This window comes from Triticum aestivum, chromosome 2D (assembly GCF_018294505.1).
Source record: "Triticum aestivum cultivar Chinese Spring chromosome 2D, IWGSC CS RefSeq v2.1, whole genome shotgun sequence".
NCBI classification, from domain to species: Eukaryota; Viridiplantae; Streptophyta; class Magnoliopsida; order Poales; family Poaceae; genus Triticum; species Triticum aestivum.
This window is the reverse complement of record NC_057799.1, coordinates 625,449,965-625,522,053: the sequence shown is the minus strand read 5'-3', so window position 1 is coordinate 625,522,053 and position 72,089 is coordinate 625,449,965. Positions and strand designations below refer to the sequence as shown.

Sequence of the window (72,089 nt, the reverse complement as noted above, 5' to 3'; positions counted from 1 at the left end):
TCGCTCATCCAGAGTCCGAGGACTCTGATTCTTGCAAAGCACTGTGCCAGGTGACATGGGGAGTAGGCCTTTCTTGGAGTTCTCCATGTTGAACCTTTTCAACACCTTGTCAATGTACGTGCTTTGGCTAAGCGCTATCAGGCGTTTTGATCTATCTCTATAGATTCTGATGCCCAATACATATGCCGCTTCACCTAAGTCTTTCATTGAAAACCTCCTTTTCAATGAGTCTTTTATTTCGCTAAGAAAATTCACGTCATTTCCAATCAACAATATGTCATCCACATACAAGATTAGAAATGCTTTTGCGCTCCCACTAAACTTCTTGTAAACACAAGATTCTTCGTCATTCCTGATGAAGCCAAACTCTTTGACCACTTCATCAAAACGAATGTTCCAGCTCCTTGATGCTTGCTTCAGACCATAAATGGCTTTCTGAAGTTTGCATACCTTTCCAGCATCCTCATGAATGACAAAACCTTCTGGCTGTATCATGTATACATCCTCTTTGAGGTTTCCATTTAGGAAAGCCGTTTTGACATCCATCTGCCATATTTCATAGTCGAAATAAGCAGCAATTGCTAGCAATATCCGAACAGACCTAAGCATAGCTACTGGCGAGAAAGTCTCGTCGTAGTCCACTCCTGGAACTTGTGTGAACCCTTTCGCGACAAGTCTAGCTTTGTGGATAGTAATGTTACCATCCGCGTCCGTCTTTCTTTTGAAAATCCATTTACAACCAATGGGCTTTACGCCTTCTGGAAGTTCTTCCAAGTTCCAAACTTGGTTTTCGTACATGGATTCCATTTCGGATCTCATGGCTTTGTGCCATTCTTTTGAGCTGGGCCCCGCCATCGCTTCCTTGTAGTGCGCAGGTTCATCGTCTTCAAGAATGAAGATTTCGTTATGAAACCACTCAGGTGGCTGGATAGCCCTACCTGATCTGCGCGGTTCAGTTACAACATTGTCTGAAGTCTCCGCATCACATGCGACAACTTCCGGCTCGGTTGTAGGGATAATTAGCGGAATTTCTTCCGGTTCCTTAGCCATATCAACGGTTGCCGAAGATTCACTAATCTCATTAAGTTGTACTGTCCTCCCACTCACTTCTTTAGTGAGAAACTCTTTCTCAAGAAAGACTCCATGTTTTGCAACAAACACTTTGTTCTCGGAGGCGTGGTAGAAAGAATACCCAACTGTCTCCTTGGGATAACCTACAAAGTAACATTTGTCTGATCTGGGATCAAGTTTGCTTGGCTGTAAACGCTTTACATAAGCTTCACAACCCCAAATTTTGAAAAACGACAGGTCGGGTTTCTTCCCGTGCCACATCTCATGTGGCGTCGTCTCAACAGATTTAGACGGTGCTTTGTTTAGTGTGTGAGCAGCAGTAAGTAGTGCGTGACCCCAAAAAGATATCGGAAGATTTGTAAGAGACATCATTGACCTTACCATGTCCAACAAGGTTCGGTTACGTCGTTCCGATACTCCATTTCTCTGTGGAGTTCCGGGAGGCGTAAGCTGTGAAACGATTCCACGATCACTCAGATGTTGGCCAAACTCATGACTAAGATATTCGCCTCCGCGATCAGACCGCAGAAACTTAATCTTTTTGTTACGATGATTTTCTACCTCATTCTGAAATTCTTTGAACTTTTCAAAGGTTTCCGATTTATGCTTCATTAAGTAGATATAGCCATACCTACTCAAATCATCAGTAAAAGTCACGAAGTAAAAATATCCACCCCGTGCGCCTGTGTTCATTGGACCACATACATCACTATGTATTATTTCCAATAATTCACCCGCCCGTTCAGGATGACCCGTGAACGGCGTCTTGGTCATTTTCCCCATCAGGCAAGCTTCACATGTGTCAAATGATTCAAAATCAAGGGACGGTAAAACTCCATCTTTATGGAGTCTTTGCATGCGTTTCTTACCGATGTGGCCAAGCCGACAGTGCCACATGAAAGTGGTGGTGGTATCAGCCTTCTTAAGGCGTTTAGCATTCACGTTAAAGACATCATTTCCACATTCAAGATTTAGTATGAAAAGGCCCCCAACAATGGGTGCAAATCCATAAAACATATCCTTACAATAAAGTGAACAACCATTGTTCTCAGACTTGTACGAATACCCATCGTGTACCAAACATGATCCGGAGATAATGTTTCTACACAACAGTGGAACAAAATAACAGTTACTTAGTTCTAAGATAAATCCTGAAGGGAGACGTAGAGGCATAATGCCGACGGCTTGAGCGGCGATCCCAGCGCCATTCCCGACGCGCATCACGACTTCATTCTTTGCTAGCATGTGCACCTTCTGAAGTCCCTGTATCAAGTTGCAAATGTGAGCAACCGATCCAGTATCAAATACCCAAGACTTAGAGTTTTCGCTAGCAAGCAAAACGTTAATGACATTAACTTGTATAACAATTATACCTTTTCCGGTTTTCCCGGTCTTCTTATCTTCCAGATATTTCTTGCAGTTTCTCTTCCAGTGTCCTGTGCCCTTGCAGTAGAAGCACTCAGTTTCATTCTTGGCTCCGCCCTTAGAGTTGCTTTGGGATCCGGTCTTACCGGTGCCCTTGCCCTTCTTTGGCTTGCCTTTCTTCTTTTTGAAACTGGCGGTTTTATTCACAAGCAACACTTGCTTGCGATTTTTCCGCAGTCCTCCTTCTGTAGTTTTCAGCATGGCGAGCACTTCTTCCGGTGTCTTCTCCATCCCTATCATGTTGTAGTTCATGACAAAACCGTCGTAAGACGGGGGGAGTGAAGAAAGCAACATGTCCATCATATGGCCAGGTGGAAGTGGAAATTCCAGGGTTTTAAGCCTTTCAGCATAGCCAATCATTTTGACCATGTGTTCGCCAACTGAACTACCCTCAGCCATCTTGCAATCCATCAAAGCCTTCATGATATCATATCGTTCAGACTTTGCGGTTTCCCTGTACAGAGCATCAAATTCCCTGATCATACCAAGGGGATTATGGAATTCAAAACATTTTTGAAGCTCTGGACTCATGTAAGCTAGCATGTGGCACTGCACTAAGTTGTGATCATCATCCTTAGTGGCCCAGACATTTTGTACATCTTCCGGGGCCTCTGCCGCGGGTTTAGCTGGAAGATCATACTCTACCACATACAATTTCTTAGCGCTCCTGACGACAATCCTCAGGTTGCGGACCCAGTCCGCATAGTTGTTTCCAGTTGCAGCTAACTTCTCTTTCTCTAACATTGGGCCTAAGTTGAACGCGGTGTTGCGAGCCATTTGATCTACAACAAAAACACAAGTTTCACTTAGACTTTGTTTATATTGAAATTTGCAATAGTGAATAAACATTTTATTCCAAAATGCACTCCCACTCAAATCAATATCTCTCAAAATTGATTATGAGTGATTCAAGATCCGTGTCTTGATTGTTCGCCATTGGTGTAACACCACTGATGACGAAAATCTTAACCGGTAGGCCAACTTGCCAATCACATCACTATGTGACTCTTGTTCATCTTTCGATGCGTGTGTTCCGAGCTCATGACGGTCATGCCTGAAGGTCAAGACAACCAAGTGATCTCGCTGCGAGGTCTCAACTCACCCGCCTCACACTTCTCTAATCGTTCGTACCCGTGTGACACGGCGCACCCCGAAAAGATAGGTGCCGTGACGGTGCTACACTTGGGAGAACACTATCTACTTGATATCTTTAAGTGAGAGATCACCCTAATAAAAGCGACTACCGCGCAATCAAGAAGGGTGCATCATAGGGGATAAACATCTCAGGCAATTCATAATTAGCATGATATGGTATAGCCCTTTCTGACGGAGAAGTCTTTCAATTCTTCGCCTTCGGCATTTGCGTCGGTGTTCACCTTCGCGAAGATTGCCACCACCTTGTCGATGCACCAGATAATATTGCTATCTCTATAGCTAATAAAATAAGTGCATTACTTAAGGTTGACACGCAGGTCATTAAAGTGCAATCATATGGCTCCAGCCATCATGCAGAATCATGACACGCAGGTCATGTTAGTTACATCATATAGTCATCTCATACATAATCAAATTGAATATGAGCATTGCTATACCACATCACATGCACATCCTGCAAAACCAAGTTAGACGCCTCTAATCGGTTTATGCAAAATTTTATTTTTCGTGGCTTCTAAGGTTTTGACTTAAACCGCAGCTACCAACGTTTTATCATCAAGTATGATTATTCAAGTTGCTAGATTAACATTTCGGGGGTATGAAACACGAGATAATTAAATCTCGAGCCCCATACTAAACTTCGTCATACGCATGACCCCCGTGCAGATCATATCTGCAATGCCCTTTTATCTGCGAATTTCATCTTTCTTTTGACTATGGCAGAACCTAAAGAACTGATAGCACTTCCATGATCAATCAGGATCACAGATTGCCAGAACTTTGTCAAATTCCACCATGCTGTCTCGAGATTGAGCAAACGCAAATTCTAGGGAAGCAATAAGACTCCAAAATTATATTATGCAATACCTATACATCTCCATGTATTCTAGATCGTAACCTGCATCTATGCATAGCACGGCTCTTGATGCCACTGTTGGGGAACGCAACGGAAAACGAAAATTTTAGGTATAGCGAGCACGCCCAGGACCACTATGGAGACTGCATACAAGGTTTGATCTGATCCGTACCGACTCGAAGCGCAGTGGAAGAAGAGTCGGTGTAGCTCATCGGTGCAGATCTCCGCAGCTAGGATTTACAACCTCCCAACCGCGAGGATGTACTCCCTCTCCGGACAGCCCTTCGGGAGGCGGTCGGACAGTCCCCCGGACGATGTCGCGGATAGCCCTTCGGGAGGACCCTCGAAACTTGGACGGAGACTCGGACAGCCCTTCGGGAGGACACTCGAACAGCCCCTCGGGCAAAAGATCGAAAACACATACTCTCTACGGGGTTGCCCACATACGGTGTCAGCTATCCAGCAGGGCTTCGCCGTCCAGAACTAGTTCCTGCCGGAACCCAGACAGCCTTACGGCTCTACAAAACTCTTTTCGTGGGAGGGAGAGAAGAAGCCAGATAATGCATGGCATGTGTATGAGAGCAAGGGATGAAGAGATGGCAGCCCTCACCTCCTCTATTTATAGGAAAGCCAATGGGTAGTGTGCCTCCATATTTTTACCAAAAAACCCCATGCATTAGGTCACACATGAGGGTGTTAAGGTAAAATGGGATGCCATGTGGAGCTCCAAGGAGCTCCACCACCCATGGCCGGCCACCCCTAGGGCCCCCCCAAATGGGGTTCCTTCCCTTGTAAGCCACTACCTTCTAGAACTTTGACCAAGTCTAAAAAGGTGGCTCTACATAAATATCCCAAAAAGCACTTTCACTATTCACGACGACATTTTTCAGCGTCTGATCGAACTGAAAATATTTATGTGGGCTAAGAACATTTCCAGTACCCACTAAAATGATTTCAACGCGTTCCGAAACAATTCCGGTTTTAGTGATTTTCATCTGCGAAACGCATCTGAAGTGGCTCCGGCAGCTCCGGAACATTTCCGGTTTTTATCTCAGAAAATTCCAAAAAGCTTCCAGAATGACTCTGGCACCCTCCAAGAATTATCAGGCATGTGCCGAAACCAATTTGACTTAATGGTATATCCCGAAACAACTTTTCGGTATCATCGAAACTTATCCGATGACCTCTCTCTGCGGTACGATTCCGCTGTCCGAAACCATTCCGGTGTCCGAAACTTTTTTCAGTGATTTTCTCTCAGACTCCCTGTCTAGTATTCAGCAGATAGATGACCCTTAAGCGTGTGACCCTATAGGTTCGGTGAAGTATAGACATGACCCGGAACCCTTCCGATCAATGATCAACATCGGAGCCGTGGACACCCATATTGACCCCTATACCCACACGAATAAATATTCGAGTGAACCTCCAGTTGCAGTGAGCTATTCCTTTTGCTTCGCGATATGTCACAAACACCCGAGGTGAGATTTATTGCATTCCTGTGGATCAACAATTTGTCCAGCATGCAAGTTACCTCGTTACCGGTTTTGTTCTCTTTTCTCGTTTCCGTGTTCCGGCATCCCAGTGATCAAATCACAATGTGTCTGGCCAGACGATGATGGATACCGTTACACCGAGAGGGCCCGAGTATATCTCTCCATCGTCGGAGGAGCAAATCCCAATCTTGAGCTATCTTGTTACTTCCTATACTTTTCCGTGAACCCGTAAGCTGCCGTAATAGCCACCCAGTTAAGGATGACGTTTAACAAACCCCAAAGTTCACGAAGCAAGCACGAAGGAACTTGATACTCTCATGGTCTAAGGAATTATGCAAACATTAACTATCTCAATGATATTAACCATAAACTTGTGACGAAGGTATCTCATAGCATAACATCAATCCGGGTTGATTCAACACAAGCGTTCTACCAACATTGTGCCCTCAAAATTGCCGGCATAGTCATGCCCATGATCAGGCAAACAGGATCATCATGCAATACTTGAGCTAGTCTTAGAGGCAAGACTAGGAATAGATTTTACCGTTTATTATACCACACGTGCATATGAGTTCCCTCCGAGCCTCGTGGATATTGTAGACTTGAGAATCATTGCAGTTATAGCATGGATCATAAACATTCATTACAAACTTGGAGATACAAAATAACTGTTATTACAGCCTCTAGGGCATATCTCCTACAACTCCCACTTGCACTAGAGTCATAATCCAGTTACATGGCTTCCCTAACACCAATGGCTATCCGGTGCTGCTCATGTTTTGCTCGTGGTAGAGGCTTTGTCATCGGGTCTGACACGTTCAGATCCGTGTGAACTTTGCGTACTTTCACTAAACCTTCTTCGACATGATGTCGAATGAGTTTATATTTGCGTTGAATATGTCTTGTCTTATGGTGCGAACTTGGCTCCCTTGCCTGAGCCACGGCGCCACTATTATCACAATAGATCTCCACCGGGTCCTGGGCACTAGGAACCACACCATGGTCTTCAAGAAATTGCTTGATCCATACCGCCTCCTTGGAGGCTTTTGAAGCGGCAACATACTCCGCCTCCGTCGTAGAATCCGCCACAGTCTTTTGTTTGGAACTTTTCCAATCAACTGCGCTGTCGTTCAATATGAAAACATAGCCTGATTGAAATTTGAAGTCAACTGGGTCAGTCATGTAGCCTGCATCAGTGTAACCACTTACAATGAGCTCTTCATCACCTCCGTACACAAGGAGTAAATCCTTGGTCCTTCTGAGGTACTTAAGAATACCCTTGACTGCGGTCCAGTGTTCCCACCCTGGATCACTTTGGTACCGGCTGCTAACACTTAGCGCATAGGAAACATCTAGTCTTGTACATAGCATGGCATACATAATAGAACCAACTGCCGAGGCATATGGAACATCATTCATTTGTACTCGCTCATCCAGAGTCCGAGGACTCTGATTCTTGCAAAGAACTATGTCAGGTGACATGGGGAGTAGGCCTTTCTTGGAGTTCTCCATGTTGAACCTTTTCAACACCTTGTCAATGTACGTGCTTTGGCTAAGCGCTATCACGCGTTTTGATCTATCTCTATAGATTCTGATGCCCAATACATATGCCGCTTCGCCTAAGTCTTGGCCTGAGAATGATGTTGGGCGAACCATCTATATACAGCAAGACAACGCTAAGCCTCATATCTTGCCTAACGACCCAAAATTTGTAGCAGCTGTGGAAAGAACTGGACTCGATATCAGACTAATTCAACAACCTGCCAATAGCCCTGATCTGAATGGCCTTGACCTTGGGTTCTTCAACTCGTTGCAATCTCTAACAAATTGTCTAAATGCGAAAGAACGTCATTTTATATTGCCACTTGTGATATGGACCTTTATTATGCAGTCTGTCGCTTTTATTTCATCCACATCACAAGATCATATAAAGCTTATTTTCTCCACACTAATAAATCATACATATTTAGAGAGCAATTTTTATTGCATGCAACAATGACAACTTACTTGAAGGATTTTACTCAATCCATAGGTAGATATGGTGGACTCTCATGGCAAAACTGGGTTTAAGGATATTTGGAAGCACAAGTAGTATCTCTACTTGGTGCAAAGAATTTGTCTAGCATGAGGGAGAAAGGCAAGCTCAACATGTTGGATGATCCATGACAATATACTTTATTTTGGATATAAGAAAACATAACCCATTACGTTGTCTTCCTTGTCCAACATCAACTCTTTAGCATGTCATATTTTATTGAGTGCTCACAATCATAAAAGATGTCCAAGATAGTATATTTATATGTGAGCACGTCTCTTTCTTTATTATTTCCTATTAATTGCAATGACGACCAAAACTATGTTTGTCAACTATCAACAACTTTTATTCATCATACTCTTTATATGTGAAGTCATTACTCACCATAAGATCAATATGATCTCTTTATTTCTTTTTATTCTTTCTTTTTCTTTTATTCTCAAGATCATAGCAAGATAGCAAAGCCCTTGACTCAACACTAATCTTTATTATATAGCTCACGGACTCGATTACATAGAAGGATTATAAAGCAAAACTCAAAACTAAATCATACTAAAACTTTATTCTACTAGATCAAGATATTACCAAAAGGATCGAACTAAGTAAAACGGTAAAGATAGGAGTGTGATGGTGATACGATACAGGGGCACCTCCCCCAAGCTTGGGAGTTGCCAAGGGGAGTGCCCATACCCAAGTGATTATATCTCCTTCTTCGGAGGTGGTGATGATGAAGTGGTTGATGATGTAAATTGTGCTTTCAGCTTCTTCATATTGTAATTGAGAAGAGAAATTTCCTCCTTTCATCATCGACCTCCGATTCCAGCTTCAAGATCTTGTCACATAAATCTCCTTTGCTTTTCTGCCGAAAATGAGAAGGAATAGATCGGTTGTTAGACAGTTTAGCCCTCTTAGGGAGACTGGACTTCTTGAACTTCACGTGCATATCCCCAGGTTGAGGTAGATGGACATCCTCCTCCTCCGAGCTTGAATCATTGATCCTCATCAAATGATCATCCTCCTCCTCATCCGTAGTTCGACCACCAGGAGATAGATCCCCATAGGTCTTTGGGTCAGCAATGAGGTGTGAGACATAGCTCTCTCTGTCGGAATCCTGAGATGACATCTTGCTCCAAATCTGCTACAGAAACAGCTCGAAACAAAAACACATGATATTTGCATGGTACGGTGGTCAAAACCTTCGGGAGATTATATAATGAATTTTTACCAACCAAAAGAAGTATCGTGCAAGAAAACGGAGTCCGGAGGACACACGAGGTGCCCACGAGGCAGGGGGCGCGCCCTAGGGGGTAGGGCACGCCCTCCACCCTCGTGGACGCCTCGTGTCCTTCCCGGGCTACTTCTTATTTTCCTATTTTCTTAAATATTCCAAAACGGAGAAAAATTGCCATTAGAACTGTTTTGGAGTTGGTTTCCTTACCGTACCACATACCTATTCTTTTTCGGAGTCTAAAACGTTCTTGAAAGTGTCTCTTATGTATTCCTCCGAGGTTACGGTTTCAATAACATTGGTTTCAACATTTATAGGATTACCTGAGATATAACGTTTGATTCTTTGACCGTTTACCACCTTCGGATTTGTGCCTTCGAAATTGTTGATTTTTTGGCACCGGAACGATAGACCTCCTCGATAACGTAAGGACCTTCCCATTTAGAGAGAAGTTTTCCTGCAAAAAATCTTAAACGAGAGTTGAATAGCAACACATAATCGCCTACATTAAACTCATGCTTTTGTATCCTTTTGTCATGCCATCTTTTAACTTTTTCTTTAAACAGTTTGGCATTCTCATAGGCCTGGTTTCTCCATTCATCAAGTGAGCTAATGTCAAATAGCCTCTTCTCACCGGCAAGTTTGAAATCATAATTGAGCTCTTTAATAGCCCAATATGCCTTATGTTCAAGTTCGAGAGGTAAGTGACATGCTTTTCCGTAAACCATTTTATACGGAGACATACCCATAGGGTTTTTATATGCATCATCAAGTTTTTTAGACCAATTCTTTCTAGATCTGTTAACAGTCTTTTGCAAAATTCATTTGAGCACTCTGTTACTCAATTCTACTTGACCACTAGACTGCGGGTGATATGGAGATGCAATTCTATGATTAACATCATACTTAGCAAGCATTTTACAAAAAGGACCATGAATAAAATGTGAACCACCATCAGTCATTAAATATCCAGGGACTCCAAACCTCGGAAAAATAACTTCTTTAAGCATCTTAATAGAGGTGTTATGATCAGCACTACTATTTGGAATAGCTACTACCCACTTAGTAACGTAATCAACATCAACTAAAATATGTGTATACCCATTAGAGGAAGGAAACGGTCCCATATAGTCAAAGCCCGAAACATCAAAAGGTTCAATAACAAGTGAATAATTCATAGGCATTTCTTGATGTCTATTAATATTACCCATTCTTTGACATTCATCGCAAGACAAGACAAACTTACGGGCATCCTTGAAGAGGGTAGGCCAATAAAAACCGGATTGCAATAGCTTATGTGCGGTTCTATCTCCAGCGTGGTGTCCTCCATAAGCTTCGGAGTGACACTTGCGTAGGATCTGTTCATGTTCATGCTCAGGTACACAATGTCTAATAACACCATCTACTCCTTTATAAAGGTGTGGGTCATCCCAGAAGTAATGTCTTAAATCATAGAAAAACTTTTTCTTTTGCTGGTATGTGAAACTAGGTGGTATAAATTTAGCAACAATGTAATTAGCATAATCAGCATACCATGGAGTAGTACGAGAAGCATTTATGACAGCTAATTGTTCATCAGGAAAGCTATCATCAATAGGTAGTGGGTCATCAAGAACATTCTCTAACCTAGACAAGTTGTCTGCAACGGGGTTCTCAGCTCCCTTTCTATCAGTAATATGCAAATCAAATTCTTGTAGTAAGAGAACCCATCTAATAAGTCTAGGTTTAGCATCTTTCTTTTCCATAAGATATTTAATAGCAGCATGCTCAGTGTGAACAGTTACTTTAGAGTCAACAATGTAAGGTCTGAACTTATCACAAGCAAATACAACTGCTAAAAATTCTTTTTCAGTAGTAGCATAATTTCTCTGGGCACTGTCTAGAGTTTTACTAGCATATTGGATAACATTTAATTTCTTATCAACTCTTTGCCCTAAAACAGCACCTACAGCATAATCACTAGCATCACACGTAATTTCAAAGGGTATATTCCAATCAGGTGCCTGAAAAATAGGTGCAGAAATCAAAGCTTTCTTAAGTATTTCGAATGCTTCTACACAATCATCATCAAAGACAAAAGGAATATCTTTTTGTAAGAGATTAGTCAGAGGCCTAGAAATTTTTTAGAAGTCCTTAATGAACCTCCTATAAAAACCGGCATGACCAAGGAAACTTCTTATACCTTTAATGTCCTTGGGACACGACATCTTTTCAATAGCATCAACTTTAGCTTTATCAACTTCAATACCTCTTTCAGAAATTTTATGCCCCAAGATAATACCTTCATTAACCATAAAGTGGCACTTCTCCTAGTTCAAGACAAGATTAGTTTCTTCACATCTCTGCAAAACTCGATAAAGGTTGCTTAAGCAATCATCAAAAGAATATCCTTAGACAGAGAAATCATCCATGAAAACCTCAACAATAGTTTCACAAAAGTCAGAGAATATAGCCATCATGCATCTTTGAAAGGTAGAAGGTGCATTACATAAACCAAAAGGCATAGGTCTATAAGCAAAAGTACCGAAAGGGCAAGTAAAAGTGGTCTTTTCTTGATCCTCTTTTGACACAGGTATTTGAGAGAAACCGGAATAACCATCTAGAAAGCAAAAATGTGTATGTTTGGATAATCTTTCTAGCATTTGATCAATAAAAGGTAAAGGGTAATGATCCTTTTTAGTATCTTTATTTAGTTTGCGGAATTCAATTACCATTCTATAACCTGTAACAATTCTTTGCGGGATCAATTCATCTTTATCATTAGGAACAACAGTAATACCTCCCTTCTTAGGGACACAATGGACATGACTTACCCACTGACTATCAGCAACGGGATAAATTATACCTGCCTCCAAAAGCTTTAGTATTTCTTTTCTTACCACTTCTTTCATCTTAGGATTTAACCGTCGTTGGTGATCAACAACCGGTTTAGCATCTTTCTCCAATTTTATTTTGTGTTGGCATAGAGTGGGACTAATGCCCTTAAGATCATCAAGAGTATATCCAATAGCAGCACGGTGCTTCTTCAGAGTTTTCAATAATTTCTTTTCTTCATGCTCTGAAAGGTTAGCACTAATAATAACAGGATATATCTTCTTTTCATCAAGATAAGCATATTTAAGAGTATCAGGTAATGGTTTAAGCTCAAACACGGGATCACCCTTGGGTCGAGGAGGATCCCTTAGGATTTCAACAGGCAAGTTGTGTTTCAAAATTGGCCCCTGATTAAAGAATACTTCATCTATTTCCCTTCTTTCACTCATAAACATATCATTTTCATGGTCGAGCAAATATTGTTCTAAAGGATCATTAGGGGGCACGGCAATAGAAGCAAGACCAATAATTTCATCTTTACAAGACATTTCTTTATCATAGGGTTGTCTACGAAATTTAGCAAAATTAAAATCATGAGACACCCAAACCAATAGTAACAACATCCTTTTTGCAATCTATCCTAGCATTAACAGTATTCAAGAAGGGTCTACCAAATATAATGGGACAAAAGTCATCTTGTGGGGAACCAAGAACAAGAAAATCAGTAGGATATTTAACTTTCCCACACAAGACTTCAACATCTCTAACAATCCCGACTGGTGAAATAGTATCTCTATTGCAAAGCTTAATTGTAACATCAATTTCCTCTAACTCAGCAGGTGCAATATCATGCATAATTTCTTTGTATAAGGAATGAGGTATTGCACTTGCACTAGCACCCATATCACATAAGCCGTGATAACAATGATCTCCTATTTTAACAGAAATAACAGGCATGCCTACAACAGGTCTATGTTTATTTTTAGCATCAGGTCTAGCAATTCTAGCAGCTTCATTGCAGAAGTAAATAACATGCCCTTCAATATTATCAGCCAAGAGATCTTTAACCATAGCATGCCTACAACAGGTCTATGTTTATTTTTAGAATCAGGTCTAGCAATTCTAGCAGCTTCATTGCAGAAGTAAATAACATGCCCTTCAATATTATCAGCCAAGAGATCTTTAACCATAGCAATACTAGGTTCAGCTTTAATTTGCTCAGGAGGTGTGGGTGTCCTAATATTACTTTTGTTGACCACAGTTGAAGCTTTAGCATGATCCTTTATTCTAACAGGGAAAGGTGGTTTCTCAATATAAGCAGTAGGAACAACAGGATCATTATAAGTGATAGTCTTTTCTTCAACTTTCATAGGTGCAACTACTTTTACTTCAATGGGAGGATTATATTTAAACCACTTCTCCTTAGGGAGATCAACATGAGTAGCAAAGGATTCACAGAAAGAAGCTACTATCTCAGAGTCAATTCCATACTTAGTGCTAAACCCACGGAAAACATCGGTGTCCATAAAAGATTTAACACAATCAAACTTAGGTGTCATACCTGACTCCTTACCTTCGTCGAGATCCCAATCTTTAGAGTTGCGTTTAATTCTTTCCAATAAATCCCATCTGAATTCAATAGTCTTCATCATAAAAGAACCAGTACAAGAAGTATCGAGCATGGAGCAATTGTTGTCAAAAAGCCGAGCATAAATTTTTTTAATAATTATTTCTCTTGAGAGCTCATGATTGGGGCATGAATATAACATTGACTTAAGCCTCCCCCAATCCTGAGCGATGCTTTCTCCTTTGTGAGGCCCAAAATTATATATATAATTACGATCACGATGAACAAGATGCATAGGATAAAACTTTTGATGAAATTACAATTTCAATCGTTTGTAGTTCCATGATCCCATATCATCACATAGCCTATACCATGTCAATGCCTCTCCCTTCAAAGATAAAGGTAAGACCTTCTTCTTGATAACATCCTCGGGCATACCTGCAAGATTAAATAATCCACAAACTTCATCCACATAGATTAGGTGCAAATCGGGATGCAATCACTACAAAAAAATACACTTCCGTGCTGATACGTGTTTGTCACAGTAGGTCGCGTTTTTTGTCATGCATGTACATCCATGACAAATTTATGACAGAATCAAGATAGTCATACCTGTGTTGTCATAGAAGTGTTCCATGACATTACCAAAATTATCATCACGGAAGTGTCCACTTCCATGACGATAAATCGCGCGTCACAGAAGTGCTTTCGTCAAGGGTGACCGACACGTGGCATCCACCGTAACGGAACGCCGTTAAGCTGTCGGGTCGGGTTTTGGATCCGATAACCCGTTAACAGCCGCGACCAATGGGGATTTTCCACGTGTAAAATCATCATTGGCTGGAGGAAACACGTGTCGGCTCATCGTTGGGACAGATGTCATCCACTCATTGGACAGAAGGCGCCTATGATACGTCGACACGTGGCACGGCCCATCAAGTTTAAATGGGCCGGCCCAACTAAAGGCCCACAAGATTTTGCGGACCATAATGGGCCAGCCAGCTAAAGGCCCACGAGATTTTGCGGACCATAATGGGTTGGCCCAGCTAAAGGCCCACAAGATTTCGCAGGCCATAATGGGCCGGCCCAGGTAAAGGCCCACAAGATTTTTGTGTGCCATAATGGGCCGGCCCAGGTAAAGGCCCACAAAATTCTTGCGGATCATAATGGGCCAGCCCAGCTAAAGGCCCACGAGATTTCGCCGACACTAATGGGCCGGCCTAGCTGTAGGCCCACAAGATTTTGAGGACCCTAGCAGGCCGGCCCATTAACTGGCTGCCATGTTTTGGGCCAAATGTCGGCCCATATTTGATCCGGTCCATTAATGGCCTGCCACGTTCCGGGCCTAATAATGGCCCATATGAGATCCGGCCCGTTAAAAGTCTCCCACGTTCTGGGCCAAATCACGGCCCAGATCAGGTCCGGCCCTTTAAGAGGCTTTGGCCTCAATTATGGCCCATATCAGATTGGGCCTGTTAACTGGACGCTATGCTTTTGGGCCCACTTGCTAAGGCCCATTTAGTAATTCGACCTGTTAAGGGCCCGTTTAACATTTCGGCCCTATATTAATTTCGGCCTGTTAAAAGCCCGTCATATAGTTGGGCCTAACTACAGCCCGGTTTGCATCCGGCCTGCTCGCAGCCGATATCTGATTGGGCCAAACAAGGACCGAGACAATTTTGGCCTGTTAAAAGCCCGTGATTTGATTTGCACAATCATGGGCTGGGGTCCAGTTCGGGCTGCTGCCGGCCCGTGAGCTGTTCGGCACGTTTCAGGCCCAACCTACTTCTCAGCCTCCTAACAGCCCATTGAGTTTTCTTGCGAAAAGAGGGCCGGGGGTTACTCGGCCTATTAAAGGCCTGAATCTACTAGTGGGCCAGTTTGACGAGGCCCATGATGCGGATCATACATCGTGATTGCATGATGGCCCGATTATGTACCGTAATTTTACGGTTTGGCCGGTTTACTTCGAAGACAGGATATATATACAATAAAATAACTGCAGCATCGTGAATAAGAAAAAACCTAGACTATACAATAAAGAAATTACGGCATATTACATCCACTGGGCATCAAAGTTCGCCACTATGATAATAAAGCACAAGCAGACAGTATATTACATACACTGGGCATCAAAGATCGCCAGCAGTGCAAATAAACATGCCGACAAAATAATATACAAAACCGACAGCACTTCAATAGAGTTCAAGAAAGGTTAGCCCTGCTAGCGAGCTGCAGCGCAACCACCTGAGCAAGATGATGAGACTGCGCTTGTTCAACACTTATATCTTCCTCACTCTGAAAGATAAACAAGCAGACAGATGACAGGTTTTGCACATAAAAGTATCAGTGCTGACAATTCATCACATTTCTTACTGACGAATAAAGTGACACAGTTTAAAATTGCATTAACACAATATGGTATTGTTCAGGTCAAGACATGGCAGGAAATGACATTGTGAAGGAGTTGGCAGCTTCACGACACCACTGGATTACAGATCAAGAACTCATAAGTATCAATGGTTAGTGTGCTGTCAATTTATCCCATTTCAGATTGGCAAATAAAGAGACGGTTTAAATAATAGTAGAATGATATGACATTGTTCATAGTTAAGACATTGCAGAATATGACATTGTGTTGTAGTGGGTAGGTTCACCACACCACTGGATTACGGATGAAGAACAGAAGCATACATGCAGTGCAAAAGAAGATCACTTGCTCTGTATAGTTTAATTTACATGGTATGAAGAAGGAACTTGGTTGTACAACTGAAAACTTAAATTGAGAAGGACAAACTTTTGTTTATGAACTACATAATAAACTTTAAACATGCAATTTGATGCAAACACCAAAAATAAACAGCTGTTGCAGTCATGCCTAACCAAATATACACAACAAAGTTTGAAGGCTTGAGAAGGACAAACTTACATTACTGGTGAAGACAGGCTCTATAAAGCCCTTGTCCATGCTGATGGGGGGGGGCAATTCAAGAAGTTTACCACAGAATCTTCTTCATAAGCATTGCCTTTATTCTACATTTTGTTAAGAGTAAATATAGATGTGATAATATACGAAAAAATGGAGAATATTTAAGATAAGATGAAGAGTGATGCTACATAACCAAGTAGCTATAAATGTATGTGCAGCGATACAGGCAAAAGGCACAGCCAAGAGCAATGCACAGCTAAACTTCTTCAGTACCAACCTTATGGTAAGAGTAAATATAGATCTGATGTGTAGAAAATGGAGGGCAAAGGAAAATAAGCTGCAGAGTGATGGTACATGAACAACTACCTGTCAATATAAGTACACTGATAAAGGACAGCATGTACTTACAAGAACAATGCAGAGCTAAAAAAATCATTGGCATTGGATATATTCTACACTAATGTAACCATTCATACAGATCAGATAATTTGGAGCGAACAATTGATAAGCAAGCTATCATGCATACTGCTGTCACATAATGAACAAGGTATGTATGCAAGTACAGTGATACAGGACAACAGGTACTAACAAGAGCAAAGCAGCGGGCAGCATATTTGCGATATCCTGTCGTTCTTTTCAAACCGGAATTCTTCTTCGAGCAGATTTCCTGCAAAAAAGATCCGTAAGGCACATGCGGAAAAGTAGAAGTTCAAATTGTCATTTGATTTCATAGACAGTACCTCATCCTGGGAACGAGACCAGTGCATAACAAGGTTTTTCCATTCAATGTCTTCTAAATTTAGCACAGGAGACTTCACCGGAAATTCGTTTATAGACTTGCCATCAAAGTGTGATTTCCTCAGGTAACACCGATACTGCTGCAATGCTTCCTTGAAAAGCACAAGCAAGCTTTGCTCGTCATGACTATCCAGATTGACCCTCGCCTAGTTACAACAATGTAATGTAAATCATTGATGTGTTCGATCAGCAGAAAACAGGAAAATAATAACCATGAATAATAGCACTTACACGTAAGTTGGACAGGAAGATGTGAAAATGGTGTTTGTCTTCACTATAATCTTCCCATGATGGGAATATATGCACGTAGTCCCTAACAACATTGAAAGCATTGTCTTTTAAACTGGGAATAAATGGAATGGGGTTCCAATCTGCAGGAATTGGCCGTCTCTGCAGTTGGGATAGGTCTTCGGCCGGTGGACTTGCTGTACTTTTTGCTGGAGTGGGATTTTTCTGTGGTACAGCTGGTGCTATGGCAAATGAAATCGGTATACCTTTTGCTGGAGTGCAGGTCCTGTGTGGTGGGGCTAGTGGTGTGGCCAGTGAAGTATGGGTACAGTCTGCTGGAGTCGGTCCTACGTTTAGTGTCACTGGTTGTACAGCCAATATAAGTGGGGCGCTGTCTGATTTCTCCGGCACCACCACGTTTTTCAAGGACTTTGCTGGTGCTCCTTCAGGTTCGGCAATCACCCTCTTCCTTTTTGATGTCTGATGCACAAGAACAGCATTTGAGTGGAAAAACATGGTATGATGACAGATGGAATATGTATTGATAATGGATGGGCATGGCATCTCGAGTTATATGATGAGTAAACTAAGCAGATGGCGGTGCAACAAAGTAGAAGAAATGCAAGACAACATATGCAAGATACGCGCAATCAATAAAACCTTGCCAAATTAGAACAGGCACCTTGATGGGTGAACAGGACAGGCCATCTGCCTTTGACTCCTCGAGGTTAGAATAGTCATTAGGATGATATTCTGAACAAGAATCAACAGGTGGGGAGCGTATGAGTTTCATTGCTTCCAGAATGGCACTCAATGCCTTGGTGCTAATTTTGTAAGTCATTGCAGTGTTCCACAATATTCTTCTGATGCGCGGATTCTGATATTCACTGTAATTGCGTATAATATCTGAGAACCATGAAAACATAAATAGTTGTGAGATTATCTTTGTAATGCAGATGATATTCTAATATAGGGGCGCCCCTGTAAACACTTGTGTGCTATCACTGGATTCTGATGAGAGAGCTCATGTGTGCTGTAATATGGTGCGTGCATTTATATAATCTGGCACAAGTACACAAAAAAATAGGCTCCAGAAGTAAGGATAGCTGGCAGATGATAGGTTCATAATATACTATATAGAGAGTTTATTGCCAAACCATGATAACAAGAGCACACAACAACTAGGCAGATCATAGTGTACATAACAGGGGTACACCATAACCACGATATATAAATCGGGAAAGTGGAACTGGCTTGAAAATACGGTGTTGTATTGCCGCTAGTAATTGAAAGCCTATCGATCACGTACAGGCCAGCTCTATCAGCTGTTGACTGCAGATGTCCCTGCGCCCCTTCCTGACAAGGAACATACTGTACGTACTAAATACAGAATAAACAAAGAGGAACATGTTAAAGAACAGAAGAGGAAGCATATTCTTGAGGTTCCGCTTCATTGCATACAATGTTGGTTGCCCACTCATGATGAATCACAGCGCCCAAAGAAATGCAATTCCATGTTGTCTCTCTATATGTGGCAATTTTGAACAAGAGTCATTAGGATCATATTCTGAACAAGAATCAACAGGTGGGGAGCGTATGAGTTTCATTGCATCCAGAATGGCACTCAATGCCTTGGTGCCAATTTTGTAAGTCATTGCAGTGTTTAGCTTCAAGAGTGGACTGCTGCTAGTGCGACACAAAGCAGCTACACAGATCATAGTGTAGATATAACGGGGAAAACCGTAAGCATCAGAGTAAAATCAGCAAAGTGGAACTTGCTGGAATATATGTGCTAGTATTGCCGGTACGGCTAGAAAGGCTTCGGATACCAGCTCTCTTCAAGTGAAGGTGCGGTACTGTTAATATCAGTGTTACTCTCAAAGGCGACACAACTCCCCGCATTTCCTTGCTATTCTTATAGGATTCAAGTGGGCAGGTGACTACAAATCCTATTCCTATGTTTACAAGATCCTACGAATCAAAGAGGCTCAAAGTGTCCATCACAACCGACCGTATAGACCTCTACACTGCAAAAGTCCCTGCTCATCTTCAGTACAAGGAACATACTGTACCACTATCATACTCCCTCCGTTCCAAAATATAAGTCTTGGTAGAGATTTCCACTATGGATCACATACAGATGTATCCAGATACATTTTAGAGTGTAGATTCACTCATTTTGCTCCATATGTAGTCCATGGTGGAATCTATACAAAGACTTGTATTTAGGAACAAAGAGAGTACATATTAAAGAAGAACGGAAGAGGAACATGGTAAAGAAGAGCAAGCAGATTTTGGATAATAAAATGTTGGTTGCGCAGTGCCCACACATGATGAACCAGAGCGCATTAAGAATGCAACTCCCAGCTGTCTCTCGACCATTCCAGGCGGTTGGATGAAGATCCTACGTCTCCTAACCCATCTTCTTCCTCGTCTCTAATTCTTCCCATACAGAACACCGCACGGACTGCCGGCCGGACCACCGGCCCCCGCCGCGTGTGTTCCTCCGCCACCCCCACCCCCGCCCCAACCCCCACCCGCGTAGATTTTTCTTCGTTCGGCGAGGCCCCACAACCACCCGAGCCCCTTCGTTCGCATCGGCGAACTCCGGCGAGCTCTGAAAAATCAACTGACCCAATTTTGAAATTTAGTCTACTGTGATTTAACTAGTGTGGAATATAAAAGGGAAAAACCATAAGCATTGGGAGTATAGTGTTGAGCGTGCCATGGCGGATCTGAAGGTGCAAACCGGACAAAGGCAACTTTGCAACCAAGACAAGAAATCAGAGTAAAGCAGTGGCGATCTATTTCTTGCTGCGATAAATAAGTTGAGCAGATACGAAGGAGTACCGCCTCTGGTGCGGCGCCGTGTACGCATCTGCTGAGAATTTGACGGTGCTGCGGTAGCGATGCTGTCGGCGGCGTGGAAGCAGATCTAGGAGGGTAGACGGTGGCAGTGGGGCGCGGTGGACGAGACGGTCGTAGGAGCGGCGCCGGCAAGGTGGACGACGGCGAGGATGAAGCGAGAGGACGGGATGCAACGATCCCGGTCCGAAGCTGTGGATGAGAGAGGTCGATCTCTTGTAATGGACGGCGGCGTCGGGGTATCAGCTCCGGCATGGTGGAGGAGGACGCCGGTGGATGGGGTGGCGGACGGCGGCGGACGGAGGAGGGTGGGGTGGAGAGGGTGTTTTGGCGCCCATGGAGTACGAATGGGGAAAAGGGAGGTAGAGAGGAAGGGGGAACCATGTATTCAGGGCGCGCTTGTCTCAAATGCGAGCAAATTTACAAACTTAGCCCCCGTTTCAAATTTCTACTACATCACAGCAACATTAGTCGGTTGGGGATAGGACGGTAATCTCGCATACACCGAATATTTGCCGACGAGAGTTTGTTTTTGGCGCCCACCGTGTATGAATATGAATCGGGGAGGGAGTCGATTTCGGCCGAGGACACACTGTGTTTTGGCGCCCACCGTGTATGAATCCGGGTGAGAGGCGGTTACGTCACGTTTGGGTGAAATTACAAACCTACCCCTATCGAAACCTATAGAAATCCAGCAGATAGGCTTTGCGTGGCAGGGATAGGCAGTAGTGATTTCCATCTCGCAGATTTTGGTTTCGGGCGGTTACTGCGACTTTCCCCGCTTCATTCAAATTTTGCAGAGTGCACGTTTACCGTGCCAACTCAATTCGAATCCCATTTGTATTCTATTTTTTTCGGGCGGGATCCATTTTCAATTGGAATTACATTCTATATACATCATTTTTTATATATACTTTCAAAAGCACAACACCATTTATACATAAATATGGTTTACAAATGGCATGATCTCAGATTCATAAGGTTGTATCCATCAATTTGGATTTTCAAATATTTGAAACCACTTTATGTTGAAATCCTCGCTAACTGTCTCCAATGAATGTGTGTTTCATGCGGGTTTTTTTTACTTCTCAAACATGTATAATGTGTTTCACACACGCAACATATAGTGTAATCCCGTTTAGACATTAATTGCATATAAACCATGCATTGTTTGTAATTGAAGAATCTATGGATCACCAATATTGATAAACTATATAACATTACACGTGTGCCCAAATTCAAATGAATATGCATGTTTGATACACCAATTTGCGTTATGATATTATCGATGTCGTGATCTCCAGTTTAAATATTTGAATCCCCTTTAATCCAGATATTCGTCTCATATAGCTATCACTCATGCTTATATAGGACTATCTCTCTGGACCTATACGCGTTCATCGTCTCTCAGGTATCTCTCGTGCTACATGGATGTCGACAATGATCTTTTATCTTCGTAACACACTGACGGTACTCTCTCCCTCGACCTTCATCACTCTATCTCTCTCTAAGTATATCTCGCTCCCTGCTATGTGTCTCTAACTATGATTCTCCATGTGGAATCTCTTTCTCTCACACAAACACAAAACTTTGTCTCCCGGGGTCTCATTTCTCTCTACTATTCCCATGTGTGCCACTCGCACACCCCTCATACAGAGATGTCTTTCGCTCCTTAGATATGAGAACCTACGACTCTTCCTCTTGAATGTCTCTTTCTCACACACAAACACAAACTCTGTCTCCCAGGGTCTCATATTTCTCCATTGTTCTCTTGTATGTCGCTCACACACACCCTCTCTCCCTAGAGATATCTTGCGTTCCCTCGTATGTCTCTCTAGCTATCACTCTCGTTGTGAAATATCTTTCTCTCTCGCAGACACAAAACTCCGTCTCTCTGGATCTCATTTCTCTCTGATATATGTTTGTATGTGACTCACATGCACCCTCTCTCTATCTCTCTCACACCCACACACATAACCCAGCCTTCTGATCCACTCGACTCCTATCGCTAACGCACACTAGCTAGCATCTTTATCTTTCTATTTATCTGTTTCTCCATCAAACTTCTTTCTCGCCCTCACTCTTGATTCCTATCACGCACACTACATATGTTTCTCTCTACATGCAGTCAAGTGCCCTCTCACACACATATATAACTTCACCCTTTGAACCACCCGACGGTCATCTCCAACACCCAAACTAGCGGATGTCCCTCTAGCTAGCATCTCCATCTCTGTATCTATCTGTAGTTTCTCCGTCAACATTTCTTTCTCGCACGGAGTCTTGCTTCCTATCACCCACACTATATATGTCTCTCCATACATATGCATTTATAGGTTGGTCTCTTTTGCACAATCGTTGCGCCTCACTCCCTCTACTCGCCATAGATGCATGCTCCAGCCCACGCCACTATCTCTTAAAGACAAAAACACATGCTCAATTGTCGGGCCTTCTTCCCTGCATTCTCACATGCATGCATATTGTCATACCGATCCGTCTCTCCCATGTCGTTGATCTTATGACTTATGTCTTCTTTCTTTTATCTCGATCATGCGCGCGCGCACACACACACATCCCACGTATACATGTATACCTCTCACACATGCACGTTCAAGGTCTCTATGTCTCCATACGTAGTTAATTACCCTCAATCCTAACGCCACATCGAATCGTTCTCCTCTTTTGTGCACATAACTTCCGCCTGCATGGGTAAAACACACACTCACACTTAACAATCTCCTTCTAGCTACCCCCCCCCCCCCCGCCTCTCACTCTTCCCCTATATCCCCGAAACCAATAAGACCATCCCTTTGTTTAATTCCCGCCTACATGCACCATCGATATATAGTAGTCCTCCTCGGTGTCTCTCGAACAACCACGTTCTCTCGATGTCGACTCCTCTCACGCGCACACGCCTTCTCTTCCCTCTCTACGGGCATTTTCACTCTCGCACCCCATCGTTGGTGGCCTCTACCATACACATCACCTCTCTATGATGAAGCCATGCACACTTAAATTACATCTGCCACAGAGGACCCCGCGACACACACACGCACACGCACACACACACACACGCACGCACGCACCCCCCCCCCCACACAGACACACACACTAAGACTCCATCTCTCTCTCTCTCTCACACACACACACGCATGGACGCACACCCCCCCACACACACACACACTAAGACTCCATCTCTCTCTCACACACACACACACACACAAACTAAGACTCCATCTCTCTCTCTCCTCTCTCTCTCTCCTCTCTCTCTCTCTCTCTCTCACACACACACACACACACCCCACACACATACTAAGACTCCATCTCACACACACATGCTCTAGGCGGAGCATTTGTTCCTACCACCCTTCATCCAACCTTACCCGTATGATAAACAATCACCTTTATTTACTTGCATAACATGGACAAATTCCACTGTACTTTAGTAGTCAACAAACTTATCATCTGTACCCTTATAAAAAACGAGTTGGCGGCGATGGTGTGCCTGCCATCTTGTAATACAGACCGTATGATCTATATCTGAGGATAGAAAGCAAACTATTATAATTTTACAAAAGATACCTGCACCTCTCTCCACATCATGATCTCCCGCAACCTCATAGCTCAGCAACTAAAAAAGGAATAAGTCTCTGGAACAATCTAGCATGCATGGTGGCCGTTGCCGCCTGCCGGCGCCGTCCATCCCCATGCCTCCGCCCATTCCGACCACCAGTCACCACCACGCTCCACTCCTCCTCGCCTTATCTCTCATCTTTCATTTTTCGATGACATTCTCGAGATACCAGTTTTCCGATAAAATTCTCGAGATATCATTAGTTTTTATACATGGGATTACTCCTGCATGGGTCAATCACAACAGGTGTTCTGTAAAAAAATGCATATTGATGTTCCGTGCAATGCACGAGAATCTTGCTTGTAATTATATAACGCAAATCACGAGCAGGAAGTGACTTTTTTTGACACAACCACGTTAACATGGCCACGTAAATCACTAGCTAAAGTAAATACCATTATACTTATATCCCGATGCAAAAGGTTGAGTACATGTCCGAAGAGTAGAGTCGCACACACGCACTCTGTCTCTCAGAATCTCTCACACACACACACCAGTTACGTGACGCCCACTTAAGCAGACACGTATGTTACAATTTGTGCACCCGCGGGTACACGTGATGCTGCGCATTTATTTAAGCCGGAAGGCGAATCCAAACACTAGCTGCATTCATTCCCCTCCCGCCGCCTCTTCTCTGGTCGCCGTCGCCCGGTAGCCATGGGCCGGCCGAAGGTAACAACATACGCCATACTCCCGCCGGAGCGGCGCTTTAATATGGAAATTTGAGTGGTCATGCATGCATCTTTTTGTGCTAGCACTCCTATATAAGGGTTGACCGGTCGCTTCCCGCGAACGTGCGCGGGCGGTGGAAGAGGAAGGAGAAGGGAAGCGGGCTGTGGAGGAACGTTTTTTACCACAATTTCTTAGGAAACTGAGTGCAATAATTGAGTAGTTTTGCAAACTACGAGTGCTACACCTGAAACGGTTCAAAACCTATACTCCCTTGCCAGTGCGCGCTTCCCGCGTGAAACGGTCAGCATCGCCCTAGAGCGTCAGTGCCGCATTAATGCCCGGCCAGAGCGGAGGCGACCTCTCACTGGCGCCGGCTTTGAAGTGGCGCGACGGCCGAGAGAGCGCCGCTTCCCGGTGCACGCGACTGCTCGGCGTCGAGACTGGCCATAGGCCCTATTTGGATCCATGGTTAGAGTTAGTTTGAGCTAGTTGGGGCTCAAATAGCCCTAAAGTATCCAAGCATGAGGGTTTAAATTGGAGCAAGTTGCACCGAACCCACCAAAAAAAATATCCCACCCAAGAGGTGCTAACTGGAGATAGTTCTCATTGGGACCACTGAAAAATCACTTTTCTCTCTCCATGAAGTGCATTTATTGTCAATCTAACCCTGTCACCCAAACACCTCTTTGGCTACAGTTAGTTCAGGGTTAGTCATGAGTTAGTCTAACCTCTAGCTAAGTTAGAGTATCAAACAGGAGCAGTATAGGACATGCAAGTTGCTCAAAGCATACATGCAAATTCGTACGTGAAATGATTTTTTTTCTTTTTGAAAACGGAACGTGAAAGGAATTTTTTTCCTTCTATTCTAGAGGTAAAGCTACTTCATGGAGTCGAATCTTGTACTCCCTCCGTCCAAAAATACTTGTCATTGAAATGGATGTATCTAGATGTATTTTAGTTCTAGACACATCCATTTTGATGACAAGTAATTCCGGACGGAGGGAGTACTTGGTTCAAACAAGAAATAAAGTGGGGGTGGGGGAATTTAGTATGTACTCCCTCCGTTCAGAATTACTTGTCTCGGAAATGGATGTATCTAGAACTAAAATACATCTAGATACATCCATTTCTACGACAAGTAATTCCGAACGGAGGGAGTACATCGGACTTGGTACAAACAGGTAGGAAAGGGAGTGAAAGTAGTATAGACTGGTCATCCAACCGGTCTCTTGGTCGAAAAGTAGTACAGATTTGTTTAATCTAATGTCCCTGTGAACCGAACCTGTGAACCGAACGCAGCCTTAGCTGTTCTTAATCTAATGTCCCTGGTAAAAATGAAGCCATGCCACTGTTATAAGCCATGACAAGTTTAGCCAAATGTTTTTGCCTGTAATTGTTTGAGACTCTGACTGTTTCCTCTGTGCCTTTTTATGCAAACAGGGATATCCAATTCACCTGGTTGCTGTTGTGACCTTTTGGTGCACTACACAAAACTCTTCTTAAAAGAAGTGACTTTTGTGTTGTTTAACTGGAATGTCAGAATGGAACAGTTGGTTCATTTTGGTGGAACTGCACAAAGGGAGATCTGTGTTCCAATCCTCATCATCCATATTGGCGCCATAACCTTCCTTTAGGTAAGAATGATATTTAATGCAAGTGTTCATCTCTATTTTCCGACTGCCATGAGAAAATAATGCTGTTTTTTACTAGTACACTTGTACTCCCTCACTGACAAAACCAATTCTGAATTAGAAGGCCAATCATGTACTTGGTTTCACCAACTGGTGAGGAGAAAGAGAAACAGAGCATGAAGAGGAAGAAGAAGAATAAACAGTGCCAAGGCGATCTTGCAGAAGCCAGAGGCCTCAGTCGAGGCCATTCAAGGGCTCCGGCAACGACTACCTTACATGTGAGACGGTCCTCCAGGGAGCCCTTCTACTTCTGCTGTCTCACTTAATTAATTAGGAGTACTTAAGTACCACTAATTTATTACTGCCTAATTTTCCTGTTGGAGTTAAACAAATCTTTAGTAGGACCCTATGCTGAATCATGTACGTGTGTATGTTTGTCTATGGAGGTGAATCATGTGGTGGAGCAGGGAGGGAATATTATTAGTGTCATGACATAATAGTGCTATTGTTTTGCATGTCAATTTATTGCCATTGGTTCAATGAGGCAATGTTTTGCGTATTGTCCGTCATGAATTTGATGCTACTGTTTGAGTAATATGCTAATGTCTTCCTATCCTTTCTCACTAAGCTAATGAAGGTTTCACCTTGTTCCTACTTGTGCAAACAGGGATCATGTTGTGCCAATCATACATTTTAGTGGAACTACACAAGACAATACAATGAACTGTATCCCAGCCAGTGCTTTAACTCTGCTGGAAGTTCTTGATAATCTTTCGATATAATCTCAGCACTGGTAAACAAGAGTGATTTCAACCATACATTTGAAGTGCACAAAAATATATACTATTGTGTGATTCCAGTGAGTGCTTTATCATCTCTTATGGGACTACATGAATAAGCTTTTTTTCTCAGGTTGGTACGGGCCTAAGGCCTTCATCCATATTATTTTGCTGTCATCTCTATTTGTATCGTGCTACTGTCATGAGAAACTCCTTTATCTTGGCACGTTAAAGTTTTGCAACCTATGATAAATGGCAATGCTTTGAGTGTTGATTTGAGCTAATTGGCACTGATTAAATAAACTAATACCTCTCTTTAAGCAAGACTACTATGTTGCTAACTTTACCCATTAAGATAATGCGGGTGCTTCTATTTGTTAGTGTATGTTTCATCAACTAGTCCCACTATTACAGTAATCTCACTCTCTCAATATATGTGCCAACAGGGATGCTCGATTTTGATGGAACTGCACAAAAACTTTGGGTGCTTCATTGCCTCGACAGCTTTCGTCCTTTCCTGTCAGTCGCTAATCTCCGCTTGCTTTCTTCCTTTGTTGTCAGTCGCTTGGCTTATCTCGGCTTCCAGTCAAACGAAATAGTAATTGATATGCTACCTCACACAGGTTGGTACTGGTCTTTATCCTGATTATTGTGCCTGTCATATGTATTGGTAATTTGGTATTGTGCTACTGTTTGTCGATTTCATAAAGGAGTAATTTGGAGCCTGAACTCGCAGGCAAATCATTACATCGGGTGATTTCAGTAGAACTGCACAAAATGATCAGATGAGCAGGTACTTATGTTGTTGCTATGTACTCCAAAGTTCACTCAGACAAGCATCGATGTTGACAAGAAGTGCCTATATTCATTCGAGTATCAACCGGCGTCAACCAATTGTCAAACTCCAAGTATTAGGAGAGTCAACGCCAAAAATATTGCTTGGTGCATAGCCCAGAAAAACGCAGTTCAATCTTTGGTCCCAACTTGTGCCTTTTGGTTATCGGCACATATGGTAGCGAACTATATGGCATGGAGTCTAAAGATTCCAGACAAGTTGGTTGACGCGTATATTCATCTGGCACTTAATCAGTCTGCACGCCAAGGATGCTCCATTTTAGTTGAACTGCACAAAAATTTGGGTGGTTCATTTTCTCAACCGCCTCCTTTCTCATCTGCAATGTAGAATTTTGGCGAGATACAGGACCAAGACGAGCCAGTAAACTAGTTGGATGAAAGTAGTGGCCAAGTTGCTCAAACCTCCCTCGGCACGAGGCCACTATTTGAGGATAAACCTACAAGCAAAGTTCAGATTGTCTGTGTTGCCTCTTATGTACTCAAAAGTTTACTCGTACAAGAACTAATTTTAGCAAGAAGTACCTCCGATTGAACACCATTTACCAGTCTGTACCCTAGGTAATTAAAGTTCGTCCATGGATCATATTGGTTGTGATCTCAATCATTTGGATGCATAAACATACTGAGCTTGTGTATATATGAATCTTTTGAGTTGTTGATAGTGAATGTTGGCTATGAATATGAATGTGTCCTGTGAACCTGAGTTTGATATGAATGTTTACCTTTTCTGTTGTATTTGTGTGTGAACTTGTTAGTATGCCTACTATGGGGTATAAAACGCAGGTCTCTTATAAAAGTAATGCTGTGTCCAATTTATGTTTTCCCTTCTAACCACATTATATAGATTTATATTATTACTATTATCGTATATTTTATAGACTTATATATACATTATAAAAACATCCCACGTGTTATTAACTTATAAAAGTAAATGTTTAACGGAAGTTGGCAAGGAAAATCCTGGTTGTTTTTGACTCACAGGCAAGGAAAATCCTGGTGATTGCGTACAAAAGCATGCGAAGATTTTAAGGACCAATTTAATAATAACGCGCTCATTTTTATTTTGAGCAATAACTCGCTAATTTCTTAATTATATATATATATAATGTGTCTCTCCGGTTTATTCTTTGATATTAATTTCTCCTTCTAACATCACATTATATATATAACGAGCCCACCTAATACGTGTATTTCAAGGAAGTGCAAATGGGCTGGGTTTTCTTAGAAAATATAAATGGGCCTGATTGACGCGAAATTATTTGTTCACCCAGCCCAGCAAATGGACTATACATTCTAGAAAACATGGGTTAAATATATGCCACACTTTTGCAGGCTGACATGTGGGCCAATAGGTCGAAGCCTACCAGGGCGTTGTCAATTTGGTCAACAAATGATTGTGTCATCCACAGCCATTGGATTTATATCCAACGGCCAGCATGCACCTTCAATCTCTCGTCTTCTTCCTCCAGCGTCGCCGGGACCGCCAGGTCCGGCCTCCGGCGGCTAGCGGCTCTGCTTAGCACGCATCGCTGCGAAGCGCTACCCCACCACCGGCTAGGCTATCCCTCCGCCCCTCGACACCTGCTGTTATTCTCCACAGACTACAGCCCCACGCCGCAACAGAACCAGTTATAACCCTTCTCCTTCTCTCAATCTGCGACTCCACTGCCGCGTTTTCCCATCTCCGAGTCGTTCCCGTCCGGGGCCTCGCCGTCGTCCACCGCCTCGCTGCGTTCGGTGCGGCGTGGTCAACAAACGAGAGTCATCGGAAGAGGACTGTACATGGAGAGCCTGACGGCTGGACCCACGAGGTCCATGGTCGCACGCAAGGAAAGTTCCTCCTTATTAAGCTGAAAAAAAATGTTTCCTCCACCTGACAGCTGGGACCCACCGGCTGTATCTTCGCACGGAAGGAAGTGCCTCCTTGTTTTGCAAAAAAAATTATTCATCCCGTTGACAGCTGGGACCCATCAGATTTGGTGACTGACTTGTGGGCCTACTAAGCGAACGTGTACGCACGGCTTTGTCAACTTAATCAACAAATGATTCTAGCAGCTGGACCGTTGGATGTTAATCCAACAGCCGTGCACCTTCTTCAACCTCTGTTCTTGCTCCTGTCTCCCGTGGGCGGCACCGCGACTGTGCTGCCGCGCACCCGAACCGGTGAAGTTTCCCACTCCTCTCCATCTGCGACTCCACTGCCCCGTCTTCCCCATCTCCGGGTCGTTCCAGTCTGGGTGCGCTCGGCACGGTGTGGTCAACGTGGTCAACAACCGAGTCTCATCGGAAGATGACTGTACGTGAGAGGCTGACAGTGGGGACGCACCACGCCCATGGACGCATGCATGCAACGGAACGCGGCGAGGTCAACGTGGTCAAGGAACGACTTCCATCGGAAATATACTGTACGTGGAGAGTCTCAGCTGGGTCCATGGCCGCAGCAAGTAAGTGCCTCCTTATTACGCGGAAAATAATGATTCCTCCAACTGACCGCAGGGACCCACTAGACGGGCCACCGTATTTTGCGAAAAAAAGTTTGCCCCCTGACTGCTGGGACCCACCTAACGGGCCACCGTATTTCGTGAAAAAAACGTTCCCCCCGCTGTCAGCTCGGACCCACCAGAAGTGCCTCCTTATTACGCATAAAAAAATGAATACTCCCCCGGCTAGCTGGGACCCACCTTGGTGGGAGGCTGACTTGTGGGCCTACTAAGTTGACGGGGACGAAGGGCTTTGTCAACTTAGTCAATGTGAACGATTCTAGCTCCAGTGACCGTACGATGTCCATCCAACGGCCGTAGTGCTTCTTCAACCTCTGGTCTTCTTGCTCCAGCCGCCCAAAGCAGCGCTAGTCGTGCCGCATGCTCCTGCCTCCCGTGGCCGGCTGTGCTGCCGCAGAGGCCTCACCGCCCCCTACTATTCCCACCGCTGGCCAGGCCTTGCGGCGACGGCAGCCTCACACCGCAGCCGAACCAGTGAACCCTCGTACTCCTCTCCGTGCGGGCTTCAACTGCCGCGTCTTCCCCGGCTCCGCGTCGTCCCCTTCCTAAGCCTCGTCGTCGTCCACCGCCGTGGTGCTCTCCGCGCGGCGTGGTCAACGTGGTCAAGGAACGACTTCCATCAGAAGAGTACTGTACATGGAGAGGCTGACAGCTGGGTCCACGGCCACAGCCCAGTTTTTTTTTGTGATTTGCCAAATAAGTCGCTTTGTCAGGCCTGTTGGGCTGCAAATCTTTCAAGACGAGGAGAGAATACCGGCAATTAGTTTCAAATATTTTTTTTCATTTCAAGATTTTAAATTACATTAATTTTTATGCGTGAAGAATTTGTTGGATTTTATATTGATATACATTTATTTTTAAAATCAGTTTGAATGTGAGTCGAAATTTCGGGATTAAAAACAGTTCGGACCGCACCGAAATATGCAAAATTTTGTATAATTTTTTAACCGTGGCCACAATATGGGCTGTAATGCTAACAAAAAGAATATGTGCTCCAAAAAATCTTAATAATTAGCAAATGGGCTGTAAATTATTACAAATAATGGTAGATGGGTTGTATGCTGTTTTCCACAGATTTGAGGCTTTCCTAAAAAAAGGTTGACGCACAAGCAATTACTGTTGGATGGCCATCCAACGGCCGTCGTGCTTCTTCAATCTCTGCTCTTCCTGCTCCAGCCGCTCAAACAAGCGCCGGCGGGACTGCCTGCTCCCTCCTCCCCGCGGCCGGCTCTGCTGCCGCGCAGGCCTCACCGCCCCACCGTACTCCCATCGCTGACCTAGCCATCCCTCTACTCACCCACACCTGCTGTTATTCTCCGGCGATGGCAGACGAACCAGTAAACCCTCGTATAGTCGCACTCCCCTCCATGTTGGAAACAACTGCCGAGTCTTCCCTGCCTCCGTGTCGTTCCCTTCCTAGGCCTCGCCGTCGTCCACTGCCCTGGTGCTCTCGGCGCGGCCTGGTCAACGTGGTCAATGACCGACATGCATCTGAAGTGGACTGTACGTGGAGAGGCCGACAGCTGGGTCCACGGCCGCACGCAAGGAAATGCCTCCTTATTACGCGCAAAATAATGATTCCTCCACCTGACATCAGGGACCCACCGAAAGGGCGTATGTATTTCGCGAAAAAAAATGTTACCGCCGCTGACAGCTCGGACCCACCAGCTATATCTTCGCACGCAAGGAAGTGCCTCCTTATTACGCACAAAAAAATGAATACTCCCCTGCTAGCTGGGACCCACCATGGTGGGAGGCTGACTTGTGGGCCTACTAAGTTGACTGGGACGGGGGCCTTTGTCAACTTTAGTCAATATGAACGATTCTAGCTCCAGTGACCGTACGATGTCCATCCAACGGCCGTAGTGCTTCTTCAACCTCTGGTCTTCTTGCTCCAGCCACCCAAAGCAGCGCCGGTCGTGCCGCATGCTCCTGCCTCCCGTGGCCGGCTGAGCTGCCGCGGAGGCCTCACCGCCCCTACTATTCCCACCGCTGGCCAGGCCCTGCGGTGACGGCAGCCTCACGCCGCAGCCAAACCAGTGAACCCTCGTACTCCTCTCCGCGCGGGCTTCCACTGCCGCGTCTTCCCCGGCTCCGCGTCGTCCCCTTCCTAGGCCTCCCCGTCGTCCACCGCCGTGGTGCTCTCTGCGTGGCGTGGTCAACATGGTCAAGGAACGACTTCCATCGGAAGAGTACTGTACGTGGAGGGGCTGACAGCTGGGTCCACGGCCATAGCCCAGTTTTTTTGTGATTTGCCAAGTAAGTCGCTTTGTCAGGCCTGTTGGGCTGCAAATCTTTCAAGACGAGGAGAGCTTTCATTCGGCTGGCCGAGAAAATTGTCCATCAGTAATGAGAAATGGGTTGTACATTTTTAAAACACATCAAACCGGCAATCAGTTTCAAATATCTTTTTTTTCATTTCGAGATTTTAAATTACATTAATTTTTATGCGTGGAGAATTTGTTGGATTTTATATTGATATACATTTATTTTTAAAATCAGTTTGAATGTGAGTCGAAATTTCGGGATTAAAAACAGTTCGGACCGCACCGAAATATGCAAAATTTTGTATAATTTTTTAACCGTAGCCACAATATGGGTTGTAATGCTAACAAAAAGAATATGGGCTCCAAAAAAAACCTTAATAATTAGTAAATGAGCTGTAAATTATTAGAAATAATGGCAGATGGGTTGTATGCTGTTTTCCACATATTTGAGGCTTTCCTAAAAAAAAGGTTGACGCACAAGCAGTGACTGTTGGATGGCCATCCAACGGTCGTCTTGCTTCTTCAATCTCTGCTCTTCCTGCTCCAGCCGCTCAAACAAGCGCCGGCGGGACTGCCTGCTCCCTCCTCCCCGCGGCCGGCTCTGCTGCCGCGCAGGCCTCACCGCCCCACCGTACTCCCATCGCTGGCCTAGCCATCCCTCTACTCACCCACACCTGCTGTTATTCTCCGGCGACGGCAGACAAACCAGTAAACCCTCGTACAGTCGTACTCCCCTCCGCATGGGAAACAACTGCCGAGTCTTCCCTGCCTCCGTGTCGTTCCCTTCCTAGGCCTCGCCGTCGTCCACCGCCCTGGTGCTCTCGGCGCGGCCTGGTCAACGTGGTCAACGACCGACATGCATCTGAAGTGGACTGTACGTGGAGAGGCCGACAGCTGGGTCCACGGCCGCACGCAAGGAAATGCCTCCTTATTACGCGCAAAATAATGATTCCTCCACCTGACATCAGGGACCCACCGAAAGGGCCTCTGTATTTCGTGAAAAAAATTACCGCCGCTGACAGCTCGGACTCACCAGCTATATCTTCACACGCAAGGAAGTGCCTCCTTATTACGCACAAAAAAAATGAATACTCCCCCTGCTAGCTGGGACCCACCATGGTGGGAGGCTGACTTGTGGGCCTGCTAAGTTGACTGGGACGGGGGGCCTTTGTCAATTTTAGTCAATATGAACGATTCTAACTCCAGTGACCGTACGATGTCCATCCAACGGCCGTAGTGCTTCTTTAACCTCTGGTCTTCTTGCTCCAGCCGCCCAAAGCAGCGTCGGTCGTGCCGCATGCTCCTGCCTCCCGTGGCCGGCTGTGGTGCCGCGGAGGCCTCATCGAACCCTACTATTCCCACCGCTGGCCAGGCCCTGCGGCGACAGCAGCCTCACACCGTAGCCGAACCAGTGAACCCTCGTACTCCTCTCCGTGCGGGCTTCCACTGCCGCGTCTTCCCCGGCTCCCCGTCGTCCCCTTCCTAGGCCTCGCCGTCGTCCACCGCCCTGGTGCTCTCGGCGCGACGTGGTCAACGTGGTCAAGGAACGACTTCCATCGGACGTGGACTGTATGTGGAGAGGCTGACAGCTGGGTCCACGGCCGCAGCAAGGAAGTGCCTCCTTATTACATGGAAAATAATGATTCCTCCACCTGACAGCTGGGACCCACCGGACGGGCCACTGTATTTCATGAAAAAAAATGTTTCCCCCTGACTGCTGGGACCCACCAGCTACATCTTCGCACGCAAGGAAGTGCGTCCGGGCAAAAAAACGATTCGTCCCCCTGACTGCTGGGACCCACCAGCTACATCTTCGCAGGCAAGGAAGTGCCTGACAGTCGGGACGCACCTGGTCGAAGCGTACGTAGCATTGTCATTCTGGTCGCGAACGTGTACGTACATACTGGTCGATGTAGAGGCGCGCACGTGTCGTAGTAGTGGCGCGCACGTAGCATGTACACGTACGTACAGCGGCCAGTGTGCAAGAAAGAAAATACGGCCACGTACGTACATACAGGCAGGGTCTCGAACGCCTACTCGCGCATACGTACGGCCAGGCCTCGTGTACATGGCTCGGTCGGAATGGAGAAACAGCGTCGTCGTCGTGTTCATGGGGAGCCAACCGGCTGGGTCGGAACGGAATGCGTCGTCGTGTTCATCGGGAGGGCTTGGACGGAACAGCCGATGGAAACAACGCCTGGCGTACCGCAGAACGGAGGAAACGGCCTTGTGTTCGACCAGCCACGTTTGAAACGGGATCCTGTTCATCGGGAGGGGTCTGGCGTACCGCAAAACGGAGGAAACGGACCTCCTACGGTCGAAACGGGGGTCCTGTTGATTGGGAGGGGTGTGGCGTACCGCAAAACGGAGGAAACGGACTTGTGTTGGAGCGCTACGGTCGAAACGGGGGTCCTGTTCATCGGGAGGGGTGTGGCGTACCGCAAAACGGGACTCCACGGGACACTGTTCATCTCCACCGTCGACCCCCTCCCGCCTCCACGGGCTACTGTTCATCCACCGTCGACCTCTTCCGGCCTCCACCTGCGACTGTTCATCCACGGGCTCCTGTTCATCCAGCCTCCACCATGCGCTACTCCACCGGCTACTGTTCAACCAGCCCTCTCCACGGACTCCTATTCAACCACCCCTCCACGGGCTACTGTTCATCCAGCCCTCCACCGTCTATTGTTCATTTTGCCCTCCACGGGGTGGTCGTGTTCATCCTGCCCTACACGGGGTCCTGTTCATCCAGCCCCAACCGGCTCGATCGATCGGGGTCCTGTTCATCCAGAGGCAACACCATGGGGTCCTGTTCATCCACCCCCACCGGGAACTGTTCATCCAACCCCCCCCCCCAGCAACGCTCACTGTTCATCCAGAGGCAGCATCGATCGGCTTCAGTTAGCAGCAGTAGCGAAGGAATCGATCGATCGGGTTCAGTTAACAGCCATCGATCGATCGCTCGGATTCAGTAACGCGTAGCCTGCAGTGCAATCACTCAGGTTCAGTTAGAGCCCAATTCCTCGCTCGGGTTCAGTTAGAGTCAACGCCTCGCACACACGCGCGTACGTGTACGAGAGAAACGCGCATCGCTCGGCCCCCGACCTCCCACCGTAACCGGGAACTCCCCGAAATTTTCCTCGCCCTCGCTTCTACCACGGTTTTTTCCATCATGGACGGCCCAAAGAATGTCATGCAGCTGCGTCTCCGGCCCGCCCAGGACGAAAAGCCCATTTTCTGTCATGATTTTTTGTCATAGAAGTAGGAGCCCACCACATCTATGATGATACCGGGTTTTGTCACAATTATCGTCATAGAAGTGTCATATGTATGACAGAAAAAAATTTCGTTCGGCCCAAAATGTCACGGATGTGTCTTTTTTTTGTAGTGAATGTCCATCTCCTGTAAATGGATTAGCTAGCAATTTCTCTATCATACCCGAAGGAATTTCAAAGTAAACATTTTCAGTAGGTTCAGTAGGTTGAGGAGTAACTCTTTGCTCTACTGGTTGGGGTGAAGATACCCCGAACCAGCCTCTCAAAGGATTACTTTCCATAGTAACAAGTGACAGTAAATTTCAGCACACTATATAAATCTTTCCTTACCAAATTCCACTTACCAAAGGCGCTTCACTCCCCGGCAACAGTGCCAGAAAAGAGTCTTGATGACCCACAAGTGTAGAGGATCTATCATAGTCCTTTCGATAAGTAAGAGTGTCGAACCCAACGAGGAGCAGAAGGAAATGACAAGCGGTTTTCAGTAAGGTTTTCTCTGCAAGCACTGAAATTATAGGTAACAAATAGTTTTGTGATAAGATAATTCGTAACGGGTAACAAGCAATGAAAGTAAATAAGGTGCAGCAAGGTAGCCCAATCCTTTTTGTAGCAAAGGACAAGCCTAGACAAACTCTTATATGAAGGAAAACACTCCCGAGGACACATGGGAATTATCGTCAAGCTAGTTTTCATCACACTCATATGATTCGCATTCGTTACTTTGATAATTTGGTATGTGGGTGGACCGGTGCTGGGTACTGCCCTTTCTTGGACAAGCATCCCACTTATGATTAACACATATTGCAAGCATCCGCAACTACAAAAGAAGTATTAAGGTAAACCTAACCATAGCATGAAACATATGGATCCAAATCAGCCCCTTATGAAGCAACTCATAAACTAGGGTTTAAGCTTCTGTCACTCTAACAACCCATCATCTACTTATTACTTCCCAATGCCTTCCTCTAGGCCCAAACAATGGTGAAGTGTCATTTAGTCGACGTTCACATAACACCACTAGAGGAAAGACAACATACATCTCATTAAAATATCGAACGAATACCAAATTCACACGACTACTAATAGCAAGACTTCTCCCATGTCCTCAGGAACAAACGTAACTACTCACAAATCATATTCATGTTCATAATCAGAGGGATATTAATATGCATAAAGAATCTAAACATATGATCTTCCACCAAATAAACCAACTAGCATCAACTACAAGGAGTAATCAACACTACTAGCAACCCACAGGTACCAATCTGAGGCTTTGGGACAAAGATTGGATACAAGAGATGAACTAGGGTTTTAGAGGAGATGGTGCTGGTGAAGATGTTGATGGAGATTGACCCCCTTCCGATGAGAGGATCGTTGGTGATGACGATGGCGATGGTTTCCCCCTCCCGGAGGGATGTTTCCCCGGCAGAACAGCCTTACTTTGAACTCACTATCATTTATGTACTTCATTATTCCCATAAGAGGGTCTCTTTCACCTATAACTCGACATGATCAAGTAAAGTGTGCACATGTCTATTTTTATTTGAATCTTCAGAATGTCCAAACTTTTAAACACTATGGTATGACTGAACAATCTAAACTGTTTGACATTATTTGATGTAAATAAAATACTCCGGTCATTCTTAGTATGCAATCTGCAGTAGTGCTTCGAAAAAACACTAGGGGAAATGACTTGAATGGAGAAATGTTGAGAGATCAACCTGCTACCTGAAAAGTGCGGCATGCCCACATGAGAGTCACTAATACTCTCACACATCTTTTTTCAATAGCCCTTCTTTAAAACAATCTGGTGGAAAAAAACGTTCAAGGTCACAAGTCACAATCTGGTGGAGTATGACTCAACATACTCTATAATTTACTGAATGAATGGAGGTAAAAGTATGGAATATTTACTGAATGAATAATCAAGTAAACAATGCATGGAGGTAAAAGGAAAAAAGAAGCTAAATTCACGGGGAAGAATAGAGCAAAATAATTTAGACAGAATAATTTAAAGACAGAATAAATTCTGAAAGAACCTCTGCCATCTGTTGATATGTTGATTTACTTTAAATAAAAATCATAGACTGAAGATGCTGTCATCTGGATTACACATGTTCTTTTTCTCATTAAAGGGTCATGCTACTGAAAACAGACTGGAGTAAATTGTTTTTCTAAGAACACACAACAAAAACAGGTTCATGACTGGAGTAGTACTGTAATAAGACCCAACAAAACATCTTTTGGCTGGGAGAGATTTGAGTATTTTTACATCATTTATAAGAGATTTTATTATTGTAATAAGACCTGGCCAAACATCTTGATTTTATTACATCATTTGACAGAATCTGAATGTACTGATGCAGCAATACTGTCAAATTCAGTTTGCATAAGTCAAATGGAAATTAAATTCAGCAGTACTGTCAAATTATTGCAGCGAATATCATTGATACTGAAATTGGATTGTTAATTTGGAAAGGATCAATACTCCACTTGCTACAGTTGCTACTACAATAGTTACACTTGCTACTGATGAACCTCAACTAGAACCTGCTGGATATTTTGACAGTTAAAGTTTCAGTTAATTTCAATTTGAGGAAAAGTTTCATGTACTACTCCAAGTCCTACACTAAACTACTCCAAGATCATTTTCATTTCCATTTGATCATTTAGCGTTAAACAAGCAGTGCAAGCAAGAGAATAGTGCAAACAAACTATGCAATAATGTTGTACTGCTCCAATTGATCATTTTCATTTCCAAAATGTACCGGTGTGCATCTTGAAAGTTCAACCTCTTACCTTGAAAGTTCTTTTCAGTTGCCTGGAGAACATGGATCTCCCAGACCTCAACTACACCCCACCTGCAGAAGATGAAGATGTAAGAGATGAAATGGATGAAGATGTAGGAGATGCAATTGTTCAACATGCAGGTAAATGACTCAAATGATCATGAGTAGAGAGTAAATGACTCAAATGACTTGTGTAAATGCATTGTTGTACTCCATTTGATCATATATTTTCTTTGTGCAGGTGTTGAGCAAGCAGTTCAGAAAAGGGATATCCTAGATGACAAGCAAACATATGTTGCTTATGTTGTAATGCATACATTGTGCATGAGTAGAGGGGGAAAGTTTAAGAGAGATGACAAGAAAAATATTGCTGATTTCTTTGGAGTGGGTGTTTGGAATATACAAAGAATTTGGAAGAAAGCGATGGAGCAAATTGCTGAAGGTCTGGACGTAGATGTTTCAAGTCAGAGGAAAGGAAATTGTGGAAGAAAGCCGAAAGATCAATCTAGAGCAAATCCCTACCATCCCACTGAATAGGAGGTCTACTATCAGGTCACTTGCCTGGCAACTCGGGTGCAGCCCTACGACACTCCACCGGAAGTTCATGCTGAAGTTGATAAAGAGGCATACAAACTGTTTGAAGCCAGCTCTGAATGAAAAGAACAAGAAGGATAGAATGAAATTTTGCTTGTCAATGCTCGATGAGACAACAACACAAACTGAAAGGCCAAAATTCAAGACCATGCACAACATTATTCATATTGATGAGAAATGGTTATATATGACCAAGAAAAAAAGGAACTATTATCTGCTGTATGGGGAGGAAGAGCCTACGAGAACTCTGCAAAACAGCAGTTGTATTGGAAAGGTTATGTTCTTGACAGCTGTTGCTAGGCCAAGGTGGGATAATGAAGGAAATGTGACCTTCTCTGGAAAAATTGGAATTTGGACGTTTGTGAAAGAAGTTCCGGCTCAGAGGAGAAGCGACAACAGGCCCAGAGGAACATTGGAGACAAAGTCCATAGAAGTCAACAGGCAAGTAATGAGAGAGTTCATGATAGAGAACCTACTGCCAGCAATACAAGCATCTTGGCTTGAGAATGATGTTGGGAAAACCATCTATATACAACAAGACAACGCTAAGCCTCATATCTTGCCTAACGACCCAAAATTTGTAGCAGCTGTGCAAAGAACTGGACTCGATATCAGACTAATTCAACAACCTGCCAATAGCCCTGATCTAAATGGCCTTGACCTTGGGTTCTTCAACTCGTTGCAATCTCTAACAGATTGTCTAAGCCCTAGAACGCTTCAGGATCTTATCAAGGGTGTGCTAGATGAATTTGAAAACTGTGAGGTTTACAAGTTGAACAGAGTTTTCCTATCTCTACAAGCTTGCATGATTGAAATCCTGAACTATGCGGGGGCCAATAGGTATAAAATACCCCATGCGAACAAGGAAAGGCTAGAGAACCTTGGGATGCTACCTCCAAGACTTACATGCCCTCGAGAGGTATATGCAAATGCCCTGCACAATCTTGGGATAATGGAGAGAGTTGCTTGTTGAGATGCTTGTCGAGATGCTTGAGGAGATGCTTGTCGAGATGCTAGTTGAGATGCTTGAGGAGTTGCATGTGGAGATGCTAGTTAAGATGCTTGAGGAGTTGCTTGTTGAGATGCTTGAGGATTTGCTTGTTGAGATGCTAGTTGAGATGCTTGTCGAGATGCTTGTCGAGATGCTTGAGGAGTTGCCTGTTGAGATGCTTGTCGAGATGCTTGTTGAGATGCTTGAGGAGTTGCCTGTGGAGATGCTAGTTAAGATGCTTGAGGAGTTGCTTGTTGAGATGCTTGAGGATTTGCTTGTTGAGATGCTAGTTGAGATGCTTGAGCAGTTGCTTGTCGAGATGCTTGAGGAGTTGCCTGTTGAGATGCTTGTCGAGATGCTTGTTGAGATGCTTGAGGAGTTGCTTGTCGAGATGCTTGAGGAGTTGCTTGTTAAGATGCTTATCAAGATGCTTGTTGAGATGCTTGAGGAGTTGCTTGTTGAGATGCTTGAGTTGCTTGTTAAGATGCTTGTGATTATTTGTGTGGAGTATGTGTAACTACTTGTTTGTGTGGAGTATATGTAAACCCTAGAGATGAGGCTTGTGTGGAGTATATGCAACTCCTTGAGAAGAGACTTGTGTGGAGTGCATCATTTGTATGATCATTTTCGGAAAACCCCATGTGAAATTACTCCATATGTTTGCAAAAGGCTTCTATGGACTGGATTTTACTCCATATATATGATCATTTTTGTTTGAAAATTTTCATTTAATTTTGTGTGGAGTGCATCATTTGTGTGATCATTTTTGTTTAATTAAGAGATAAGAGGAGAGGGCATTGGAAGAGAGAGAGAGAGAGAGAGAGAGAGAGAGAGAGAGAGAGAGAAGAGAGAAGAGAAGAGAGGGAACTGGAAAATAATCAAGCACTCCAAGAAGAAAGAAAGAAGAGAACAGGAGAGAGAAAGAGGAGTACTCCATTAGTGAAAGAAGCTACAGAAGCTAGAGGAGATCACTACAAATCTCTAGGATATCACTACCAAAAATCTGGAGAGAGAGAGAGGAAACTGGAAGATACTCTTAATGCAAGCACTCCATTTACAGTACTCCTAATGCTTGTACTGCAGTAAAACTACTCCTAATGCTACAGCAGTTAACAACAACTGAAATTGCTGTAATGTCCAACAATTATAGTACATTGAATATTACTGAAACTTACCAGAGGTGAGAAAATATGCTTCAAATTTTGACAAAACTTCAGTTAATTTTGACAAATTTTGACTCCAGATTTACAACTTCATTTCAGACAAAACTTCAGTCAATCACTAAATATTTTCAGATACTAAAGCTGCACATTCTTGACTAAGACAATTCCTAACAAAACTACTCCTCTCTTGAGAAGTTGGAGTAACAGAAGTTGCACTTGCATAAGTACAGAAGGTACACACACTAAATTTTCAATTTTCTGAAGAAGCACATGCAGACCTAAGACAATTTTTCTGAAGTTTAATAAAACTACAGAAGCTGCACCACGACTAAGCTACAGAATTTCCCTCGCCAAAGCAATGAACATTCATGACTAGCAAGGGAACTGCAAGATTAACAAGCTACTCTGAAGCTGAAGCTACAGAAGTTGGGAGTAATAGAAGCTTCATGAGAAGATTCATAGTGATGAATTCATGAGAAACTTCTTTGTTAATCTACAGAAGCTAAAGAAGATAGTGAAGCTACAGCTTCATGTGTAACAAAGGATACAGAAGCTTCATGAGTAACAGAAGGCTACACAAACTTCATGAGAAGTTAGAGAATACCATGAGGACGACAAGGTAGGTATTGCAGCAGCAGGCTTCTCCCTCCATGGCCCTCCTCTCCTCTTGAATCGATATGGGCAGGAGCTTTTTTCTTCATGGCCTGGCCTCCTTCCTTCACCATGCAAGGAGTTTCAGTAGACAAGTTAACAGAAGCTATAGACGACAACTTTTAAAAGAAGCTACAGAAGCTTCATGAGAATAAGTTTCAATGATTTTTTTTATTCAGGACAAGTTTGATCAATCCAATGATTTGTTGTTTCTCATTGTCAGTATGAAAGATTGATCTCATGTTGTTTATTTTGCAGCATAGGGAAGTCCTTTCTGCAGGACAAAAATTTGTGGTGGATAAAGAGGCGAGAACCAACAAGTAATTGATCTCTTTTCCTAATGGTCGAACAACTGCAGCTTCAGTTTAAGCAATAAGAGCCATATTCAGGTTAGAGATATGATTAGAAACACTAATGCCATTCGCGATATAACCTGATTTCAGCCCAGGGTTCTTAAGTTTTGTTTTCTGGATTTGAGAGAAATTCAATCAATTTTTTGAGGAATTTTGATGAAAAAATTGAACGCATTTTGCTTTTGGCTCGATTTCACATGTCACTACCTTTTTACTAATTGTAAATACTCACAGAAATCACAGTATATCGATACTCACAGAAATTTGGATTCTTTTGAATAAAGTTTTTGAGGAAAAGAGCACTCTGGTTCAGTCCAGTTCAATATCCATAAACATAGTGTAATGTTCAGGGTTCAGTGTACGAGCATAGCTACTTGAGCTCAATACCAGTTTAGCACTTTATAACAAAAATTGCAGCACAAGGTAACCAGGTGAAGCTGCAGATTCATGACCAAGACTAGGTAAGAGAAGCTACAGAAGTTCATGAGAATATTAACAAAGACACAAAATTAGCTCCACTACAGGAAAGAACAGTACATGAATCTACTCTTGGCACAACACAACAAAGTTTACCAAGATGTGTACACAAAGTTTACCATCAAGGTTGTGATGCTGCGCTGCATCAGGCTCTACCGGAATGAAGTTTGTGATGCTGCACTGTCCATGGCTCTGTCATGCGCTGTCCATGGCTCCTGTCCAAGGCTCTTTCCTACTCTAGCCTCTAGGCTCTCTACTCCATCCATCTGGCCAAATCGAAGAGGAAAACAAATCAGGGAAGTTTAACTAATAACTACAGTTTACCCAGCCCCATGGTGAGAGGAAAACAAGCTACAGTTACCAGACACCCAAATTCAACCCATCTACTGCGGCCGGCCGGTTATCAAGTTCAAAGGTCTTGTTCAAAGGGAAGAAGAAGAAGAATCTGTTCCATCAAAGAGGAGACGGGGTCAGACCTTCATGCAGTACAAGGTCCAGATGCGGCTCCACCTCCACCTGCTCGGGCTCCAGCTCCTACTGTCGCCGTCTTCACGCCCGCGCCGGTGCCGCTCCGGCTCCGCTTCAACGCCTCCTTCATGCCTCTCCACAAAGCAGATCGAGCGCCAACACACTCAGATCTAGCGCCAGCGCGCGCCTCCTCCTCGCCCAGCAGCGCGTTGCCGGCGCATAAAAATGGCAGCTTTCTGCATCTACTCCTCGCCCAGCAGTGCATTGCCGGAGTTTGAGAGGGTGGCGCGTTGGGAGCGGTGAGCTAGGCAGCGATGCGTGGGGAGCGGTGAGCTAGGCGACGGTGCGGAGCAAGATGCCGGCGAGTGGGCACATCGACGGGGAGAGGACGGCGTCGCGCACGAGAGAGAGACGAGTGGTGGGGAACGAGTGGTGGGCGGCGTCGGGCGAGAGAGAGAGAGGGGAACGTGTCGGTCGGCAGGGGTAGAATGGGAAACTCAGGAAATTTCGTAGCCTAGGAAATTTTGTACGCCAAATCGTTAAACGACATGCATTTTGGAACAGGGGGGAGTAGTATTTCTTTTGTCCCCAGCTTCGGCAAGGTGAAATCCTAGCTAACAATTCTACTATCTATTGCTATTAATTTTTAGGACCACATAACTTTTCTGTTGTGTGACTATCGCCTAATACCACCTTACAAGTATGACGCTATCATAAGCTGGTAAGTACTATATTATGGATGCGTTTTGTGACTTCGACACCACCCGTGTGCGTGATTATACTTACGTATTCCTCTGGTCTGAATCAGTGGAATGATCGAACATGTTGGCCATGAATACATGGACGAATTTTTTGCCTGCTGTGAGTCTTACTTGGCTGAAGATGGCATATTGGTCCTCCAGGTTAGTACATCAACAACTAAGTATATTTCAAAACGATTTCACGGCTGAATTCCACTGTCATCAAGAACCACAACTAAGTAGTATATGCCTTCCTTTTGGTGCATAAAGAACAAATATTAGGCCTTATTCTTTTGGATTTGGCAGAAAGCCAAATGAAAGATACTCCTTACTATATACTATATCCAAGCAAGACCTTAGGTTTACACGATCATGAACTAACTATTATACATGTGTGTTTAGTTCATCTCAATTGCAGAGGAACGGTACGAGCAATACAGAAGAAGGCCACACTTCGTCAAAGAATACATATTCCCTGGCGGTTGCATTCCTTCTTTGGCCCGTGTAATGTCTGCCATTACCACGTCATCAAGGTTCAGGCACGTTTTACATCAATCGATCGGTGATTGATTGGTTACTTCATGGTCATTGCTGGATCTCCATCCATTAAACCCTACCTAATCTTGTTGCGCACTGGGTACAGCATAGAGCATGTCGAGAATATTGGGCCCAACTACTACACAACTCTGATGCACTGGAGGGACAACTTCATGGCCAACAAGGAGTAAGTATCACTTGTCATTCACTATAGAAGAATGCTGCTGTGACGATTATATACATATATTGTTACAGTTGGTTGTTCAGTTAGTATTAATTTCTTACTGCTTTCGTTTTCTTGCAGTCAAGTTTTGGAACTGAGCTTTGATGAGAAGTTCATCCGTATATGGGAGTTTTACCTCATATACTCTGCGGCTGGTTTCAAGTCACGAGCAGTTGGAGATTACCAGATACGTATTTATGTATGTATACATGCTCTTTCTATATATTTACCTATGTTATTTCCAGACAAATGGAAGTCATATACTCCCTCGGATCTTAAAAATATGACTGGAAATCAGCAGGCTCCCCAATACAGCAACCATTTATTTTCAGTGCAATAAATGATGAAATTAATAAAAATTTAAATGGTGACAGTGTTTTCTTGGGAAGACCTAAATATGTGATTTTTACATATCAAATTAAAATATTAGTGGTAAAAGTTTCAAGATATTGCCAAAATAATTAGGTCTGAGCCTTCACCTTTCAGGCACTGATTGTGATGTCTGACTGGCTGATATATATATACTGCATGCAGGTTGTTTTCTCTCGTCCAGGCAACCGTCGGCTAGGCCTGCCTTGATGGCTAAAGCCAACTTATCCTTCTCCATTAATAAGTCAGGCCTGAAATGGCTTGCTCATACGGGCAGCCTAATCAGGTGGTTTGGTGATCTATCTTGTTTTAATCATGAAATGTTTAGTTTTCATGGCAGTGTATTATCTATCAATAAACTTGCATGTGTTTGCAAGTGCTACATTAGCCTGGTTACTAGAATTTGATAATTGTATCAGAAAGAGTTGATGTCCTTGATTGTAGTTTTCGATCTTTTCCATGTTTGACATTTGTGATGTTGGTTATGGGAGAGAATGGATGTTTCTAATTACCATGTTCTACCACTAGTCATGAAGATAGTTTGTTATGCTTATATATGGGGTACCACATGCATGTTTTTTTAGACAGAATGCCCCATACACCATACAAGAAAAAGAAAAGAAACCAAATAGATCAAAAGAAAACATGCATGAATTGCTCACACCATACATAACACTGGGATGACCAGTGGTTACAAGCACATAAGTGGTGGTTCTATCATTCTATGCATTTAACTTGCATCTACCGCAGATAGATCAAATCAGGTGCAGGGACACGTTACAACTACCACTGCAACTTAAGCAGTTGGCCCTAATCTGACCATCCAAAACATGCAGCCAAGGGCTACGATATGCTTGCCATCTTTCCCCTGTTCCTACCCGTTGCTCTTTTTCTTTAAAAACAGAACCAACTGTCCAACTCTATGAATAGACGACGGAACCGAACCATTTACAACACAAACTGCGCTAGGACCTTTTTTTTTCTTTCTTTAAACATAACTGCACGCTTCATTGCCATCCTCAAACGGACAAAATCTGAACAAAACGGATGTCCGTTTGGGGTCGTGCCTTGTGGAGTCGGCCTAAAAGCTAGAGTAGTCTGGTTCTGCAGGCCAATAGCAGTATCTATCTACACGCGCTTCCTTCAATGCTCGACGATTGGTGCATCATGTGTCTTGCATGAGCAACCTCGTCAGTTTCCACTCCAGTCACGACTTCCGCGATGCATCGACCGTTATGACCGAGGGGGGATGTCTGCCGTTTACCTTCGGATTCTTCTCCATTCTCACCGTCCGCGTCACTACCGTTGTGACTGCGGGGGATGCTGAGCATCGTGATTAGTTAGGAAAGATAGGATACCGTAGGATTTATTCTGTCTTGTCTTATATTTCAAGGTGATCATGTACTCCTTGCCCACGAGGCTCAAGCAATACATCAACAATGTCACCAATTTCCTCTCTATTCCTCTCTTACAGTTACCTCGATTAATAAGGATTGCTCCGGACCAACACATTGCTCCGGCACGCTTGCTTCAGTCGCCATCAACCCGGCCCTCGCCACCCGCCATCTTTTCGGTCATACATTTGTTGTATTTCTTTCCAGCGTCGTTCATGCAACCCAATGAGAAATTCTTAGGAGCAGTAAATCGACACTATACCAGTAAAAAATATCATTCGTTTTTTTTTACATACTGTAGTATATGACGACAAGATCAGCGCGTCAGGAGAACTAAAAGCTAGAGTGATAGAGTCTGGTTCTGCAGGCCAATAGCAGTATCTATCTACACAGGCTCGCTTCAATGCTCGACGATTGGTGCATCATGTGCCTATGGGCCGGCGTGATTCTAGCTGAGACCGATCGAGCAAGCTGTACCACAAGATTTTTGGCAGGCCTCGTGACTGAAAAGACGAACGAAGCTAGCCGCTAGCTGCATGCACACTGCGTGCAGGAGGAGATGGACCCGGCACCGGTTCACGACATTGCGACGACCGCCGACCTGCCGCCGTCGTCCATGCGGCCCTGTCCTGCTGTCCATGCTCAAGCATGTGTGCGTGTGGTGACACTGACCGCTTTCGTCGGCACGCACTGTATCATCTTCCTGCGGCAAATGCACTGTCGCCATTTGCATTGCGCAGCAGTGTCTCAGGCGGCCGACATGGTTGGCTGGATAGGCGACTACGTGCCGACTTCCAACACGTCTCGTCTCTGTCATCAAGCACAGCTAGCTAGCTAGTAGCACGTGGACGCTGCGTACGTACGTGTCCTCGCCTGGTGTGCATGCATAAGGCAGTGTAGCCCACATGCTTGAGTAATACTCCATCCGTCTCGTAATAATTGATGCATTTAGAGGCGTGTCCCATATTAATTTGACGCTCAAACATATATATCTAGACGTATTTTAATGCTAGCAAGATACATTCATTATTATAGATATATCTTAAACGTATTTCATTGCTAGATATATTCATTGTAATAGATATGTCTATTTGAGTCAATTAATATGGAACAGGGTTAGTAGTACTCCCTCCGTTTCTTTTTACTCCGCATATAAGATTTGATCAAAGTCAAACTACAGAAAGTTTGACCAAATTTTATATAGAAAATATGAACATCTACAATAATAAAACTATATAGTATGAAAATACGTTTCATGATGCATCTGATAATATTGATTACATATTGTGAATGTTTATATTTTTTAATATAAAGTTAGTCAAATTTTACAAAGCTTGACTTTGACCAAACCTTATATGCGGACTAAAAAGAAACGGAGGGAGTATTTTCAAAGAGGGAAGGTCTGCCATTTTCACACGAACAATGAAAGACAACTAAAGTTCATAGTCAATTTATGAATGAGACTAGAATGAAAACCACAAAGAACAGAAGTACAAAGAAGAGAAAGAACCCACCAGAGTCGCCCTAGCTAGACCTCAACCACCATATGACCGCTGCTTGGGGTTAGTCAGAAAGATCTTCGGAAACGTCTCAAGGAGGAGGAAAATGACGTCCGTGGATGCATGTTGTCGTCATCGACATAGACCCTGTTGAAAAACAAGCTTTCGATTAGAACCGCGCACAGTCACCTCACCAATCCTCGAGAGTGTCTGTTCGGCAACACCAACAACCTTCATCACTCCTCCGTGCTGAACGGGCATGATTCAGTAAAGAGGAGGTACTGTACACAATGCCTTCGAAGAAAAGGAAGACACCCTTGAGTGCCTTCATCACCAGGATCGGAGAATAAGATCTTCGCTGGAGCTTTGAGCCTCTCCACCTAACAAGCCCTTAGATCAACTCTAAGAGAGTCGTCGTGTCGCTATATTGCATGCTTTGGTGCATGCACCATAATGCTTTGGAGGCTAGCAACTTTACGTAAGGCGGAGTTGGGTTTTTGGGCCCTCAAGATATTTAGAGACTTGGACTACTCTCTCTAATAAAAGAAAGCCATTACAAGTACTGGCTGCAAACAGATTCTGGGTTAATTATGATAGTCCTAGTTGTTGACGACATAGAAGGTTTTTCACACTAGTCCTCTTTCTCAAGACGATATAGTGATGTCGCTTCTCCTACTACAAAGATTATGCCAGACTCCATTCTTCTTCATTTTCTTCATGCAAACACTTTGAATGCTTCCAAAATCATATGTTCCCAGCGCGCTCACCACCCTGTTCTTCCGTGTGTTCATCATCCCCTAGGAGGGCGGTCATTTAGTTCCCTCGCTGCATCAAGAGAAATCTCTTGCCATCCCCTCACAAGAGTAATGGCACTCTCTAAGACATGATTCATCCACCATCGATCCCCCAAAATCACAAACATTTTTCTATGGGCACGCCGCATTCAACCGAACAAACAAAAACAAGGTGGTCACCACTCCCATGTCTGATTGGAAAGGCGTCCGAGTTTTGCCATCCGCCGGGACGAAGGAAGAAGAGGATCGGGCGCGAGTGTGGTTTTCTGTAGCTCAGGCTACATGGTACCCCTTATCTTTGCCATCCATTTCTACATCGCGATCCGTGCAGACGCATTTGTCTTTTTTGTTTCTCTCAAACGCCACAACATATAAACTTCAAATTTTGCAGAACAACAATACATTCTAACTACAATCTAGGAAAAAACTTTCAGATTTTTTCTTGCATTTTAAATACTTAAAATAATATTTTTAGTCAAACAAAATCTCATTTTCTATATTTATATCAGACCAAAAAATCTGAAAGTTTTTTCACACATTGATGTTCTAATGTTTGTTCGATCTGTAAAGTTTGAAGTTCATATGTTGTTCCATTTTAGAGAAACAAAAAAGAGAAATCATCTTGTTGTAAGTTAGTTGGAGAGTACGGATCTCAAAGCAAGGCTGAAGGGTTGAGGATAAGAGGTTTCATGTAGCCTGAGCTACAAAGGAACTTTGTGCGCGACAATTCGTTGTCTTCTTCGGTCTATTCGTTGAGGATCGTTGCGGCACTGGCGGGGAGGGGCCGGTGCCTACATGCGGCTGCATAGGGTTTTCCACCTCGTCGCCGCAGGGTGGCCGAGGTGCTGGCTTGGGCCATGTTGGACGGCAATCAAAGGTGCGGAAAGTATATCAACTATTGAAGTTGTGGGATCCGACTACAAACCGACAGATCGGGACCCCGATGGTTGAGGTGGTGTCCATGGCGACGTCTGCATGGTTCAGACGATCGAAAGCAGTCACAAGACGATGCTACGGTGATGGGGTGCGGCGGGGCCTGGATGATTAAAAAAAGTGGGAGGGAAAAATAGTGTGCTCGCGAGAAATCGTTTTCAGGATGAAGTGCGTTCCAAATACCCCACAACCGTTTCCAAGATTTATGCGTTCCAAATACCCCGCAATCGTTTTTAGGATGGTGTGCGGGACCGGCTGAAATACCCCGCAGTGGTTTTCAAGATGGAGAGCCACTGACAATCTACAAAACGCAGGTTGAACTCCATCTTCACTGCACCGACGAACCGGAACCACGTTAAACAGTGAATACTGCACCGCCAATCCAACACCGCAATGTTAGAGCATCTACCGCTGGACTCAGCAAATCCGGCCACTCAAACGCCAGCTGACCAGGCACTCCCTATATCCGCGCTTTCACACACCCATGTATCACATATTCCGCCCCCTATATTCATACCGAACCATGCAACATTGAAAAAACTATGTGGATCATGAGCGGACATACAAATGCACAATCAGTTCATCAAAAGATCACAACTGATCATGGGAAGATAACCAAAGTTCACATAATACACATAATACGTCGGACAAGTTCAAACTACAACTAAAAACTTGAAATAAAGACGGATCTTCACCACTTCCTCGTCGGCCCTTTGCCCTTTCGGTCGCCGGCGCGGCTATAGGAGTCCGCGGCAGGAGGTGGGTCCACGTCGGAGCCGTCAGACCCGTCGGAGGAGGAGGAATCGGAGATGACGATGTAGCCTTGCAAGCGCCGGATGATGCGGTCTTGCTTGCGCTTCACCTTGGCCACCCTCGCCGCCTCGGCCCCCTCCCGTACGGATTGCTCAATGCCGAGCCGGAGCTGTTTGGCATTGAGCCTCCGGAGCCATCGGGCCTTCGTCTCCGCCTCAGTCAGTGACCGCCGGCACCCCCACTCGAAGAGACGGTCCTCCTCGTCGGGTACCCGGCGGCGGCGGGCGAACTGCGCAGACCCATGGGACCTGCCCGCCATCTCCCTTGCCCTCTGCTCTCGCGGTGGGCAGCTCGTGCCTCCGTTTCCGGAGTCCGCATCCACAACGTCGGCTGAGCGGGCACTAGAACCCAGTGCTGCCCGCGCGGAGCGGCGGTCGGAGGTGGAGGAGGCCGTCTGGCAGGAGAAGCAGATCGGACAGGCCTCGCAGATCCGCGCGCGGGGTGGGAATAAGGGTCGGCGCCGGCATCGGTGTTGCCACGACGGGCGACAGGGGGCGTCGCACCGGACCCGGAGCTGTCGCCCGTATTGACCCTCGAGCGCCATATGGAGCGCCAACTCCTCCTCGTCTCCGGAGCTGCCGTCGGAGTGGTTGCCGGTGCTGGACATGCTCGCCGGCGCTAGGCATTTGGCAGATTGAGAAAATGGGAGCGTCGGGGAGGGGAGGGGAGCGGAGTGAGATAGAGTTTCTGCCGGACGGGGTTTTTTGTGGGGTCGGGGTGGACCAGTGGTGGTTGGGCGGACCTGGCGGACGCGCCCGGGCGTGCCCGGACCGCCTCATATCCGCCCTACATTTGAGACAGATATGAGGGGTGCCGGTTAGCCTGAGCGTTTAAGGCACATTTGAGAGCTCTGATTGGGTCGGTATTTTGTGACCGATCAGTGACCGAACAGCCTGCCCGGACGTATGAGATGATATAGGGCGCCCGGCCTTAATACTCTTAGGGCATCTCCAATGGTTGTAAGATAGTTGTTGGTAAACTTTGCCACATAGGATTTTTGATGATGTGTCATAAAATAAATGAGGGAAGAGAGAAAGGTTTTTGCACAAGCTCCAATGTAAAATGAGAGAGCATCTTATTTATTATTTCACATCCTATTGGACAAACTAGATACAACTCATTGAAGTTGTTGTATATTAAGGTGTTAGTTGATGACATGGCATATTTTACCAACAAACTAACATACGAACGGTTGAAGATGCCCTTAAAGCACAAGCACCGCCATTGAAACCGCGGAGCAGCCACCTAGGCATCCCCGGCCGTCCACCAGCCAGCAGCCACCAACCCAACGCCTCGAGGCGCGAGCGGCGCCGCAGAGCCTTCCGACCGCTGCCGCGCGATCTCGTGTCCGCCAGCGGCCACCTAAACCGAGGTGAAAGCAGAAGCAGGCCCGCTGCCGCCGGCCGGCTCAGAGGATCACATCACATCACGTCATGCATGACGACGTACCATAAATGGCAAAAAAACAAAGTTAAAATGGATGCACGACGGTGCGTGAAAGCGGCCGTCAATACGTACTGTGCACTCGCCTGCATGCATATGCATGATCCTGTCAGTGCACTGGTAGCAGCCATGCTTGATTAAGAGGGTCAACCGCGTGCAGACAGATCGACCGACAGTCCTCGTGAACACGTACGTATCACCTCCTGATGCTCGCATTATTTTTAAATTTATTTCAGAATTTCCGGCGATGCGCTTTCATTTAGGAGAAAATGTTTCCATCGACAACGGGGCACCTACAGTGACTTCGTAAATCTGAAGATGATATGCCGGCCCAGTCTCTCGGAGGTGCTCATATGAATAGGGTGCGCGTGTGTGCATTTATAAGGATGACTGTATGCGTGTATGTATGAGCGTTTGCGTCTGTACTATGTTCAAAGAAAATAACAAGATAATTTCCTTGTTGAGATAGATGATATTACATGTGGGCGACTGAAATAACAAAAAAGAACATCTCTTCCTAGGTTCTCTCGTCCGCCTCATCCTCGTCCTCGTCCTTCCTACTTTTAGGATTTCATTTCTTTCTCTCTTTATTTTTTTACCTCGCCTTTTATTAACTTATCATGTAAAATTAAGTTTTTTGGTAAGCCAACATTATTTTACAAAATATAAGTATTTATCAAATGAAATCCTAAAACGTATTTACACAGTTAAATCATGGATAGGTCATCGCAAAGACTTTATTTATTTATAGAATCTGTAAATTACAGACGAACATACTACAATATTTATACCGGTTGCACACAGGCAATTACCTAGTCGAAAACATATTTTTCTAAGGAATATTTTTAAGTTAGAAAAATGTATTAAAGGCACTAGTATTCTATATAGTAAACTAAGTAGATGACCTTCATTGGACGTGGTGTTTTGGCTCCCGAGTGAACAATAAATTCGCAAAACTTTTAAAAATCCCAAATTTTTTGTGGTGAAAGATGTGTGTGTTCGTGATGTCCATGCGAAAATTCAGCGCATTTGAACATCTGACGAGCTCTCAGCAAAACAGACAAATTTGAGGTATGTGAAAAGGTTTACTCTTTTGGACTGTTTGGAGCTGATTTTTTTGTTGATAGCTACTTAGATGTCCCAATTAGCTGAAACTTGGCACGGACATCACACATTCAAGCATGTTTCGCCATAAATATTCTTAGTTTTTTTTTTGAATTTTTCTAGTATTTTATTTGAATTTACTTTTCACAGGGTGTAGATAAGCTCGGGAGCCGAATATTCGACCATCACTTCTCTACTACAAAAAGCAGACGATCCTCATTGACCTATTTCTTTCAACATGCACGCGTGTCATCTCAATCCTCGTAATTTATTTCTCTCAATAAGCACACATGCCACATCGACGTGCAAAATGAACGGAAAATACCCGTATCGAAATGCAAATATGCATTGTAAAAAAAAAAATACAAACATGCATGTGTAAAGGACCATTTTCAACAATTAAAACAAATTACATACATTTTTTGTTCCAACTCTCATATTATTCATTCATATATTGATGTTTCAAACCATAAAGTCTCATAAAAAATAATATTGCAACCAATCTCCGCAACTGCACGTGAAGTATCTTCTGGTTACTCTACAATAAGAAAGAACAATAAAGACTCAAACAAATTATGACGAAAACCACATAAATTGCACATTTTCACAATATGCAACGACAAGCATTTAACAATGCAATTTCCAGACAATAGTACGATTTGCACATATATTTGTTGTACTTGCACGTATATATGTTAAAGATTAATCGTCTTATCTCATGTTGACGCGATACGTCGCACACACGACACGAGCACGTCGAAGCTGAATTGCATCAATCGTTGGTATAGTGAGGAACACAAACACTGGTAATCGCACACAAGCATGACCACATACATACATCATACATACCACACGCCGCACACCCAGCATGCACGCACGCGGGAGCGCGCGCGCACACACACACTAACATACACATGCACACACAAAGCAAAAAAAAAACAAAAAAACGAAGGCACACACGCACGTACAACACACACATAGACTCACGAGAGAATATAAGGTGATACGGGAGTTTAGGTGTTCTTCGAATTCTTATTCACTATGCCAGATCAAGATTTACCTAGTTTGGCTCTCAAAAAGAAAAAAGATTTACCTAGTATGGGTATGCAGAATGTTCATGAATTGATTGCCATAACCACCTGATAGTGGGATAGACGTAAGCTGGTTCATAAAACAATGTCTCAATCTACAATCCAGACGTCTATGGGGTTCGTGCTATAACGGCAAATTTTGTCAATGCTTAGTCCCCTAATGCTATAAGTAAAAAAGGGGGTGGAGCAGACCTTTTAGGCCTTGTACAATGGGAGGTGCTTAGGAGAGGTGCTTAGAGAAATAAATCAGGATTTCCTTAAGCACCGGTGCTTATTTGTAAAGGGTAGACGCTTAATTAAGCGTCTCTCCTATAGAAATAGGCACCGGTGCTTCAGAAAAATCCGGTTTATTTTTCTAAGCACCTGCCTAAGCATCTCCCATTGTACAAGGCCTTATGGGTTTTGTCAAGTTAAATGTAGACGCTTCTTTCGTTCATGATTTGCTGAGGGAAAGGGCGCTTTACTCAGAGATGACAAAGGAAAACTCATTGTTGCCGGAAATTGGAAGATTGATTGGTGTGCTGACGTTCTGACACCTAAAGTGTTGGCTCTAAAATTTGGCATTTCTCTTGCACAAAAAGCGGGTTGCAATCATCTTGTTATTAATTCGGATAATATGAAAGTCATTGATACCATGAAGAATGGAGGGCAGTCTGCGGGAGGGACGTCAATTTTCAATGACTGCTATTTTTTGGCTTGTGATTTTCTATTACAGTTTTGTAAATTGTAATAGGGAAGCGAATAAGATTGTCCATGAACTTGCTAGGTTAGCGAAATTTTCAGCAACAAGGGATTGGTTTGAGGAGCCCTTGGATGAGATCATATCTTTCCTTAAAGCATCTACAGCCGGACTTGGCAAATCCGACCCCTCAAACGCCCGTGGACGCGCCCGGGCGTGTCCGCGGACAGTGACCGGTCACCCCCTCAAAAACCGCATTCCACATCCGGATACCTCAAATTAGAAACCTCAAATCCATATTATTACATGCAATGTGAAACCTAATCTACGCGGAGCTCGTCCAGTTCCGCTCCCCGCTCGCCCGGCTCATCCCTGGCCATGTCCGGCGGCCGACTGCACTCTTCAAAGTGTTTGTCTAGTCGCCGACAAGGTAGGATAGGGCATGGGACACGAGCTGGCTCACGGGACTCTAGGCCCCGCCGTCTCCCATGCCCTACTCCTCCTCGTCGGAGACCGGAACCCGAACGGTGCCGGTGGATGTCAGATCGATGATGGATCCGTCCGGGGACGAGCCGCCGACGTCAACCACGACGCGGTTGCGGCGCCCGGACTGATGGGCCATATGGGTCGCCGGAGAATGTGACTCCGCCTCGCTGACGTCCGCCGCCGCCTCCCGCGCCCCTGCCTCGTACGTCGACGTCCGTCGCCGCCTCCCGCGTCCATGGCCTCGTGGGACGATGGTGCGGCCCCAATATCGGCGCGCCACCGGAGGGGTTGCGCATCCGCCAGCGCGTTCGGACGCCAGACGGACCGCACGGCCTCCGGCGAGGCAGCTACGGCCAGCCTAGCGTCGGATCCATGGCCCATTTGGGCGAACGCAATTCCCGACGGATGGAGTCCGAGCGCAGCCGTCCACAGGCCTCCTCCCGGGCAAGGTGTAGCGCAAGCCGGACCGCCATCTCCTCCTCGGGGCCACGCGGGATGAGCTCGGGATCGACGGATCTGGAGGTGAAGGACTCGTCCGCTGCCCGCCATGCTGGAGACGGCCGGAAGGAGCCGGAGACGAGGTTGGGTGGCGGAGGGGAGTGAAGTGGCTAGCGTTTGGTCCGGCGAGCGGATGTGGAGGATTTTATTTGGGGTCGGGTGGGCCAGCGTGGGCCGGGTCCGACGTGGCGGGTGTGCCCGGGCGCCGGCGCCTCTATATCCGCCCCATATTTGGGCTGGATATGGGGGGTGCCGGTCAGTCCGGACGTTTGAGGCCCGTTTGAGGCGTCCGTCCGGGTCGAAAAAACGTGACTGGTCAGTGACCGGGCGGCCCGCCCGGGCGTAGGAGGCGAGTTTGAAAGGTCCGGCTGTAGATGCTCTTAGATGATGTAACCGTTATTTGAAATTAATAAAATTTTGTTATTGTTTAAGAAAAAAGACGAGCTCCTGGACTTGCGCGTAAATGCCTGATATTCTCTCACAGAGACGCACGCAAGAGAAATGAAGGCGCATACACACGCACGGCACAACGCACATATGCACACTGAAACAAAAACGGGCTAAACGAAAACGCATAAAAAGGGAAAACAATGACTGAACTAAAAAAAAAAACATTCTCCCGCCTGAAGAATGAATAGCCAAAGGGCCATTATATAAGTTGTGACGCACACTCCAACTTAGATAGAACAGGGGGAGGGCGAGAGAGAACAAAACAGAGAGCAAGATGAGAGTGGCGGTGGTCGGCGGCGGGGTGAGTGGGCTGGCGGCGGCGCACGAGCTGCTCGTCACGAGCGGAGGCGACGTGCGTGTGACCCTGTACGAGCAGGAGGAGAGCCTGGGAGGGCATGCCAGGATGGTGGCCGTCGACGACGGCGCCGGCGGGTGCGTCAAGCTCGACCTCGGCTTCATGAGCTTCAACCAGGTCGGTGGTGCATCAGTCATGCTTGCTTCATGCATGGTTGCATCTACTACTAGCTCGCCGTTCAGAGTTATATGCGTGCATGCTCTAGAAATGATTCCGTTACGTACTAGCTCGAGAAAAATATGTGTCGTCGGCCCTGATCTAGGTTCTAAATGAGCAATGCTACACGCACGGATACATTTTTACAGGATTTACGGTGTGGTTTAGCTGGCAGGTTTTAATTGGATAGAAATAAGATGAGGGGCCCGCCCCCACTGAAAATCAGTGAGGAAAGAGAAGATTAGTTGGGAAAGGCCTCATAAGATCCCTGTAAAAGCACGTGAGTTTAGAATTTTTGGGTTCTAAATATGTGTGACAGTGTTTTTTTAGGCAATGTGTGACAGTGTAAGTGAGTGTGTGAGTCCACGTGTTTTACATGGAGGTTGGATTTCTTTTTTCTCTATATCACTAATAAATACTACTCTCTCCGTTTCTCTTATATTATGGGACGGAAAGAGCATTATCGATCATCAAAAATAATAATATTAATATCATGTTTTCACCATCTTCAATAAAATGATACACAATCTTGTATTACATGGTAAAAAATCCCCACCATTTTGGTCTCTTTGACTCCGAGCAGCGGGAAGCTCCCTCTTTGCAGGAAGCCCCTTCAAACAGAATGGTGCCGAACCTTTTGATACTGATTCTGTATTTTGACATCGGCCAGAAGTTTTTTTTATGAAGAAATGACCGCGGCGGAGGAGCGAAATAAACTAGTCCCTCTAATCCGAATTAATTGACGCAATATCTATACTATATGGAGGGAGTAGTAGGAATTTTAGTAGGAATAGCATTGTCGATTGATAAAAACTTTATTTTACGTCTGTGGTGATGTGTTTTGTCCTCTGACCTCCCACCTTTCCACTCGCTCACTCACTACGCCCTCTGACCTCTGTTGCGTCCTCCGCCGCGGCAGCCCACTTCGACGTCGTCGCTGCCGCGCCTCCGGACAACGATTTCGACCACACCGACGAGGCGCCCCATGTCACCGTCGGCTTCCTCCGAGGCGGCTTCGGCGCCGCCGCCGAGGCTCCCCCCTTGCAGCCCTTTGCCTTCGCCCACCGCAGCGCCCTGCCGCCGTCGTTTCAAGCAGGCCCCCCGACAGGAGCGAACCTCGGCCGTGAGCTCGCCGTCATTATCGGGTAGGCACCCAAGGGCAGGCGATACAGGCTTGATCTGAACCCATAGCTGCCCCCCACCCCCACGCTTTCTTCTGGTGCCGTTCGTGCCCACCTGCTCTGCTCATCGCACGGAAGGCGCTCGGCAGAGTGCTTCTACGCGCAAAGCTCATCCACTGTTTCTACTTTCTACTACTACAAATACCATCACATTTCCACGGCCATTCTGGAAACCTTTGCATTCCTATCGGCAGTGTATTCCCCTTAGAAAACAAAAAACACCGGATCTAGATATATGGAAGTAGCTTGAAAAGATTAGAGTTAATATTTTTTAGGACAAGACGCAAGGAGTAGATTAGAGTTATTAGATTGTCAATTTGTGTTTGTGTTTTGTGGTGGTTGATTGCTTGTGCAGCGTTCGTAGCAAATTGATACAACACCAACTTAGGTATCAGGGTGCCATGAAATTTTGTTTGGAAAGGCAAGTTGTGTTCAAACAATTAGCCAAAAATAGATTACCATTCAACTTGAACTAGTCGATCATTTTTAAGGTTTATGTCAGTTTGGAGACTGCTGTATCCTTTGAAACAAGCCTCACTAACTGCCCGAGTCATGTATTCTGTTTTGACGGAACAAGTCATGTATTGTTATGCTTCTGAAATTGTACTATAATGCTTATGGTTGGAAATGCAGTGGTAGCTTTACGTGTTGGTTTATATCTGATTAATGTGCATGGTTGCAATATATTTTGGTACTTATCTTTACTCTGATTAAATTGATATAGGCCTTCGTAACCACTGGGCTGAACATGGAAGATCTTTGTAAACCTATATTATAAGATTTTTTTTGGTGTCGCACTAACATTTTTGTTGTGCCATATATGCATCAATGTAGGTAACATATTCCCACATGATGGAATGGTTAGTAGGGCTCGGGGTGGAGATGGAGAGATCGGACATGTCTTTATCAGTGAGTACACAATCAGACGGTGGTGGAGCAGGGTGTGAGTGGGGCAATGGCAACGGTATCTCGAGCCTCTTGGCACAAAAAGCCAACATACTGAAAATCAGTTTTTGGCGCATGGTCCGTGACATATTCAAGTTCAAGAACGATGCTTTGACGTAAGCAGTCCAGTCCCTCAGTTCTTGTGTGCATTTTTACTACTTCCATTCATGGCTGGACATTTAGATATTCCTTGTGTTTATAACTTTATATATGATAACAATGTACTCGTTGGTACGATCTTTGGAATGAAGGTACCTGGAGCACCAAGAACATAACCCTGATCTGGATCGTACCGAGACATTGGGGCAATTCATTCAGTCGCAAGGATATTCCCTACTATTCCAAGAGGCTTATCTTGTACTGCTTCTAATCTACTTTCTTACACCCTTTTTAGTGTGTCAATCAACCCTTCATTTTGGAAAAATATCAGATTAGGATTTCTGTATTCAATTTTTGATTTTCATGTTCTTTGAACAGTCTAAAACTATGAAAGAGAAACTACAATTTTCAATTAATTATTGATGAAAGTCCAGATGAAATATTCTAGTTCTAACTAAAATCTGGGTTGACTACTTAATGGCTAGTACGTTTTCCCACCAACATTGGTGCTGTGCAGGGGGCGGTAATTAAGGCTGGTTATTTGCAGTTTGAGTTGGTGACACAAAAAATATATTTGGTGCAGATTCCAGTCTGTGCAGGCCTGTGGTCATCCTCATCAGAAGGTGTCTTGAGCTTGTCTGCTTTCTTCGTGCTATCATTTTTCCGCAACCATGACCTTCTTCAGGTGCCCAACTACTTTGTATACATGTTCCATTCCCATTGCATTTGCATGCTTAATTCTCTTTGTGCATTTGAAAGCTGATTAAGTCGCTGCTCTCTCAGCTGTTTCGTTACCCTCAGTTGCCCACTGTCAAGGCTCGTTCGCACTCCTTTGTAGACAAGGTACTTATTGCAACCCATATAGGCGACAACAGGGTCGCACATGATCTCTGTTTATTACATTCTCTAGGCTTTAGCTGCAGCCAAATGTTGGGAATTAACAGTGCAACTATTGCACACACGCAGGTAAAAGGAGCTTTGGAAAGCATGGGATGTCGAATTAAAACCAGCTGTCGGGTCAAATCAGTTTCAAGTTTTGGTGGAGGTACATACAGGCGCTATTGCTAATGCCGAACTATAAGTTGATTGTGTGGGAGTACAAACAATGTGTCTGTCATCCTATTATCTTGGCATTAACTGAAACAATATCTTGGCGCCGGCAGCTGGCTACAGAGTCTTGAAGAATGATGGTTCAGAGGAAACATACGACAGTGTCATCCTTGGGATCCATGCACCTAATGCTCTCAAAGTACTAGGAGCTGAAGCTACACATGACGAATTGAAAATTCTAGGTGCTTGTCAGTATGTCCAAAGGTAAAGCCTACCTACAATTGCTCAATGAACGCATAAATAAAGTTTGAGCTGATGTACTAATTGTCTGACACATTTATGCTGCAGGGATATATACCTCCACCGGGATCAAAATTTGATGCCCCGGAATTCGTCGGCATGGAGCGCCTGGAATTTCCTGGGGACAACTAGCAGGGTTTTTTCTGTTACATACTGGCTAAACCATATTCAGGTAAATTCTGTGGTTTCATATACAGGGTTTGTTATAATGAATTAACTGTATTGATTTTATATTTCTTGACGAAAGGGCCATGCCCTGGCTTTATTACGATGCTGAAACCATTTTCTACATCAGCGTTACATGTCCTGAGGACTAGGCATCCCCAGCAAAAAGAAAGAACCAAAGGATAATGTCATTTCTGCATAGCAATACAGCCATATTTTAATTACGTTAGAACACACTGTAGAGCTGGCTCACATAATAACAGCAAAATGGAAGCTTCAGCCTAACCCCTCCAGCAGAATGAATGGATTGCTTAATTATTAATTGTGGTATCTTTTTCTTTTTTGTTGTACTTGTAGAAAATTGAATCTGTCAGGCCTTTCCTAGTGACACTCAATCCCCCTTGTGTTCCGGATCATGTACTGCGTAAATGGTCTACAAGCCTTCCTGTTCTGTCTGTGGCTGCGGCAAAGGCTTATCTTCAGCTTGATCAGATCCAGGGAAAGAGAGGAATATGGTTCTGCGGGGCATACCAAAGTAACCTGTTTAATTTCCGTTTGTAGATAATTTGTTCGATAGACATTTACTACCTTAAAGTTAGCTGTGAAATGATCTAAAGAACACTAGGTCTCAAATGTCTCTTCTGCCTTGGATAACAGGTCACGGCTTCCATGAAGACGGATTGAAGGTATTTGCATGCACAACCTCTCCGTTCTCTTTTCGACCTGTCCAGCATAGTGAACCATACTGTTATGTGCTAAATTAGCAACGTCTAACAAAGCTAAACATAAATAAGTTGCAATCACATAATTCAGAATGACCATTTCATGAAATAGACATGTGAGGTCTATTTGTATTGGACATATTGAATCGATGCAGGCTGGGAAAGCAGCAGCTCAAGGTTTGCTTGGAAACAAGTGTGAGCTTCTGCTAAACCCAAAGCAGATGATTCCATCATGGACCGAGGCTGGGGCGCGCCTTCTAGTTGCAAGATTTTTCAACCAATATATATCCATCGGCAACTTGATGTGAGTCCTTGTATGAGTCGACATACTATGCGACGTTTAATTACGACTGTTTTTCACCTTAATAGTTTTCATGCAGATTTGTCGAAGAGGGAGGAAGTGTGTTCAGCTTCGGTAAAGCTTGTGACAAATGCAGTGTAAAATCTGTCATGCGAGTTCATGACCCCTTGTTCTATTGGAAGGTTATCTTATATTCTCTTTTTCTGCCTACACATGCATTTATTTGTCTTTCTGATTGGTGATGTGTCCATACGCGATTCTTAATTTCTTACATACTCCACTGAATTTCTGTATCTAACTCTCTCATTTGAACCACATGTGTTTGTCCTGTCTCTCTCATGGCTGTCAGGTTGCAACAGAAGGAGACCTTGGCTTGGCAGAAGCCTATATTAACGGTTGTTTCTCTTTTCTTGACAAGAGAGAAGGCCTTCTGAATCTTCTCCTGGTAAAACTATATCATAGTCCATGAGCCTATTGGTAGCCATTTCTTCTTCATTACAGATCAAATCAATGATCTATTTCTTTGCAGATACTCATTGCTAACAGAGATGAGCGTAGGAACCGCCGTACTACTGGAAAAAGGTTCTGAAACATTTAATTGACCACTAAATTCATATGAATTGACCACTAGTATCTTTGAATCTACGTGTTTGGGACTAATCATGTATATAAGATTGTTTGGTTTGCAGGGGTCGGTGGACACCCTTGCATGTAATAGCTCGGTTGGCACATACTAAATACTTTTTCGGCCAAGCCTCAAGGAAGAACACTATGACACAAAGTCGTCGAAACATCTCTCAGCACTATGATCTTGTCAGTACTCATGTCTCTTCTTTTGTGTTCCAAACCTTATAAAAAGATTTTTCATCATTCATTACTTGCCATGCCTCTATGCATACCAAATATACTAATAATTCTGTCTTTCTTCTCATGTATGTGTGCAGAGTAACGAGTTTTTCTCACTTTTTATGGATAGATCGATGACTTACTCTTGTGCAATTTTCAAGGTTTGTAAATCTTTTGCTTTTGTTGTGCAGCTTGTAAATTGTGTAGAGTAGTTTTATTAATTCATGGATTAAATTAAATTGGTAGATGGAGAATGAAAGCTTAGAAGCAGCCCAGGAACGTAAACTTAGCCTACTAATCAAAAAGGTAATACTACCATATCTCCAGAGGTTGTATCATTTGATTGATTACTAGTTAGACAACGTTGTAAACAACTGAACATGATCTGATGGTACTTCAACTTTGCAAAATGCACATTTAACCAAAGGCTAAAGTCGAGAGGGGACATCATGTTCTTGATATCGGTTTCGGCTGGGGAAGTTTAGCAATACAAGTGGTTAAGCAAACTGGCTGCAAATACACCGGAGTCACTTTGTCGGAGGAGCAGCTTAAATATGCCGAGGGAAAAGCAAGAGAAGCTGGCTTAGAGGTTAGTTCTATGTTACTCCCTCCTTTACACAATACCTGTCCAGTTTAATAGTTTATCAGTAGTAACTACCATTTCACCAATATGTGTTCATTGAGAAAGTGTAGTGCGAGTACTTTAGCCTTTTTATCTTCTACCCCTCCAGCCTTTCTTGTAATTGATGATATGAAGATGTGAGAATGAATATGTCATTTGATAGCATGGCCTGATTTTGCTAATAACTACATTTAGTTTTTGTTGCTGCTTGTGTTTTTTGTTTTGAAAGAACGAGCCCCCTCATCAATTTCCATTAGAGAAACCACCCAAACCACATGTTGAAGTGTATATGTGGATTGCCTAGCCCTTTCCATCAATTGCAAAACTACCTACTTATTAGAGAGCCAGCAACAGCCCAAAACAATTCTCAGGATCAAAAGGCATGCCATAGTAAGGATCCAAACACTACCATTTCGGAAGTTTTTTCATCACTACAGGACACACTTTATCATGGGCTTCCTAGGCGGAGCATCATGTTGGGCCTTAAACAGCTTTCACTGCAGGCGATTGATCTAGTAACTTTACTTCTAAGCCGTTAAAACTTGTGTAATTATGCTGGTCTACGTAATCAATGGTCATATGTTTTGATTTTCTAGCACAACTAATATATTTTTTCTGCCTAGCCCGTTATGTACTTTAAATATATACAGCACATATAATATAGACATGCACCAAGAATTGTCCCCAGCTTACTTCCTCAGCGTGAAATCCTAGCTAACAATTCTACTGTCTGTCGTTATTAATTTTTAGGACCACATAACTTTTCTGTTGTGCGACTACCGTAAAATACCACCGTGCAAGTATGACGCAATCATAAGCATGTAAGTGTTGCTATATTACAGCTGGGCGCTGTGCGTTCGACAATACCCCTGTGCATTGTTATACTTATGTATTCCTCTTCTGTGAATCAGCTGTATGATTGAACATGTTGGCCATGAATACTTGGGCGAATTTTTTGCCTGCTGCGAGTCTTACTTGGCTGAAGATGGCATAATGGCCCTGCAGGTTAGTGATGACAAATATCACTGTTAACAACTAAGTGTATTTCCAAACAACCTTACGGCGATTCAACTATCATTACGAACAACAACCAATTAGTATATGCCTTATTTTGGTGCACAAGAATGAGGTTTAAGCCTTATTCTTTTGGATTGTTAGAAAACACCAATGAAACTTACTCCTTCCTATCCAAGCAAGACCTTAGGCGTACATGATCATGAACTAATCATTATCTGCAATATATACATGTGTGTTTAGTTCATCTCAGTTCCAGACGAACGGTATGAGCAATACAGAAGAAAGCCAGACTTCATAAAAGAGTACATATTCCCTGGTGGTTGCCTTCCTTCTTTGTCCCGTGTAATGTCTGCCATGACCACATCTTCGAGGTTCAGGTACGTTTTACATCAATTGATTGATGCTTGATTGGTCACTTCATGGTCATGGATGGATCTCCATTGATTAAACCCTCCCTAATCTTGTTGCACACTGGGTGTAGCATAGAGCATGTCGAGAATATTGGGCCCCATTACTACACAACTCTGATGTGCTGGATGGACAACTTCACTGCCAACAGAGAGTAAGTACCACTTGTCATTCACTATAGAAGAATGGTGGTGTCCAGTTAATTAGGAAAAACTTGACGACAACAAGAGTAGCTCATACATCATAGGTTCATTGAGCAAGTAAATTTGCTGTGACGATTATATAGTATTAATTCCCTATTGCTTTCTTTTTCTTGCAGTAAAATTTTGGCCCTGGGTTTTGATGAGAAGTTCATGCGTATATGGGAGTACTACCTCATATTCTCTGCGGCTTGTATGAAGGCACGGGCACTTGGAGATTACCAGGTACGTACGTATGTATGCTCTAATGTATATAGTATTATAGTATGTATGCGTTTTTCTTGAGAAAGGCCTTCACATGTGATTTTCACACTTCAAAATGTAGCGACCATTAGTTTGAAACTTTGACCAAAATTATGTCTGAACCTGCACCTTTTTGTGGAATGGAGCTACTATGTGTACTGATTGTGATGATGCCTGGTTGGCTGACATATGTATATGCTATATGCAGGTTGTTTTCTCTCGCCCAGGCAACCGTCGGCTAGACCAGCCTTTGGCTAAAGCCTAAAGGCAACTTATCGTTCTCCGTTCAGCTGTCGAACTATTACTTTCCAATAGCCTACGAACTTTGAATAAGTCAGCCCTGGAATGATTCGTTCATACAGGCAGCCTAGCAAATAAACCAGGTGGTGTGGTTATCTACCTTTTTGTTTTAATCATCCAATCTTTAGTTTTTCATGGTAGTGTATTGTTATGTCTACCAATATACTTGTATGTGCGTCTGTGCTCTGCAAGTGGTACCTTAGTCCTGTTCCTAGAATTTGAGAATTGTATGGAATACTAAGTGGTTTGTTGCTCTAATATCTACCAGAAAGAGTTGATTTCCTTGTTTGCAACTTTTCAATCTGTTCCTGTTTGATATTAAGGAAAACATGGACGAGGTTACTCTCTTGCCCCCGAGTTGAAGAAGTGAAGCCTAAGTGCATCTCTAGTCAAACCCCGAAACCTAAACCTCCCAAAACCAGCCCCAGTAATTAAATCCCAAAGAAGACCCCCCAAACACAATATGAACTGCAATTCTGCCGCGTTGTGCATCCATATGAACATTCCACTTGATCATTAACATAAACTTCATAATTAACCTCACTATTGCATAAACAAAAGCTCCCAGCCTCTTAGTTTGAACCAATCGATGAAAAACATAGCTCAAAAATGGATCAACATCTGCATCTTCTTGCAAGTCCCGGTTTTATTGGAGTCTCTCGCCAAAATTCATTTCACGACTAACTCAAATGATAGGTGGACCTGGCTATGGGAATCAAATGGGTTTTATCAGGCCAAATATGTTTAGAAAGCTCATTTTTTGCATGGCAATCAATTGCAACAGTGCTAATGCTATTTGACAAGTTTGGGCACCCCTCAAGTGTAGAACTCTTGATATTATATTGTTGGTCGTAAGAGGGAGAATTCACACTGACTTCCCAAGCGAAGCCTACCACATAATGCATCATGTTGCTTCTACAACACTTCACAAGAAAATGCTCATCACCTTTTCATGACTTGTGGGGTCGTTAGTATCATTTGGAGCTCCACTTTGAAGAAACCAGTGATCGCCTTGGTCATGCTCATTACATGCAAGGATGCTAGAAACAGAGTTCAGGGTATCTAGACGTATTTTTCGTTCTAAATACATCCATTTCTATTCATTTCTGCGACAAGTAATTCGGAACGGAGGGAGTACTTCATAGGAGATGACATACGAGTAAAAACACTACTCGCTTCGTTTGCATACTGTATATAGCGACAAGATTAGTTTCAACTATCAACAGACGGTGAAGGCAGCTGGCACTATGCTCGACAATTCACTACTAGGAAAATGCTTATAGATAGAAGTTTACCAGTAGCGTTTGTTTACGATCCCACGCTATTAGTAGTTAGTAGTAGCGCTGGGTACAAAGAGAGGTACTGGTATACATTAGCAGCAGCGCTGGTTTCCTTGAACCACACTATTGGTAAGTGTGCCACACCACACCACCTGATCAATAAAAATTAGTAGCGCAGGTCGTCTACCCAGCGCTACTGTTAGTTTAGGATCTATAGCGCCTGTTGAAAGAAACGTGCTCCTGCTATTTCTTCTATGTGTACACTTTTACCAGTAGCGTGTTTTGCCACCCCGCGCTATAGGTAGTGGAACTTAGCAGTAGATATTGTGGCTGGCGCCCATAGCAGTAGCGCGCATTGGTGACCTGCGCTACTGCTATGGTCGCCAGCCAAAATACCTACCACCTTCCCCCTCCTTCTTCCTCCCCTCTCTTCTTCCTTCCCCTTCCTTTCTCCCCCTCTCCTTGCACTTGCTTGTTCCTTTCAAAGCCCCCTCCTCCCCTCTTCTTTGCCCCTCCACCACCCCCTCATTAATGCACTCCCTCCTCCCTCTTTCTTTATTTGCCCCTCCACCACCCCCTCCATTAATGCCCTCCCCCCCCCTCTTCTTTGCCCTCCACCATCCCCTTTCATTATTAATGCCTTCCCTCTCCTCCCTCTCTCTCCCTTGCTCTCTCTCTCTCTCTCCCTCTCCCTAGCTAGTTAGAGCTATATCTAAAGCTATTAGCTAATTTATATATCATAAGAAGGTGCTCGATATCCCTCTCGACACATAGGTGAGCAAAAAAAGTGTTTGTGTGTGATAGGACCGAAACTATATATATATGTGCGATATGAGAATATACCAAATTGTGTGTGGCATAATTTGAGTTGCCTATATTGTGTATTTGTTGAAATGTGGGTGAGATGCATGAGTTGCCTATATTTTGCCGAAATGTCGATTGAATTCCGTCTCGGTGAATTTCGGGCAAACTCAATATGTCCTATGTTTAGGGAAGGTCATAGAACCGCGCTATTGCTAAAGTTTAGCTACTGCGCTGGGTAAGAACCGCGCTACTGCTAAAGTTTAGCTGTAGCGTCGTAGCGGTAGCGCGGACACTAGCGCTACTGATAGCCAAAAAACCCACGCTACTAGTAGCCTTTTTCCTAGTAGTGATTGCTTCAGGGTGCCTGATGCACCTATGGCCCGAGGTCTACTGGATATGGAATGACCCTTTATTTGCATGGTAATACGTTTCTCATTTATATATCATAAGGATTGTAGTACAAGTCACGTACATACCGAACCGGCAAAACTGAATAGACAGCTGAACGTTAGCCTTTGCACAAAGAAACACCAGTCAAGAAGTAAAATTACAAACAAGACCGAAAAATCATCTGAACTTGACACCAATGTCCGTCACCTGCCTCTCACACCACCACAGAAGTCACCAAAGGAAAAAAATGATGGATCACCCAAGCTCGACACGGCTGCATCGCTGATATGCAGCTTTGTGGACCTTCAAGGTGGCTCGCCAAAGGCGAAACCATTACAGTTGAATGAATTAGACCGGGGCAACACCCCGAACATGCACTACCAGAATATACGCTTACGCCGACGGCCTCATTTATGCCGACGGCCCCCGTCGGCATAGCTAGGCCTATCCCGACGGCCCAGGCCAGGCCGTAGGCGTAGAAACGCCGTCGGCATACGTCTATCTACCGTCGGCATAGATGAGGCCGTCGGGACCGCTGGAGGTACGCCTACGGGGCCCGTCGGCATACGCCTGGCCGTCGGCATAGCCCGGAAGGTAACGGCGGCCGTTCGACGGCGTCGAAACTACGCCGACGGGAGGTAGCGGCGGCCGTCGGCATAGATTTGCTGACATCACCGATCCGCGTCGTCGGCACGTCATCGATCCGAGGGAGTGGGGGGCCGTTGTGTGGCAGAGATATGCCTACGGCGAAGTCGTCGGCATAGACCTGGCGTGCCACATCATCGATCCGTGTGCGGTGCCACGTCATCGATCCGTGGGATTGTGCCTCCGTGTGCGCGACATATATTTATTTTTTTTATTTTTTTATTTTTTACTTTATATTTTTTTTATTTTTTTTCATTTACCACAAGATAAATGTGCCTTATCCCCGGAGACGCGTGCCGCCTCTTCGGACATGCCACCACACCACCCCGCATGTATGAGGGCCCGGTGCGATGCTCCGGTGTCATTGCTACCCCCCAGGGCCCCTGTCCCGCCTAACCCCGTAGCGTTTGACCACGGGATCTAGCCCTTTGACTTTGCACGGACGGGCTTTGACCAGTGGAACTCTCCACCCGGTTGTGTTAGGTCAGCCCATAGGAAGACTTTGGAGCAACATCCGGGCCAAACCCACAGCAAGATCCCCTCCGTGTAGACCCGACGCGTCCGTTTCCCCCCTCTAGGTGCCGGTGGCGGCGCCGTCCGTGAGAGGGGCCACACCCCAGAGACGCGTGCCGCCTCTTCGGACATGCCACCACACCACCCCGCATGTATGAGGGCCCGGTGTGACGCTCCGGTGGCATTGCTACCCCCAGGGCCCCGTCGCGCCTAACCCTGTAGCGTTTGACCACGATATCTAGCCCTTCGAGTTTACACGGACGGGCCTTGACCAGTGGACCTCTCCACCCGGTTGTGTCAGGTCAGCCCATAGGAAGACTTTGAGCAACATCCGGGCCAAACCCACAGGAAGATCGCCTCCGTGTAGACCCGGCGCGTCCGTTTCTCCCCACGAGGTGCCGGCGGCGCCGTCCGTGAGGGCGGCCACACCCCGGAGACGCGTGCCGCCTCTTCGGACATGCCACCACACCACCCCGCATGTATGAGGGCCCGGTGCGACGCTCCGGTGGCATTGCTACCCCCACGGCCCCCGTCCCGCCTAACCTTGCAGCGTTTGACCACGAGATCTAGCCCTTTGACTTTACACGGACGGGCCTTGACCAGTGGACCCCTCCACCCGGTTGTGTTAGGTTAGCCCATAGGAAGACTTTGGAGCAACATCCGGGCCAAACCCACAACAAGATCCCCTCTGTGTAGACCCGGCGCGTCCGTTCCCCCCTCTAGGTACCGGTGGCGGCGCCGTCCGTGAGGGGGGCCACACCCCGGAGACATTTGTCGCCTCTTCGGACATGCCACCACACCACCCCGCATGTATGAGGGCCCGGTACGACACTCCGGTGGCATTGCCACCCCCCAGGGCCCCCGTCCCGCCTAACCCTGTAGCGTTTGACCACAATATCTAGCCCTTTGACTTTACACGGACGGGCCTTGACCAGTGGACCTCTCCACCCGGTTGTGTTAGGTCAGCCCATAGGAAGACTTTGGAGCATCATCTGGGCCAAACCCACAGCAAGATCCCCTCCGTGTAGACCCGGCGCGTCCGTTTCCCCCCTCCAGGTGCCGGCGGCAACGCCGTCCGTGAGGGAGGCCACACCCTGGAGACGCGTGCCGCCTCTTCGGACATGCCACCACACCACCCCGCATGTATGAGGGCCCGGTGCGACGCTCCGGTGGCATTGCTTCCCCCAGGGCCCCCGTCCAGCCTAACCCTGTAGCATTTGACCACGAGATCTAGCCCTTTGACTTTACACGGACGGGCCTTGACCAGTGGACCTCTGCACATGGTTGTGTTAGGTCAGCCCATAGGAACACTTTGGAGCAACAGCCGGGCCAAACCCACAGCAAGATTCCCTCCGTGTAGACCCGACGCGTCCGTTTCCCCCCTCCAGGTGCCGGCGGCGGCGCCATCCGTGAGGGGGGCCACACCCCGGAGACGCATGCCGCCTCTTCGGACATGCCACCACACCACCCCGCATGTATGAGGGCACGGTGCGACGCTCCGGTGGCATTGCTACCCCCAGGGCCCCCGTCCTGCCTAACCCTGTAGCGTTTGACCATGAGATCTAGCCCTTTGACTTCCCACGGACGGGCTTTGACCAGTGGACCTCTCCACCCAGTTGTGTCAGGTCAGCCCAGAGGGACACCTGGGAGCAACATCCGGGCCAAACCCACAGCAAGATCCCCTCCGTGTAGACCCGACGCGTCCGTTTCCCCCCTCTAGGTGCCGTGGAGGGGGGAAACGGCCACGCCGGGCCGACACGGAGAGAATCTTGGGGTGGGTTGGGCCAGGACGGCGTTGGGGGTGTAGCTATGGGCTGCGACGCTCCGGTGGCATTGCTACCCCCTCCCCCCGGTCAAACCCCGTCCGACGAAAGTCAAAGGGCTAGATCCGGCGGTCGTCTGTGTCAGTGTTAGACGGGACGGGGTACCTGGGGGGGGGGGTAGTAATGCCACCACGTGTTGCGGTGGGCCCTCCTACGCTTGTGGAAGCATGGTTGCAAGCGCAGGCACCCGTCTCGCGGCTCCGGGGTGTGCCCCCCTCCACGGACGATAGTGTCACCGTCACTTCAAGGGGGGAATCGTGCGGGTACGACTGAATATATTTTTATTTTTTTACAATACTTTACATCGGTGCCGAACTTGTCACGTGGATAGCTAGCTTATATTAAATTAACAATTATATTTTGTTAGGACATTTTTAAAATAAATTGATTTAATGTAAAAAAAACTATGGCTGCGGCTTGGCCGTCGGCATAGGTGGCCACGTGGCCCTACCGGATAAGGCCAGGGCTATGCCGACGGCTTAGCCGTCGGCATAGTGCTGCCCTTATCCACTCGGGCGCCCCACCCCCTCCCCAACCACTCATTCTCGACGCCGCTCGCTCCCTCCCTTCTGCCCCGCCGCCGCTGCCCCCTTCTTCCACGCCGTCGCTCGCTCCACCAGCGCCGCCCCTCGATCTACCCCGCCGCCGCCCGCTTCTGCCCCGCCGTCGCCCCGTCCCCGCCCCCGCCCGGGCCAGCCGCCCCGTCCTCGGTCCGGCCACCCCAAGCCGCCGCTCGCTCCGCCCGTGCCGCCCTTGATCTCCCCCGGCCGGGCCGGCCGCCCCTTCCCCGCACCCGCCCGGGCCACCCCGTGCCCGGCCACGCTCGGGCCGCCCCGTCCCCGCACCCGCCCGGGCAACCCCATGCCCGACCACACTCGGGCCGCCCCGCCATCACCCCTGCCCCGCGCGTAGCCCCCCTGCGCCAGGCGACCGCGGCGCCGGCCCTCCGCCGCCTGCTCCGGACCTCCATCGCCCGTGCCTGCCCTCCACCCACGCGAGCCGACCCCCCCCTGTTGGAAATATGCCCAAGAGGCAATAATAAATAGGTTATTATTATATTTCCTTGTTCATGATAATCGTTTATTATCCATGCTAGAATTGTATTGA

General features: G+C 45.2%; 2 protein-coding genes and 1 long non-coding RNA gene across 4 annotated transcripts; 2 read left to right on the top strand and 1 right to left on the bottom strand.

Moving 5' to 3' along the window:
- Positions 1-37,333: 37,333 nt before the first annotated feature.
- Positions 37,334-44,034, bottom strand: LOC123055108 (uncharacterized). Its single transcript, XR_006426525.1, has 5 exons — positions 43,573-44,034; positions 43,216-43,362; positions 42,220-42,331; positions 38,878-38,939; positions 37,334-37,885 (listed from the first exon to the last, which is right to left on the bottom strand). It is a non-coding gene; the product is annotated as an uncharacterized lncRNA (long non-coding RNA).
- Positions 44,035-44,112: 78 nt separating this feature from the next.
- Positions 44,113-45,643, top strand: LOC123056094 (tuberculostearic acid methyltransferase UfaA1-like). Its single transcript, XM_044479834.1, has 7 exons — positions 44,113-44,166; positions 44,215-44,285; positions 44,373-44,466; positions 44,707-44,843; positions 44,948-45,028; positions 45,146-45,263; positions 45,599-45,643. The coding sequence occupies exons 1-7, from the start codon at positions 44,113-44,115 to the stop codon at positions 45,641-45,643; spliced, it is 600 nt and encodes a 199-aa protein (XP_044335769.1).
- Positions 45,644-56,861: 11,218 nt separating this feature from the next.
- On the top strand, positions 56,862-65,809 carry LOC123055107 (uncharacterized). Of its 2 annotated transcripts, none has more exons than XM_044479038.1 (24): positions 56,862-57,089; positions 59,144-59,370; positions 59,506-59,611; positions 59,937-60,038; positions 60,137-60,196; positions 60,320-60,398; positions 60,517-60,667; positions 60,752-60,875; positions 61,226-61,403; positions 61,526-61,554; positions 61,746-61,894; positions 61,971-62,073; positions 62,241-62,336; positions 62,421-62,473; positions 62,581-62,704; positions 62,836-62,898; positions 62,984-63,043; positions 63,165-63,326; positions 64,110-64,180; positions 64,271-64,364; positions 64,617-64,753; positions 64,858-64,938; positions 65,104-65,209; positions 65,436-65,809. In XM_044479038.1, exons 1-24 carry the CDS (start codon positions 56,892-56,894, stop codon positions 65,490-65,492), a joined length of 2,610 nt encoding a protein of 869 aa, XP_044334973.1. In that variant the 5' UTR covers positions 56,862-56,891; the 3' UTR covers positions 65,493-65,809. The 2 variants fall into 2 exon arrangements, with proteins under 2 accessions (XP_044334973.1, XP_044334974.1); XM_044479039.1 differs by lacking the exon at positions 56,862-57,089 and adding an exon at positions 57,991-58,273.
- The last annotated feature ends 6,280 nt before the right edge of the window (positions 65,810-72,089 follow it).

Coding starts and splice junctions, on each gene's coding strand:
- LOC123055107 (XM_044479038.1), top strand. CDS start 56,892: ATGAGAGTGGCGGTGGTCGGCGGCGGGGTGAGTGGGCTGGCGGCGGCG. Junction 61,895..61,970: donor ATATCCATCGGCAACTTGAT/GTGAGTCCTTGT, acceptor GTTTTCATGCAG/ATTTGTCGAAGAGGGAGGAA. Junction 64,754..64,857: donor ACCACATCTTCGAGGTTCAG/GTACGTTTTACA, acceptor CACTGGGTGTAG/CATAGAGCATGTCGAGAATA.
- LOC123056094 (XM_044479834.1), top strand. CDS start 44,113: ATGCATTTTGGAACAGGGGGGAGTAGTATTTCTTTTGTCCCCAGCTTC. Junction 44,286..44,372: donor TATGACGCTATCATAAGCTG/GTAAGTACTATA, acceptor GGTCTGAATCAG/TGGAATGATCGAACATGTTG. Junction 44,844..44,947: donor ACCACGTCATCAAGGTTCAG/GCACGTTTTACA, acceptor CACTGGGTACAG/CATAGAGCATGTCGAGAATA.